Here is a 60,948-nt window from a genome sequence, read left to right on the forward strand (position 1 = left end):
GGTGGTTTTCTGCTACCCTCCTGGCACCACCTGCACCGTCTCTTCGTCTCCCTATCCATCGATAATATTTAACGAGCTTAACAATACCAACAAGCATCCTGCCAGTCTCAAACTTCCGCGAGGTCACGAGGAAGCCGAACTCCAGGAATCCGGCCTCCGATTTAGTGGTGGCGTGCCGATGTTTGCCACCCATGTGGTGGGTGTGTGGGGATTTTTTTTTTTGCACTCGATTTCTCTCTCTCTCTTCCACTCACTTTCTAGCCCATTTCCTTGGATCCGCTATCTGTCAGCAGGCGAGGGTTTGAATAACTCCGTTTTTTTTATCCTCCCTTTATTTTGGTTCCTACAGCAGCGTGATCTCGAGCCGCAGGTGATTCGAATCCCTGTGCCGTTTTATATTCCTTCCTTTTCCTTCTTCTCGCCAGATTTCCACGCCCCCCGAAATCGGCGCCTTTACGTACGGATGGGCTCATTAAATTCGACACATCAACACCGTTGCGGAATATTCATTCCCCAACCCCGGAGGCGCGTCCACGCTCGAGCGCAACCAAAAGCATTCCCTCTGCTACCTCCCCACTCCCCCCTATCACCTTCTTCCTCCCGTTTTTCCCAAAATGACGGGTGATGGACGCGAATGAGATGTTGGTGACGGTTGCCGGTTGCGCCCTGGCGGAAACGGAAACGTACACGACACGATTCGTTTATTTATGGAGCATACCGACGTGATGCTTATCGTCCCCGCTTCCCCATCTGTCCTACCTCATTCCTTCTTCCCTTCCACCCCTTCACCATTCCCTTTTAGCCGAATGATTCGGCCATTGCCGACCGGCGGTCGGTAAAATATTCCATGTTCCTTGAATTAGCTTTTAATAATTTTCCCTTCACCACCACCACCATTTTAGCCCCCTTTCCATCTCTTCATGATACACACACACACACACACCTTTAGCACCCCTCAGTGATGCCTCTCCCGCAACCATGCCCTTTGATGTCCGAATCAAATTACACCGAATGAAGCGACACCGACTGTTGACATCGGAGTGCCGGTTTCTTATGGTTGAGCTATCGCGGAGAGGAAAAAGGTAGCAAAGCAAAGAGGAGAAGGAGGAGGAGGCGAGTTTGGGAGCTTTTCAAGGATGAAACCTGCCTGGTCCGGCTTTACCGGTAGGCGGAAAAGGCCCAAGATCTCCCAGTCGGGATAACGCGGATCAGAGTGGCTGTGGGCTGTGAGTGCGGAAACGAAAATCTAAATGACAAAATAAAGAGATAGTGCAGGATGATGAAATGGTGGTGGGAAGGGGGGAAAGGGAGGAAGGAAATATTTTTCCCCAAAATTGCTTTCCCCTCTGCCGCTCTCGGTTGCCATCCCGGTGTTTGGAATAGGGAATTAGACGTGAAGACGAAATTATTACCCAAAACGACCCGGAGAACGGAGGGGTGTTCCTCCCTTTCCATCCTCTCTTACCTTCCTTTCCACCTACACGATAAGTTCCCATGCGCCCGAGTGTTTACCGTTACTAAGGACACAAGGGAAAAACGAAAACATCGCCTCGTCTTGAGCTGCGTTTGTTCGCGCTTAGCGTTTTCATTAAACCCGAACCAATCGTGCCAGGACGGCCTTTGGTGAGGCTCACTGCGGGCCGGGAAATTTCATCCTCTTCCTGGCGAATCCCCTTATCCCCACATCCCCTCTAGCCATCATTTCCTTGAGCAGAAAACGGTGAAGCTTCCGGAAAAAGGCTTCCAGCGAGCGCTTTCCATCGGTCGAACAAACCGACGGAAAATCCGTCCGTTCGCGCCGTATGACACACGGACAGGGGTTGCTGCTGTGTTTTCCACCACCCTCAACACTTTTCCTCTCTCTCTCTCACAAGAGGCGCTTTTCCAGGCAAGCGCATCTCTCGCGTGGGCGATGGCTCACGTTGTGTCGAGTGCAGTGGAAATGGTCTGCCACCAGCAACCGGCACGTTGCAAGCCGTTGCCCTTTTTTTCATCTTTTTCCCTTCCCCTTCCCCTTCACGACACCCTCCGGAACCACCTCTTTCATTTTGGAGCCACTAAGATGAAACAGAACACGCCGCGGGAAGGCGCTGGCGCTCTCTTTTTTTTTTTGTGCATGAAAATTTAATTCAATACCAGCCGTTTGTAGTGCGGCCGTGCACTTAGCCGGGTGTTGGTGTATGTGTGTGTGAGTGTGTGTGTGTGTATCGCTCTTTGTTTTTACTACGCCACCATCCCACCCTGCCAGTGTGTTTTTTTGTTTGTGAGCCTATTTGTAAAGGGCTCGCTTCCGTTTCCCAGCTTCGACGGAACGACGCCATTACTCTCGCTGTCTCGCACGCCCGGACGAGATGGAGTGTAAATTTCCTTGCACGTGCTAGGGACAATTGTGCCCAGCCCCCTCCCAGAGTGAAGCGGTGGGTTTGCTGCCATCGCCGTGCAGCCAAAAATCTGTCCCAGCACAACATTTTGAAGCACGATGGAGACGCCTGGTGGTTTGTGCTTCACAGTGATGGAGGCGCCTGGTCGTTCACGGAAACGGAAGCCACCACCAGCTGCTATGTGGGAGGGGTGCGTGTGCGTGCGTGTGTGTGTGTGTGTGTGTGGTGTCATTTCATTTTTCATCTCACCCTCCTCAACCGGTGCCGCTGTTTATCTTCTGCAGACCGAACCGAGGTGTGAGCTACCGCGAGCTACACGAGACGACGACGCGCTTGGCGCTTATTTACCTAGCACACAAAAAGCCCTTTCGTTTTCTTTTGAGCCCTCGTGTGCATGTGAGTGTTTGTGTGCCTCCACATTCCGGTTGCTCACGCCACGTGATGGGGACGAAAAAAAGTTGAAAAAAAAAAGTTTCCCAAACGCGCGAGCCTGTTCATCATTCCACCAGCTCGACAAAGGCAAAGGTGAGCTTTGCTCCGGCTAATGGTCGTTAAAAGTAAATACATTTTTGGGATGGGTGGCGTTGCGCATCCGCTTCCGCCAAAAACCCTATCAACCCTAGAGCGGGATGAGTTTCGTCGAGTTGGGACGATAAATTACGCGACCCCGGTTGGTGCAGTGGGGGGGGGGGGGGGGGGAGGGAATGTTCTGCCGGGAAAGGCCCGGGAGGAAAAACAAAACGCCCGCCAATGAGTGTTGATGGGATGCTGCTGATAAAACCAGGCCAGGTGGTTCGTGCTGCAAACGAGCAGTTTCCGGATCCGCGAGCAAACAAACTGTGCGCTAAAACCGCGCGGATGCATCCGGCTGGCACTCCGGTGGGATTAAGTCAGCCTTAAGCGAGCCTTAAAGGATGCAAGCTCGTGTTGGGAGCCGATTTTCTGCCACCATTTAAGTGCTACGTTGCTGCAGTACTGTTGCTACGTGTGACCTGGCACAGGCTCACTTGGTGCGAAACAAATGAATACATTGTCGCATTATTCATGCAGATAAGTAACAAGGCAAACATTTGCCCGAGCAGAGCCCAATTGGCTCTTGTTGCAGCGCCACTCCGTGCTCGGGGCCTGTGAAGTGGTGTTTATTTCGTTCTTTGCTGGCTTTTCTGCTATTTTTTCTTTGCTTTACTCGTACTTTTGCGTGTTGGTTCCTCGATGAGTCCCACGGCAGCACGACATCCAATTGAATCCCTTTCACCCCTTGGAGTCCTTGGCGTACGCAAGCATGGCAAAAACGATCGCGTCCCTTTTTTACGATGGCCCATACGTGCCTTTCGAAAAAGGAACAAAAATCGATCCTTACCAGCCGACAACATCCGGTTGGCCGGTCGAACGTCCGCCTTCCAGTTCGGTGGATTTCGAACCCCATAGATGAGTTTTTGGGTGCGTTCTTGTGTGCGTGTTTGCTCTCCTTTCCTTTCGAGAGCATGATCCTCTTAATCTTTCATTGACGTTTTTTTTTTGGGAAGGAAGGATGGTGGTCCTTTTTTTTTATTGTGTACCTCCTTCGAAGCCACCTTTCGTTTAAGAGTAGCTTTTTCGTCCACCCCGCTTTCGGTCACCCTTCGCATCACAAAACCGTTGATTGATGGGACGACTTGCTGCGGACGAAAGTCAAACCATCGCCGTGACGCGTGCGTCCGGTGGAAGCGCGTAATCGTCCTCGTGGACGAGAGACAGTTATCCTTAGAGGTAGATTATCGAGCCTCACCACGTAAAGGACACACGCGATGGTAACCTAAACGGCACGAGCCAAGGGCTGCCCAAAAACAAACGCAAAACCCAACCCGCGCCGCATGCACGCTGAATGATTAATCAAGTGCAAACTACTCGCCGGGCCGGGCTTTTTGGGGGCTGGTGGGCTAAATGGATTACACCCGAGCTGCACCGGGTGGGTAGGCATCCAACCATCCTCGCTACCCCCAAGCAACCCTTGCAGCCGCGCATCCATTTCGGAGTAAATTCAATTAGGATAAGCTAATCAAGTACGCAACGTGAATTTAATGCCCAATGAAACAAAGAACGGCTCACGTGGAGAAAGCTTCCGAGCTACGTCCTTTTTTGATGGCATCCTTGCTCTCCTTGGAGACGCAACTCACTCCTCCCTTGCCTTGGGGAAGCACGCATGGAGGTGGAGGGCGGGGGTGGTGGTAGGGGGGGGGGAGGAAGGGAGGAGGACTGTACGATTTATGGTTTTGTGCTGCGAGATGTGGCGCTCGCGGCGAACGTCCTGTTGGATGGCCAGCAAGCGTGAAGCCAGCTGCAGCCCCGAACGAGCGGGTATAAACGCCTCACGAGTGGTTTGTGCTTGCAGTTTGCCTTTCTGGCTTCCTCTCTCCCTACACCCTCCCCCTCCCCTCCTCCTCGAGAGCGGCCACATTTGCACCGGCAGGATGAGAGTTTTATGTAAATGCTGTCAGCAGAACAACAATGCTTTTCCTTCGTTCGCCAGGATTCTCCCTTCCAGCGGCCATCGCCGGACGTCCATCTTGTGCTCAAACGGATAAAAGGCGAAACGATGCGTTACACGTTCGCCTGGGATCCCCCACAGAAGGTCGAGTACCGATCGATGACGCTCGTAATCCAGTTACCACTACACCATTCAGCAGCTCGTGTGTGTTTTCATCCCATCCTTGGTGGTCCTTGCGCTGGTGTCCCGCATCCGGGTGCGCTTGCGCTCCAATTTAGATAATGGCTATCGTTGTCAACGTTTTATTCCGTTAAATCGACTACTAAAAAGTCGTCCGAATCAATGAACCGTACACCGCTGGTGGAACACAGGCACTGGGAGGTTGGCTTCTTTATCACTGGATTGTTTCGTTTTTCATATCCCACGGTTGCGCTTCTCGTTTGCTCGGTCAAATAGTACAATTTTTGGCACAACAAAACCACCCCTCCCAATAGGTGCCTAGCGTGCGCCATTTTGTGGTGAACGCAAACGGCTTGGAGCGGATGTAATAGCCCACCAGGCTTCAGGGTGTCTGCAATGTGATACGTCCGATTTCGGTTTCATGCAACCACCGGGTACCGCGTGAGCATAAACTATCATTAGAAAGAAGTCCGGCAAACCCTCCGGGAGCTACGCAGGCGGCTGCCATTGATTGTTTCGCACCCCAGTCTCGGTGGGTGGTCGTGTGCCGGCCCCGGAAGGTAGGCAACACGCTCAGCAACCGTGCGGTTAGATCTCCGAAATGGCTCGTCTCGATTGCGGCGGAACCTTACGCCCACGTCCGGTAAAGGGGTTTTTCTTTCAATACCTTCTCTCTCTCTCTCTCACACACACACACACACTCAGCCCTCACAGGCTTCCCCACGGTTGCCGTTGAGTTGCAAAAATGCGCTTAACGAACGTTTCGGATCCGTTTTACGAGTGGAAAACTACATTTTCCAAGGCGTACAAGGCGTTTTCTCTGGGCGAGGGTCTGGGGAAAACTTTTCACGTTCCATTACCAATCTCCCTTCCCTCAGCATTTCCACCCTACCCCTCACCATATTCATTTTTACGGCATATCTGATGGACGTTTCGAGCACAATGTGTAATTTGTGCCACTATCAAACCGAAATGCGTTTGCTAGCTTTATAGCCGAGACAAAAAGAGCGACAGCAGGAGGAGGGAGGGAAGGAGAGAGAGAGAGGGGAGAGCTTGGCGGTGGAAAGCGAGGATAAAACACCGATAAATGGCGCATTCGGAGCCGTTCCCGACAGCACTGACGGCCACGCAAATTATTATCCCTCGTCAAGCGAACTGGAAACGCCATCGCAAGCGCATCGAAGCCGCATCCGCCGGTGGTGATGTAAAATGAAAAACGTCACCCTGGCACGGATCGGTGCTGGCGCAAGGCTTCGGGGCTTTTTTTTTTGTTATTTACGGTGAATCCGCACGCCAAACGGGGCCGCCGTAAACGTATCCTAATCGTCGCGTGGCAGCCCGCTAATGACGCTGCCAGGCTCCGGGATCGGTTCCGGTTGATGGCTAGTGTGAGGAGAAGAAGACACAAAGGAGAAGCGAAGGTGTGAAGGGGGAAAAAAGGAATAAAATGAGCAACGCTACCGGAGTCGGTCTCGAAATGGAGTTCTGCTTTGAAGCTGCACTCGAATCGTCGCTTCAATATTCTCGCGCTTCTTCCCATCGGCAACAAAATGGTGGTGCGTGTTCTAGCGCCGTCAGTGGGAGGATAAAATATGCTCACCTCTTTCTTTCCCCTTCCTTCCTTCACACCCTTTTCACCCCTGAAGCAGAGAGTCTCACCATCGGTGGAGCGATGGAATCGATTTAAAAGTTTATCGTTCCCGATGAGGCGTTGCACAAATTGAATCGCGTAAGGATGCTCGTCCTTGCCGCTCCCTTCCTCCGTCCTGCAGGAAGGGTTGGAAGACGAGTGGCAAGGATAACGGAAGAAAAAGCCAGAAAAGAAACGCCACTCGATACTCGGAGGCGGTAAAAGTTTCTTCACCACTTGGGCTCTCGTGACCATTCGGATGGGAACGGGAACTCGTGGGAAAATTATTTCCAGCTTTTCCACCGACCATTGCACCCTCTCTTCGCTCTACCATCGCAGATCGAGATTTGCACAATTCAGTGACAACAAGCCCTCCAACAACCTCCACGTCCCACGGTACGGTACGGATTTAGTCTGAAGGAATTAAACTTGCAACAGCCGTTTGTGGGTACCCGGGGGGGAGTGATGTGACAAGCAGGAGGGAAAGATGCACAAATTAAGTGCAGCTAATTATTTTGCAGTTGTTGAACAGGACCAGGCGAGCTGTGAGGTCGCTCCAGCAATTAAGAAGTAAACGCTTCCTCTCGTTCGAGCAGATCGTTTGTTTTTATTTAGCGAAAGAATGTTTCTTTTTTAATGCATTTTTTTAATCCACAAAATTGTCCACCATTTTGCTGGGAGGGCCACATAGAACCTGGCCGGGTTTGAGGAGGTGAGAGACGTTACGTAAGCCATTCCAAAACCTGTTCTACATTGAACCGAAGTCCATTAATCGAGATCCTTTCCGTTCCGTGGCGGCTTTGAGAACATTGAGCCGATTCCGGTGGGTCCTTTCGGGCCCTGGTGGTAGAGTAGGGTCCTGGCAGGGAATGCAGGATCACGTCCCACACAACCCTTGCCGGTGGAAAACGACTAGAAAATGCATTGGCGCACGCAAATTGAGAGACGAACACGCGATAGCACGCCCACCTAAGCGAGTGGTGTGAGCTGGGATGGAAGCGGCATGATAGAGCCAGGGACTGGAAAGGCAGGAAAATGGTGATGGAAATTGCACCATCATCGCGCACCGGTGGTTTTACATTTTCCCATCCATCCCTCGATGGCGGCGCGTGACTAAGCTTAATCGTACTTCTTTTTAATTTCGCAACCCTTTCCAGTTTGGAAGGGTCCAGAGGAGTGGGGGGGGGGGAGCAAGGAGGGGGGGGGGGGCGAGGGGTACCGGTAAGGGAAGGGAAAACCGTAGCGAAACAGACAGGGGACCCGTGGGTGGGACATTTCCCGCGGAAAATGCTTTTGTTCGAGCCGGTTCGGGCGGCCAATGTTCGCCATCCCTTATTTTTTTTGTCATGTCTTTCCCAGTGACGTGAAAGGAAAACGAGCGAGATAGCCAAAAAAGAAGAAAGAAAAGCGCGATGAAAGACAAGCAATGCGAGAGAAGAAAACAACGGAAAACTAATAGCCCCGGTGAAGGTGTCGGTGCCGTCCGTCTGGTGGCGCCATTCACCGGTTCGCCATTGAGCCGAAATATTATCCTTCGTCCTGTATCGGGCGGGACAAATGTCCTTTCGAACGACTCCGGTTAAATGACGGTGCTTTTTCCACCCTCCCATTCGGTTACCTGCGGCCAGGAAATGTAGCGGGAGGGGGGTGATCGTGGAAGGGAAGGATTGATCCTGGCCACATTCGACGCAACAACCCCCGAAAAAGGATAGCGCCGTTTCGCAAACCTCCGCTACACGGATAATAATGGAAAATAAACATAACCTAACATCCACACGGACGTCCATCGATGTCTTTCACCGATAGTCAATATTGGTGGTCCGAGCATCCGGTTCAGGGGGGAGAGGGGTGGTGTGAGGATTCCACCCCCACCCCTTCCCTTCCCCCCCCCTTGCTCCCCTCTCCACAGGACGCATAAAATGGCTGCACGGTCGTACGAGCACGTGCTCGCGTCCGGTTCGAAGGACCAAAAGGTTTCTGATCGACCATCGGTTACCCTTTCACACACACACACACACACACACACACATGCAAGTGGGCTTCCTTTCTTCCCCTTCTTTTTTCTCCCCAACTCCCCTCCTGTCCTGGGCCACCCACGCAGGAGATAGTGGGTGGGATAAAGGGCCACCAAAGGGATGGGAAATAGAACACACAACGAAAACCCGATCCTGACCCACTTTCACTCCCGATGGGCCGGATTGGGGTTTGTATTTTTATGATTACTTTCCCCTGCCACCCGCTGCACCCTTCCCACTTCCGCTTTTCCCTTCACCACGCTCCGGGTTGCGGCTCAAACAGCTCCCGAGTGAGACTGATCGGGGAGCTGACTTTTGGTTTGGTTCATTTCGTCCCCTTCGCAAAAAACCCCCTTCAGGCGGGCGCTTTTCCGGCCTTGAGACGAATGTGGCGAAACCGTGGTGTGACATCGATTTGCAAACAAATCGTCTTGCACCTTCCCTTCGGTGCCGTGCCTCATTTTCTGCCGTGGCGTGGGAAATCGATCCAATGACGGGTGGGCAAGGTCCGTGGTGCGAGATAGCTCATTAAGCGCCACCGGAAGCCATGCCAGCCATTTTCGGCTGCTTTGCGGGAGCTTCTTTGGCACATCCGGTGTTTGCCGTTCGATTGGATATCCTTTTATCGCAGCTTATAGCCCTTAGAAGCCTTTGGGTGCCTTCCGCGAACGAAGTCTAAAATTAATTCCATTCGGTTTTCGATGCGCCAAGCTTTGATGCTCTTTGAATGTGGCCAGCGAGGGCGTGCATTCCTGCGATGGAACCAAATTTTCCACCGTAGAGAAAAGGTTGAAAGGGCGTGGAGGGGCTTTGAAAAGGACCGAGCAAGGACGAACCGGCCATCAACCAGTTGCTGGCAACGTGCAAATACGCGCACTTTGTTTTATTTGCCTGCCCTCCCGTGGGTCGTGGGGAGAGAGAGGGAGTTCTGGGAGTGGAAGGGAAAGCAAAGGGAAAGAGAGATTAAATTCCACCGCCGAGAGAAAAGGGTCGCATCGAACGCGCGGCCACATCGAGCTAGGACACACGATGTCCTCTCGAAATGGGACTCTTCGAACCATTCCCTGCTTCAGCCTCATCCATCAAATGTGTGCCTATGTGAACGTGTGTGTGTGTGTATGTGCGTCATGTCCTGGTCGGAAAAGTCACTTGGCCCTCTCCGCCAACCACGCTCCCTTACCCATTTCCTTATTTTCTCACGAATGAGCAAAATTACAAAGGATATGGGATACTGGCGAGTGTCCTGCCAGTCGCAGCGCGATAAGATGGAGTGGGAAAGGTGACAGGCGGGTGGAAGGAAACAAGGAACCCACAGGCCTCCCTCACCCTGCTGCACCCTGCACGTCCATCTGTCCGCTTTCAACGCCCGTTTTTGGAACTTTTAACCTTCGACCGATCCATTTTGGTTTGTCCTTTTTTTGCTGGTATTTTGTTTTTGAATCCTAGAGCTGTTAAAAGTGAAGCAAGTTGGGAAGAGGAGGGGGAAGGGGAGGGGAGGGATAGGTGCGGTAAACGAAGCTGGATGTTTTTCTTTTGGTTGGTCCATTTTGGGAAAATTCCACCCCCGCGAATGGCCGGGTGTTGGGAAAGCGGTACGGTTGGTTGAAAAGCTTGAAAGCCGCCTCGCGCCAAACCGATCCTGACCGGGTCGGACTTTTGGCAATAAGTTTCCCCTCCTCAACCCCCCTCCCCCCCTCCGACACCAACCCCAGTCCTTCCTACTCGCATCGTCGAGCAATTTTCCCGTCCCAAAGCGCGAATGAAATGGCATCTGTCTCGCTTTATTTCGCTCGCGCGGCACATTAATCACTTATCCACGAACCACCAATTGGGGAGGGAGGGTATGATCGCAGCGGGAGGGTGTTAGGAATGGAAAATTGTAATTATTTTCCCTCACACGCCGTTCCCCCGTCCCTTACACCCTTATCACGAACGTGACATTCCCCAGGGCTGCGTGGTTCACCTTTGATGCGCCAACCGCACATCCTGCCGGTGTCCTTTCGACGATATATGGCCACCCACGGTTGAGTGTGCTCATGTGTGTGTATCTGAGGGGTTGAAGGTTTGTTTTTCTTTATATGGATCATCCCAGTCTAGGTTTGTGTGTGAACGTCTGGTTTGGTTAGGATCCTTGCGTCAGGATATTTCTTTTGTTTTATTTTTTGTTTTGTTTTCACTTTTTGAAGGGAAAATCTCTCCCCCTCCCCCCTCCCTCTCCCACACCATCTCGGCTCTACTCACCGTCCTGTTGCTGTATTCGATCCGTACCTCATCGTTATTTATTTTAGATTCCATCCAACCGGCCTCGAACTCGAACCTGCCGAGGTGAGCGCGGGGGGGAAACAATTTAGCAAAAAGCGACGGAGGGGGTGGATATTGTTGCATTTTTCATCCCTTATTTTCCCCACGGGTGAACGCGGACGGTAGGTCGGTGTCTAGCTTTAAACGAAAACGCTCCAATCGTGTCTAGTTGGCGCCGGATTTGGGCAAAGAAAAACGGAATCCCATGTCATAAAAAGAGAGATGAATAGCAGGAGTGAGAGAGAGAGAGAGAGGGTGAGAGTGTGTGAGAGAGAAAAAGCGGGTGGGAAAGGTAAAATAATGGAAGAGAACAAAAAAAATCCAAAACATACATGGCTCGTCCACGTGGACGCACGGCGTGGGAATGCGGTGAGAAGATTATGCCACGTTTCGTGGTTGATTTTTCCTCCTCCTCGCACCATTTTCCTCTGTTTCCGCTACCCTCTAGCAACCCCTCCATCCACCCTCGGCAGACACGGGCGTTGCATCGGACGAACACTGCCGTAGGGAAATTAACTTGCCGGCCGAAGAAAAACGGCGAAGGGGAGATAGAATAAGAACGTGACAGAGAGAGAAAGAGAGAGAGAGAGAGAAGAGAAAAGAGAGAGAGAGAGAGAGAGAGAGTGAAAATAAGGAAAACCAAACGGAAGGGAAGCTGGAAAACACCCTCGGGAACGATGCTAATTCGAGTGTTCGCGGAAACGCTCCGTGGAGTAGCGAGTATAGACGCGCACGTACATGATGGAAGCAGTACGAATTCGCGGTGAGAAGGAAAAACAGAGTGAGAAGGGGGAAAATAGCCGCTTTCATCTGTTCCCCAGACATGGGAATTCGGAGAGTTTCGCTGCAATTGCCCTTGTCCAGTGGGAGCTTCCGACTTCGCCGTTTCGGAAGCTTTGGGAACACTTCCGTCTCACCTCACATCAACCCCTGATCAATGCTTTTCATATCTACGGAATGAGGTTTAAGGTGTAGATGTGCACACTTGAGGAGCTCACTGGAATGGAATATTGAGGGTGATTCTGGACGTTAGTTGGATAGACTATCAATCCTAAAGGCTCCCAATTCAGGATTGGTTTCAATTGGTTGAACCAAACGCTTGCCGAAGGACATCGCTACGTATCGCCATTCTCACCAGATAAACTTCCCAAGAGGGGATTCTGTATCTCTCTGCCTCTCTCTCTCTCACACACACACACTTATGCATATGAACAACGGAGCTACCCCAATCAGAACCTCCTGCACGGGCAGCTTTGACCGGATGCCAATCATGGAGCCTGACGGATTTATTTGATCCGGACATGGTGTTACAGTTCAGATTCTTTACATCGCGCTCTGTCTCTGTCTCTGTTCTTTATTATGCAATTGTATTCACTTCATTCCTGTGCTTTGCTCGATTCTCGGTTAATTCTTCGTATCGTTATGTCGCATCTTTCCGCGTCCAAACGAGCTCAGAGCTCTGTTTCATTTTTCACCATTTCGTTTAAAATAAAAACTCCGGGAAAACAAGGGTCGGGGTTGCTAATGTCACCCCCATGTCCATCTTCTCTTTTTCAACATTGTTGTCTTGTGTGTGTCCGTTTGCCTCTCGTAGCTCGATGTTTGCTGTTTACAGCTGAATCCATTGATAGATCCAGCATAAACGAGCTCTACCACCATCGTGAACGAACTCAGGCTTTAATGGGAAACGCTTGCCTAGCTGAGTTCCGTGCAGCATTCCCTTCAGTGGATCGCGAATTCACCGAAATGGGACGCTTGTTTCTTCTCCGTCTTGCTTTTCTTCCGCACCTATCCCACTCCCTCGAATCCATCGCGCGCACACAGCCGGAAAAAAACCCAACTGGTGCGTGAAAATTTTGCACTTTCCAGCACTTCGCGAAACAAAGCCTCTAGGCGCCGTGCGTTTTGCGGTGCGTGTGTTGTTTTCTTTTTCTTCTCCCTCCTTTATGTTCCTCTTTATTCTGGGCAGGGAAACAAGCAGAGTCGGGCTAGCTTTCGAAGGGCTAGAAAAATATAATCCGAAAGGTACCAAGTACGAGAAGAAAGCATGATTGTGGAATAGGCAACGCGCGCGAATCGAGAGAGAGAGAGTGAAAGGGACAGAAACAACCGGAGAAAGTAGGCGCGAGAGAAAGGGAGCAAAAATGGGACAACATCAACCCGGGCGGAGTTGCGATCAGCAGCCAGCCGAAGGTGCCGCGGTACTGCTGAAGCCGAGCTAAAGCACTCGACATGCTGCTGTAGAATGGGATTTTCGTGTCCTATTCGGGACTCTCCGCTTAGAGCCAGTTTTCCACCGGAAAGCTCCGACCGCATGTAAATGAGTCCTGCTCATGAAACCGAAATTCGCCTTGGCAAGCGATGGTTCCATTTTTCATTTATGCTCGCAAGATGGTTCGCGCTCTCGCGAGTCCTCGTAAAGGGATTGAACGATTTGTAGTGCACTCTCTCCCTCTGGAACTGGTTGAGGGACACTCGAATGGTTGCGAGCGAATGTTTCGTCGATTTTTCCGAGGTGGAAAACTTTACAACCATGACTAGCTCCTGGCAAGAGACACGAAGGAAATTTTCCGCACTGGACCGAACAATAGAGGGCGCTGAAGTGAGATTGGAAACTGTTATACGAGTTTTCATAAGGACGAAGGATCTTACTAACGCAGGATAACGCTTGGTGAAACATTTCACCAGTAAATTTAGACCGTGTGGTGAATTTATGAAGAGATAAAAAAACGCTCACATCGGAAAAACGCTCACAGCGCGGAAAAACGCATCGTACAAAAATGAGTAGTGGCTTCGATATGAAGGATATTTTATTCGAGATATTCGAATTTGCTAAAATGATTACGAAAAGCGAGGACTCGCTGAAAGCATCTCTAGTGTTAGCTTTTAGAGCATTCTTTCACACAAATAGAAAGCCGCTCAAGATTCATTGAATGCGCTGAAACAACTTGATGAAGTAGGAAACAATATTGAATACAAATCGTCATGGGAAATCAATTGTAAAATAAACTTTCTGAAAGCTTGGAAAGTTAAAAGCTTGAGACGCTTTCCAAAAATGTTGAAATTATCAGCAATAATTCAAACGAAACATTTTTATGTACCAGGATGCTATCCATGACAATAACCAAAACAATGTCCGCTGATTGCCTCTGGTGCAGTAAAAAACATTATCTCACTCCGATGAACTCATCATCCACAAAAAAACGGTTTAGCGGCTAAAGCTTTAAAATTATAGGTGACTCATAACCACTAGCCTTATGAGAGGTTTTCACTCATCTATCCGGAATTAGCACCCTTTTTTATTTCAAATTGTGGAAGATGACTATGGGTTAACAGCCACTAGGAAGTGTTTAAATATAAAGATGTCTGTAAAAATAGTGTCGTGAATCATCTATGAGGCTATACCCTCGCTTTACAAACTCGTTGTTTCTCTCAAATGCAACTCCAACTGCTTCATTAGGTTTGCGCATACTCTTTGTGCCATTCACTTTGCTCACATTGCTATCTGTTGACTCACATTGCTATCTGTAGTACAATTGACTTCTTTTTAATCAACAATTAATGGCTTCGGCTGGTTTGATGCTGGATGCAATTGATGGATGGCTTTGTTATACAACAAACTGTTGCACTGTTATTGAAGAACGTTGATGAATTGTTGTTATCCTTTGATTTTTTTCATCACTACAACCACACGAGCTTTCCACACGCACGAGCAACCACACGAGGCAAAAGCGCAAATTGTTTCGAGGCCAGTTGTAATAATTTTATTAACCCGATTGTACTTTATGTTTGTGAGTTAACATACATATCTCTCTTTCGGGATTTATTCGAACTAAACTCGAAGCTGTCTTGTATTCGAAATGCTTCGAGTGACAAACACCATGTTTCATACACTCTACTATCACAATAAAAGCTGCTTAGAGCTTTTCGTAAAGGTTCAAGCTTGCATAGGATTCTGACCCATGTTTTTTGATTTATTACTTTGCCAGTCGACATGCCCAGCCATGTCTGCACAAGATTTTCTACGTTTTTACCCAAGACCCAAACAGGGAACTTCGTTTATCCTTTGTAAAGTGAGCGTAATATAGCGATCCTCTCGCATGATGCCATTTTGGTTCGTTTCCTGTGCTGGCTGTTATAGCAGCTCCATAATTCCCAGTTTCTCAATATACTGACAAGCAACGAGCAGCAAAAATAACAGAAAAAACACAGTCGGATTGATTGAATGATTACAAAATAGTCGAATACTTTATTGCTCTCGCCGGCACGCCACGATTGTGACGGAGCTGGGGCGAATAAATACGATAGTACACGGGTGCCCCACCGTCCGATGGGACACCCTCGGACCCTCTAACCATGAAATTAACGGATAAAATCTTACACGGTACACATTACAGCTAGTAATATTCGGCGCCATTCTGCACGCGCTACCCGTAGCGTAGCACCCGGTTTTTCCTCACGCGAGAAAAATACCGTCCTTAATACGTTTGCCGTTCCTCGTTGTCGGTCAGGCGGGGTGTTTTGAAATCGTCTCAACCAGTTGGTGGATGAAGTGGAAAAGATACCGGCGGAGGATGGAAAGGGGGACGACGAGTGAGGAGCTGATACACACGCACATCCACGCGCATACGGCCACGTACACACGGGACGGAAAGCATCAGGAAAACGCCGTCAGCAGTCGATGTTTGAGTATTAGCACGATGAAGTTAAACAGGTCAGATGATGAAGATGTGGCAGAGAAGTGATCGAAGATGATGGTTGAGGTTACGGATCTCCACCGTCACGAGCACTGCTAGGGGGTTTGCTTAGCCAACAACGATCTTGCTGTAGTCGGAATCTGGAAGTGACAGGATGAAATAGAACATCGTTAGAACCAAACCACACGCAAGGCTTCGAGTTCGAAAGGACCAAGAGCGGTTTGTTCACTTCCCAGAAGCTGGTCTAGGAACAGAGTGTCGGTAGAATCCGGTGGCGTGGTGTTGGTTGTGATCGATTTGGGTGAGCTTGGTTGCGTGTTAATAAGTCAGACCGAAAGAGAATGGGACAGGTCTCGGTGTCCTGTGTCAGATGTCGCAGGTTGCGTTTCACTGGCGCAGAAGCGATTTACCTGAGTATCGACGATCGATCGCTTGCGCACAAGCTGAAAGGTACATACACACGCACAAACACAAACACAGACACAGCTTGCACACACAAACACACACGCACGCGTATACTACTGCTCCTATCGGTCCTAAGTATGTCTAGATGCTAGAGAACGTGACTAAGTTTGAATGCTGGCTTATCCGCGCAAGGATCCTCCACATCCTGCCGGAAGGCGAACGCTCGCACGTGTGTGTATGTGTGTGGGTGTGTGTGTGCGGGATTGTGTGCGAGTCGTCTCTAAGGGAGAAGGGTCGTAGTTCGTGGTAGTACTCGGTAGTAGCCCTTTACGTCATGCGGTCTACGTGTTGGTGCTCTGCGGCTGGGAAGCTGCGTCGCCATTGTCGTCATGCTTGTCATCGTTCGTCGTCTGCGTCGCCTCATCGGAGCGTCGCTTCTGATGGAGGCGTGATCCGGCAGTCGATGGGTCGGCGATCTCGTACGTGAGTGACTTCTGAACCTCAATCCCACCGCCAAGGTGCTTCGCAAGATCATGCAGCTGTTGTTCGTGCACGAGCTCACCAGAGGATGTCTTCGGTGGCAGTAGTTCGTACGACACCCCACTGGCACTATGGCCGACTTCATGGTCTGCCCACTCGCTGGAAGACTTGCCAGGTCGGGGTCCTGTGTGTTTGAGGCTCATAGAGCGGTAGATGTCGTACGAGCTGGGTAGCCCCGGTTCACTCTCTACGACTGTCTGGTGTAACTTTGGGAAGCCAGCTGCCCCGAATGAGGTCGTGATTGAGTGCGAGTGTGTCACCGAGTCGATCGGGCCAGCAGGCAAACCGTACAGTGCAGGTGGTAGATACCCGGTCTTGATTGGCTTGAATGGTGGTGGATTTGAGTCAGACGGAATCTCGTACTGTGCGATGACCTTCTTCGGGTAGCCATGGTCAGTTGTCTGGTGGGGGATGTTCTGGTTCAGTATTTGTCGCAGTACGTCTGACGCCTCGACGACGTTAGAGTGACCTTTGCTGTACGCCGTCGGGTAGTGTTGCTGGTGCTGCGATACTGTGGGGGACAACAGTGGACGAAGACGTGGATGTGGTTAGAGCAGTTTTTAAACCCTTGCTATGTGCGCGGACTCGCTGAAGGACTCCCTGTTTAGAGACCTCGCTATGTTACCTCCATAGTGTGACGGTGAACAAACTCCACTCTTATTACGCAACGCAACAGGTGGGTGTAGAACCGATGTCAATTTCGAAACTGAACTACCAACGTATTCCCTTATCAACCTCACTTCCGTCCGAAGCTGAACACTGTGTGAAATTAATTTTGCGGAACATCAATACTACTGAGGGGACCACATTGAGGTTATTCCAAATTCTATGTCGTTATTTCAATCCACCCGAAAAAGGGAATAAAACCCACAACGGAACGAAGGGTGCTTTACCAACCGATTGAGTATCCCTCCGAAGAACTACTCTGAGAACACAGCAGGAACTAAAACACAAAAAATCATGCACTAACATTCCGTGCTGAATCCTGAGATAAGCATCAAATCAGAACACCAAGTTGCCGGAGGTTATTGATCGATGATCCGAATCACGCGAGTAATTAATACTCGATTACCTCTTGGTCCCACATCTGTTGGTTCTAGTACCGGCATCAGGAGGTGTTATAGTGTCCCCCAACCGTGAACGGCAAACGGATAGTTCAACCCACCCGACCTGACATCGATCACCGTCGAACGCAACGTGTCGACATCAAGCCAGTCTGCCGAGTTTGAAGCCGAAGGATGTAATCATTTAAATTATACGTCTCTTCCCCTACACGGGTATTATGCGCCTTCTCCGTGCCTTATTCAACGGTCTGTCTCGGCCCAAAAGCTAAGCACAAATCGAAAGCGAAACAGTTGCTAAACGATTCACAGAAAAGCGGACAACTGAGCAAATATATCTAAGCGTGCGTTTACATGCGCTTGTTGAGCGATGCAGACGGGCGAGCAGCACTCGAGCGGGATTCAGTTTGAAGTTTGAAACCAGCAAACACAGTTGATTAAGCGCTCTTTAAGACGTGTTGTCCTCTTCCTCAACCGATCCTTTTCCTTCGGGAGTATTATGTTCTCCGTGAGGAATGAAATGTTCACGTTCCTGTGGAAAAGCGCACCCGCTATTCGATACCATTTCCGAACGTAGACGAAAACGGTGATGCCATCCCGCGAACGACCGAATAATTGGTGCAGAACCCGACCGGACCGGTGTCGGGTAGCTGGGTCCTGGTAGAAAACGGGTGTATCGGCACCACACCGAGCTGCCGAGCTGTTTGTTCTAACAGCAGCAACCCTGGTAAACATCGATCCCATTCCCGTGTGCATCGGTTACCGACGGCGATATGCAAAATCGTAACCGAAATCGGCCACACCAGCGTGCAGTAGATTCAATTATCCGACCAGGGTCGATGGCACTGCCATCCTGCCGGAGGGTATCGAAACGCGATGCAAACCACCGCTCGGTGGCTACGGTTGGGTCGTCACCGCTGTTTAATAGTGTTTAACGAGTGCTAGTTTCATAACTGTTGACTCGATTTGTCGGTCGAGCGCGTTCGCCTCATCAAATTCCGATTAGGCCAGCGGGCTCCCGTGTCCTTGCACCCGGTTGCTTATTTCCTGGAAAGAGGTATGGTGGGCTTAAATTAATAATTTACTCAGCCGCTAGCTCGCAGGCATCACAGGCTAGGGACATACTCAATCGGGCACACACACGCACGAGGGAGTGGAAAATAAAAATCACCCTAAATTAGCTACCGCTTGGTTCGCTTTCAGCGAATTCAATCACGCATCGCGAAATTAGCTTTTGCGAAATAGATATTTTTGTGTGGACACTGTTGACAGTGGCGATGTTGCGTGTGGTTCCAAACGAGCATAATGACATTAGAAGCATCGAACAATATTTAGAGCTCGGTAACGAGACCAGCAAAATGATTGCACAAATTGGTATGCGGTGCAGTGGTTGATTGGTTTTTTTTTATCATTTACCTTCCACCAGTAGGCCTTACTTTCCTTGCGTTTGCTGCGGGCCATACAAACGATAAAAATGAAGCTAAAAATATATCCTTTCCCCACCAGGGAATGGCATTCGATGTAGTTTTTAAGCCAAATCGATATGCTCTCGGTTTAATTTGTGTGCTATGTGGTTTCCCCTACGCTTCGTGTCGATGCCACTGTCGGTGCGAAAACGATTCTGTTAATGTCTCTGTTTTACTCCGCACACTGGGCTGATGTAGTGCAGTATATTCGTTTTCCAAGAAACAAAACATTGAGCAACTTTTAGGAAAAAAAAGGCTCAAATTCATTTCGCAAGGTTTTGCTTTACAAAAAACATGCTTAAGATTAACTGTCACAAGGCAAGAATTTTCTTTGAATACCGGATTAAAATAAATTCATTAGCAAACAAACTACAAAAGTAGGTTGAACAAATAAAAAAAGTTCATTCGAATCTTCTAGTAATAGAAATATATCAATTCATGCACCAAGGGTATTAATAATGATTTCTATTTATGTCAGTTTCATTTGCTCACTTAATTTTAAAGTGACAAAGTGTGAAAAAATTGCTCACTCTCTCTTTTTCCCAGTACAGCAACGGGTGAAATCTTGGGGTAAAGTTACCAAAACACTTGTTTTTGCCCATAGAATCGCGAGGTTTTCCATTCGCATCGAAGCAGGACAATTGAATACGCAAAACGAGACCAATTTTAATGTCTCACCCATTAACAAACCCACCCCAAACGCACTGGTAGCCCCCAACCAGCTACTCGATGGAATAAAACCGACCCATTTTCAATTGCGCGGTACCATTTGGCACCACACGAATTAAAACACCCAGGCGTGGCGCATCCTTCCGTGGGGAGGGTGGTGGATAAAGCAAAAAAAAAAAGCAAACCTACGACAAAGTAAAAGCGAGACACCAAGAGCTTTTTCCCACACATAAACACACACTCACACAACCACGGTGAGTTATGCGGTTTGCGATGCAGTTTTCTGCATTGTTGCACTCCGCGCCCGATCGGTTGGGCTGAAGGCATATTTTCACTCCACCCACACCACGATTGGCAGCAAATGTACGCGACATTAATACATCTTTCCCATCCGCCCACTTTCACCGGGCGGGCGACAAACAACGCCACGGTAAATGATGCGTAAATAATGGCCAGTCCCTTCGCAAATGCCATTATGCTGCCCTTAACTCCACGCCTACGCTCAGGGTGCGTTTCGCTTTTGTTTCGCGAATGAAAATCCTCTGATGCACTTGGTTTCTTTTTCCCGCCTCGATACCGACCTCAATCGTCATCGAAGCACGCATCCTTTCGGCACGCAGTCATAAGTCGTCAGTGTCATTCCAGGTACTGTCGGCTTGTCGGTCGAATGTACTGGTTTTTCATCTTTTAAGCAGCCAAAAAACATCACCCGCCCGGTTTTTCCGGGCGGGTTTGCATCCGTTTTGTGCTGCTTTTTCGCTCTCTCTCTCAACAGGACGCGAGCTGCAGATACTTACCGTCAGACGAGTGGCCGTACTTGCCGGAAGAAACGTAGCTACCACCGTGATGGTGATGGTGGTCGTCATGATCGGAACCGTATGAGTTGAGTGAGGGTGACTTGTGCGAGCTCTTCGAGGGTGGGATGTACGAGGGCCCGGATGGACCGCTCAGGCTGCCGTGGGAGGAATCATGTCCGTAGCTGGTCGGTCCTTCGTAGCTGGTGAAGCCTAGTAACATGCGAAACGATGAAAATGTGGAAAGAAAACCGGATAGGATTAGAGCCAGCATAATAGGAGCCTACGTCTGGAGCCGCTGCAGTAGTTCATAGCAAGGACGTCTTTTGCGGCAGGATGGAAATTTTGCTTCACTCTCTAACAACCAGTGCTGTCCTCTCGGTGAAGCTTTGTCCTTTTGACCATCTTGAATCGCCTTTAAACCCCCCCTTTTTCCATGTGTCCCTTTTTCCAACACACCACCCAGCTGGCACAAAATTCAAGTGCTCGAAATCAATCGATTTCTGCTTATCTGCCTAACCCTACCGATGCCGATGTCCGGCCCCGGGCACACATTTGTGGCGCAATTGAAACGAAAAACACTCGCCACATAATTTACGATCGAAGATTTAATCGAAAATTTTCCAACTCGCTCAACGGGCAATCAGATTTTCCGGACGCAACAGATTAGTAGCACGCCATCGGTGGGTGGAAAAATCGTGCGGTGCCCCAAAAAGGGCACCCGTGACCCGCATTACGCTCCACTTTTCCACACAGCTGGCACCCATTTATCTTGATCCGCTCGCTTGCGGTTCGGTAGTCGGCTCCGGTGGCGACTCAAACACCCGGGTGCCGGAAAAACAAACACACAACCGGCACCGGAAGCAGGAAATCAAGCGCACCATGTTTGCCGTCCGCTAGTTTGATACATCCTGGTAGCTTTTTTCGGCGCTTCTTTCATGGTTTTTTCTTCTTCTTGTGCCTTGTCACGCTCTGACCCGCTCTCTCTCTCTCTCACTCTCTCATAGCGACAGTTTTCCCAGCGCGGCTTCCAATCTGCTCTCCCTCGAGACCAGGAAAAAAGAGGCAACCAAATATCGGAAGCCCGGGAAATATCGCCATCATCACCCGATTCCACCCGGTGGGAGTTTTTGGGGCGGGAAAATCATCGAGGAGTCCGGGAAATGGCCGCGTTCGTCGGTGTCTTGGGAGTTTTCTCCTTCAGCGCCTCAAATCCTGACGTGATGTTTTGCATCGGCTCGCCGAACGAGGGGTTGGTCGGAAAATCGGTTTTATTTGTGTTCCGGTTCAGCCACCACCGCCTGCTGCTGTTTTCCATTTCCCTGCCCACGAATGTGTCACTGCGTGTGTGTGTGTGTGTGTTTGAGGCTTTCAGTCGTCATTGAAAATTGTGAACCATCGAAACGGAATGTCGTTTACGGAATAGATTGGATTTGCCACGGTATGCGCATATATATATATATTTTTTTTTTCAGTACTGTTTATTCTCATTCTCCACTTTTGCCGGAAATCCCTGATGGAGCTTTCGAGCGAGGCTGCAATGATTGATCGGAATCCAACCACGCCAAACGGCGCTAGGACTCCCGCGGCGTGCCATCCTCTTGAGCTTCAGCATCCAGCTTCCAATTAATTAGCTAATTAATTAACGCCACGTTCGCCACTCTGCGGCTCACAAGAAACCTGGCGCGAGCTGACGTTAACGGCGCGCTATAACGGGGCAACGAGGGCGCAGACGATAACGAGAGCGAGAAAGTGAGGTTAGTTGCGTCAAAAAGGGACGTAAAAAAATCACCTTCCAATTCGCTTGAGAGCGTAGTTTGATGGAAATTTATCCCCAGCCGCGAGTCTTGGCCGCAAACAAAGCTCTTGCAGTCGTCAGGACGACTGGCGGGACATTGTTCAAACGCGTGGCTTGACGCGTGGCGTAAAGCGGAACCATAAAGCACCAGACGCTGAAGGATACCGCAGTCTAAGACAAGTAGGTTGCCCGAAAAAAAAACCAAACAAACACAAACTCGTCAGCGTTCCGCGCCGGAAGCAGCCAACCGGAAACGCGATAGATAGAGCAGATAGCAGCAAACGGTCGGATGAGCAATGACGCGAAGCTAGTGGCTCCTTGGGTGCTCGCGTAGGCATAAAATATGGCCCATCCCGGCGTTGGAACGCCTCAGGCGGCCGATTTTACGTGCAATTTGACGTCGTCGCGGGATTGTGCTTTTGTTCCCCGACGACCGATGGAGACTTACTTTCACCGGATGCGTCGCCATGATGGTGACCTGAGGACGAAGACGAGGATGAACCGGACAGACCGGAAGATGAGGATGACAGGATACCGCTCAGTTTGGCGAATGGATGCGAGGCGTGTTTCGGTGGGATGAGATGAGCCGATTGGGCGATCTTTTTGCCAACTCCCGTGACGGCATCACCACCGGATGCGATCAGTTTGCCAGCACCGCTCACCAGGTATCCGGAGCCCTTGATCAGTTGACCCTTGATCGCAGTTACACCTCCCGTGATCGCTTTTACGGCCTGGAACAGCGTGTTGAGGATGGATTTCTTCAGTGACCAGCCATCGAAGTGCGTGTCCTCCTGAAATAGAGAAAAGAATAAGGCTTTAGGATGTCTGGAACTTGATTTAAATGACGGCTCCATTGAGGGTGTGTTTCTCTCTCATACAACACCAGTACGATTAAGCCTGCTATGGAAAATAAAGTAAACAAAATGGAAAGCTCACACCCTCGTGGATCCACGAAGATGGCCGTGAAAGCAAACACCCCCTCCAGATGACTGTGAATTCTGAGAACTTCAACGTATTTCACGTCCCAAAGACTGAGATCAGTAAATTAAACACACCCACGCCAATCCCTGAGTGCCTATATCGCACCGATTTGAGGGATTGCCTCGAAATCGATTCCCGGAATAGGTATCTAAAGCTGCCATCCCTAGACGTCTATCGCGCTTGAGCGACATCCAAGCAACCTGCCATGGCGAGGGGTTTCTATTTTTATTGCCGCGAAACCATTCCAGCTGACATACCCGCAACTGATAATAAAACGCAAATTGGAACGCGAGAAAACGCGCGGGTGTTTCGATGAATTCTGCCGCCCCAGGTTATTGTGCTCGCGTGCAGTAAATTAGGTCGACTTTTTCGGTTGTAGCCGGCTGACTGAGCGATTAGCCAGCAAGCAGGCGACTTCCGGCCGGTGGGTCGATGAACATTCGCCCTAGCTCAGTAGCTGTTTGCTGGTCAAGCGCGTTCCCGGTGTACCTTAGACGTAAGTGTCATATTTCACGGGGTGATGATAATCGTAACTAATTTATGTGTTTCCCTTCACCCTCGCGAGCGATTGCCATTCACGTTTTACTGCCGTTTGGAGCACTTCTTTCTAACAGGTGGAAAAAGCTCACAAAGGCAAAGGCCCCACGTTGGCGATGTGATTGTGGTTGAAGCGTGGTTATAATTGAGCACCAATCATGGAACGTGGTCATGGTATTTACAGTTCGCTTCCACACGAGGGTGCGGCTGTTTCTGTTTGACAACCAAAAGGAGGCACGTCTTCGCTCGGTGCTCCCAGGCAATCACCGCACGATGATGGATGGATGGAGTGACTGACAATCCCACTTTGATCCCTTCGCAATTTCACGCCTCGCGCCCGGCGAACTTACGTGCGGCTTATCGTAGGAATGTCCGGACGAACCGTAGCCTGAGCTGCTGCTGCTTCCACTGCTGCTGTGTCCCGAACCAGAGCCGAGCGATGAACTGCTGCTGCCTGCGACGAGTGACGCCGAAGCAGAACCAATGCCTGACAGCAGCGTCTGAAGCGAGAAGTTGGTCAGTAACGTCAGGGTCAAGGTTTTGGGTTGCGCGGGTAAAGTGGCGCCCTCTACTTACCTTCTTCAATCCCGAGAGGAGATCGAACGAACCACTGCCAGAGCCGAGACCGGAGCGTTTGATGCGCGAAACGTCCTCCACCAGGTCGACCTCAGCGAGATCGGTTGGATCTAGGCTGGATGTGGCGGGTTTGGCGTGTGCCGCCAACGGCACCAGGACGGCAATCAACAGGGCGATCTGAAGCGAGAGAACAGAAGATAAACGAAGGCATGAGTGGTGACCTGGTGAGAGCGTTAACATTTTCCCATTTCCAACCAGCTGCCACCGGTTGTGGCGTGCTGTCGCATTTTTAATTGATACTCGAGTTAATGACATTAACGAGCGCAGCCGAGTTGTTCAGAAATCAGATAAACACGAACTAAGAGGTGACGCGAAAACAATGGCGTTTGTTTTGCGCCCCCGTTCTTGCTATAGCAATGGAAGCAGCCACAAGTTGGTGACTTTTGCTCTGTTGCCGAAGAGACTCAAGCAAAACAAAAAACCCAAGCGCCCAACCAAAAACACACTGCTCAGTTGTCAGTTGGGTACCATCGCGTGGAAATCGGAACTCCTGACGTTTTGTTCACAGCGGCACCTAGACCGGACCAGGCGAAAGTGGGACTAATTGCTAGGCGGTGTTGGCCTTTTCGTGTTGCCTTCTCATTAGCGTTGTCTTGTTCGGGAGGTAGTCGCGAACAGTGCCTGGATCAACACCATATCTCACACCGACCAGGCGTGAGACCATTAGTAAGTGGTCGCACCACGAGCGCGTTGTTGAGGACCAACCACCGACCACAAAGCCCAATCGCACGGGTGAACTTCGACACCAGCAGCAGTAGCAGCAGTGGGGCGAAATCGATGGGTGTGTTCATTGTTTGTGTTTCGCTCTTGTGGTGGGCTTCCGAGCACGGGTTGTGGCCCTTGATTACAAATCAGTACACGACAGCCACGAGCACCCACCGTGAGGCTTTGTTCGGGGACCGACAAAGCCCTCGAAGTTCAAAGTTGTCAAAGTTTAATTGAAATTTAATTATTTCGATTGCCGTGCTTCGGGCGTCCCCACGAGTGGGAGTGTTCCGATTAGACGCAGCAGAACAAACAGGAGCGCACCTGGCGTATGAGGGCGTCCTCGAGGGGTTTGCTGCAAGATCCGCACCCCACGCAAGAGCGGTGCGCTTTTTGCCTTGCACCTAAGGACTAAGGGTGCCCTGCGGTCATCGTTGGCATCGGCACGGTACGTTCCGGTTGAACTTTCGGTGATTCAGCAGATGTAATTAAATTCCTCGCCAGTGTGCAGGACGGGTTCCAGCAGGGATGAATTGTTAATTGAATATCCGGGAGCGGGATCCTTCCAAATTTTGACCACAAACTCCCACCCCAAAATTCGCATATTCCCGGCAAATGGTGCGCATTCCAGGCCGCCGGTAATGCAACCAATTATTGTCGCTCATTACGAGCACCGGGCGCATATTTGCACGGTTTTGTGGTCCATGCTGATGTAGAGGGCATTATTTCTGGCACGGGTGCATTATGGGCTGGCATTTTGGGCCACCACATGGAGCATTCTTTTCGAGCTCGCCCACGAGCACATTCATCGCCTGGCAAACCGCCCAATCGTCTCATTCGGCAGATAAATCGAAGCACCGGGACGTGCTCAATGGCTCGCTACAAATCCTAAATAACCGTTCCTGCATATACCGACCAGAAATGCCCGCGGAACGATGCACGCCATGATTTATAAGCGCATGTGAGAGTGTTTTCCCTTGGTTTTTTTTTTTTTTTCGTGTGTACTGCCTGTTTGTTGCTCTTTCTTCGCCTAATCGATGTATGCGGCGGTGTCCCAGCTGGCAGACCTTGCCCGGGAAAGCCATTTTGCAACTGCTTCCATCGGGAAATAGCGTAAAAAGACATTTCCTCTCCAGCGCAACGGTGCTGATGCTTCCCGATCGAGCCGCTAGATGGCGCAAAGACGATAGAGGTAAGCGATACAGCTTCAGAGCGCCATTACCCTCTCGGAACGTGTCCTTCCGGAGATGCACGGTTGTACGGTTTGAATTGCGCTGAACACAACCCGTTCTCCTCCGTTCAGACGTTGCAGATGTAAATTCAGCTCGTCTGGGAATTTCCGGAACCAAACGCCCTCGACCTGATGGCCAGGTGTTGCCTGGGAAATCGCTCGTAAACGCGATTGCGAGGCAGATTGATTTTTTATTGCGCTCCTCGCTCTCCCTTCGAGGCTGGTTCAATTGCCGTCTCCGGTGTCATCGGCGTTGAAGGACGCCTGTGTGAGTATTTCCTTCTTTTTTGTTAGGGAATGCGTCCAAAAAAAAGTCCACACTCCTGGCTGTTCAGTCGAATGTGCTTTCATCCACAACCCGTGGGACGTTTTCCCAAACAACCACAACGCAATAGCAAACGAACAAAAGAACGACGATACAACGCGGCTATAACATCGATTGCATCTGCATCGGTCTATCGGCTGCGGATGGCAAAACCACGGCCTGCTCGAGAGGAAAGAAAAAAAAGCACGGCCTCCAGGTCCAATATTGTAGTTTTATTGAGCTAACAGCTAAAATTAACCAATAAATATTTTTCCCCAACATCCGGTCACCTCCTCACACGGTCTGACCGAGGATAGGCAATTACCCGTCCCGAACAGGACATTTATTGTCGGTTGCTATTTTCTTTCTCCCGTTCCCGGTGCCCGGTGACAGAATGTCGATCGAATGCTCGTGTTTTCTCCTCTTTCCCATTAGCATCTGGGGCGTCTTTTGCCCATTCACAATGGGACAGCAGGCGTCACGCTTTCCTCTGCTTCTTCGTCTGCTAGACGGCGCCCTTCCCTCATTCCTCTTGCCTTCCGAAACCTTCGACTGGACAGAGCCCGGCGCTGATAATGCCATTATGTATTTATGCTCCACCAAAGCGAACCTCGCTCAAACAAGTCACCATGGTGCGAAAAGTGAAATCAACTCCAGTCCCCGTGTCGGCGCGAGTCAGTGTCCTGCCCACCAGCCCTCCAATAAACCCCCCCCCCACTCTCCTCCCCCCACCCCAAAAAGACACCCCTCGCTAACTGCGGTGGGATGAGCTAACGGAAACAAAATACCAAAGAGGGCGATGCAAAAGCACAAACCGAGCCCGGTCCTTATTGGATATTATTTTATTACCGATTGGACCTCGCGGAACTCGAGCGATGTAAAAATATACTCAAACTACAGACCATCGGCTGACCAGCGGGTGCTCGGGAAGCTATGTACGGTGCTGGAATCGTAAACATAAAATCAAATCGATTGTTTATAGCCTCGCCCGGGCATTGCGTGGTTTCGTTCTCTCGGGTTGTTTCGGCACCATGCAAAAAGGCACGGGAAAAGGACGAGTTTGGGAAACGCAAGGACTCGCCATGGAGAGCAGTTCTGCTGAAATCTAGTTCGTTCTGCACGGGATACGAAGAAACCAATGACTCAATGAGCAATTTTTGCTGGAAGTAAAGTAGAAGGGAACTTTTGCGGAAAATATTACACCGATAATTCGCTCTCTTTTCTCGTTAGCTGTCATTACTCTCCATTTCCCCAATGCACCCTAACGCTGGGTGTCCAATTTCGTCAACAGGTCCAAAATTCCACATCAATAGCCCCGTCAGAGGGCGCTGGACCTGTCATCGATGTTAAATTAGGCCGCGTGGGCGCTGTGATTGTCATATCGGCAAGTCCGACGTTTGGGGGTACACCATCAGATACTTCACCGAACGCAGCATTCTCGCAGCGGATTACGTAAATAAATTTCGAGAACAGACGCTTTGCCTCGTTTGATCCGGTTTTGACAGCATGATCCGCATTGGATGAACTACGCCACAATCACGTCGTTAATTACCCCAAAAGCAATACCACCGGCGATGGCGTCGTTAGGCTCACGTTCTACGACCGCTCAGATCAAACGCACTAAGCTCCACTTCGGACGTGCTTGACGTCTTGACGCGCGGTTAATGAGCGAAGGTGTAATGCATTCCCGGTACGAAGTTATTATCCAAATAACTCTAAAATCCCGCCTGATCCCGAGCGCTCCAGGGATGCACGTCGATTAATTGCACCACATGAAGCTGCCCGCGTGCTTTACGTCCTGGCACCTGCTCAGTGCACTCAATAACGTACACTTCCCGGCTCGTGTCACTCGAGCCCCGGTTTCGTCCTATCGCACTTCATCCCGAACACTACCAGCCCTGGGTGCATCTCGCCGGGGGCTGCATCCGGTTTCCGGGGCGCAGAAAACCCTCGGCGTTATCAGAGATCATGCGATTATTTATTCATACGCCGCGTCCCGGAGGCAGAAATGGATGATAAAATGCTGCCTTTCCCGTACCGGGGCGATAAAATTGAACCTAGCGCCCGCAAAACCCGACACCCGCGGCGTGGTAGCGTGAAAGGCTCAGACTTTAAGGGGGGAAAATGTGTAGACTCGTTCCAAAAATTCCCACCTACCGAAGGGGACCCATGCCTGGACGGGAAATTGCCGTCAAGCGGACAGGAACTCGGGATCGGATTGTGTGTTGGGCTTGTGAGCAACGATGGCTTCCCAACAGAAAGAACATAGAGCGCGTTTTAGCTGAAGTAGAAGGAAAAACGGATGCACTGCGGTGTACGCTTGCAAGTGTCCGTGATCATCTTTGAAATGGCCGACTGAGCTGGTGGTTTTTCTCATTTTCATTCGACCGTCCGGAAGCAGGCGGAAATTTCCCGGAAGGATCCCGAACGAAGCCTTTCACTGGAAACCTAGTCGAGGAGAAGCAGTGCGCTCATGCACGTCGATTTGACAGCCCACGGTCAGGTTTTACTGGACTCACTTGACAGCTACCGAGAAACTGCTGACGACCGGAAAGTCTCACATTCACACTGTACGCGGTTCGCATTTTGTGGTTGCGAACAGCGCGAGTTAATTGAACTTTTATTTATTCTCACGCCCTCCCATTGTGTGGGGGTGGCCGGTTTGGGGTTAAAACTTTTCTAATCTATCGCCATTGCAACACTGCAGCGATGGTCCGCCGGTCCATAAAATTCCCAACGAGCGGCTTACGAGCGACGTGGGCGAGAAGTTAAGCGCAAAAGTAGCTACAACTGCCCGCCGTTTTGCAGTTTAGTTCAAGCACAACACCACACGCTGGTCGGAGTGCGACAAAAGTGGTCGCGTGAAGTAACTTCTGCAAAAGAAGTGCCACAAACGCGGTGGAGATGCATAGTACGCGTAGCGAAGATTAATGCCACTGGAGGTTTCGCTTACTTGCGCCACGTACGCACACCCTGTTTTGGGGACGGTTTCTTCTGCACGTGTCCTTGGAGAGAGAGAGAGATGTCCTGGCAGGAGGGAATTAGCTTCGAGAGGTTCACAAGGCTCCCGACGAACAACTTGCTCCACCTGGACCGCACCGCAGCTAAGCTGGTAAGCAGCTCGTGGCGCACATCGAATGAATCTTTATTTGCGGCCTCGCTCCGCTTCTTCGCGGAACTTTCTGAGAAAATCCCTCCCACAAGCCGAGAATGTATGCCCTCGAATGTGGGAGAAATTTTGCATACATACCACCCGGGCCCGGGTTACCGGTGTCTATCTCGCTGTGCCGACCTGCCTTGCTGTTTTTCCCTCATCCGTTGCCAGTTGCTAAGAAGCTTGAAAAGTTTGCCCCAAAATGTACGCCAAACTGCTGGCTTCTTTAACCGACGATGCGTCGTTCGGCGTGAGGATTATGCCGGCGATTTTGGACGCCGTTGTTGATGGAACGTGGGCAGGCCTATTTGCCGAAGGATCTCGCTGTTTCAATCTATTCCACCGCTGCCGGAATCGCAAGAAGTGATTCCGGAAACGTACACCGGAACATAAATTTACCTCGCTTATCTTAATTTATATCGTTTTGTTTCCTTCCGCTGTTGGGTGGGCACGTTTGTTCCAGCCTTTGCCACAGCTGTTGCTGACGGAGGCGCTTTTAAAAAGCGGATGTTTATGCTGTTACATTGAAACAGGTGGCGTTCGATTTGGGGGCATATATTTTGGTGGAGTTTCCAGCACCTGAGGAACGTTCCCGTGTTCGTATTTGAGATCAATTGGGAAACAATTCCACCAGCTCTGAAAACCTCCATCAAGTGTGTGTTTCGGAAGCAGAAAGGAGGAGTACATAGACCACGAACACAGAAACTTCCTCTTCGGCGAAGGCTCCATGTGAATTCTAACCCAAAGAACAGCTCGATTAGAAGCCTTCTTGGCGCTTTAGTTTTCGTGAAACCTTCGTAGCCCGCACTTTGGATTGTAAGACAAACATCGGTAATTACAGTCATTACCGACGCCAGTCTCTTTCTCTCTATCTCTCTATCTCTTTTGTTGAAGCAAAGGACTCACACCAGCGCGCCAAATACTGCTTATCATCCGGCGCCATGGTCGGAAGCGTTTCTCCCACGTGGTCGACGCCAGGCTCCAGTGGAGCTCCAATTAATCTTGTTTACATGAGAGCACCACCAGAGGGCCAAAAGGGCCGACTCGGTGATTCATCAAGCCGACCTAATGGGCCGAAAAAGGCCGCCACCGTTTCCGCGAGGCGACGGCCAGCTGCCGTCCAGTGCAGTAGTTCGAATTGATGGGAGCGTGCGAGCTGTCGGCTCCCAGCTCACGTTCCGACTCGGCCCCTTTTTGCTGGAAGGGCTATTAATGAAGATATCGGAGCTACGGCGGTTGGGCAGACTCATCGATCAGACAACCAGGACCGTTCGCCCTGGCGAGATGAGACGCTGCCCTTGTTCACCTGAGCAAACGAGCTGACGCAACACCGTGGGTGTCAACCTGCTCACTGAAGCGGGGCCTTTTATTTGGCGGCAAGCGATGTAATTGACGATCAAAGCACGACCGGAGGGATGTTGAGTGGGGTTTTGTTTTCCGAAAGGTCGGCAGAAAAATACACTTCTCTTTATTTATCTCCGATTTAGCGGAATAAGACGACCAGCGCGACTGAAGGTGTATAGCGCCATTGAGCGGGCTAATGGGAAGTGTGATTGCAAGCGGCAGTACGGACTTTGTCGACACGGGTGTAAGCTTAGGCGAATTAGCGCTTGGACCTTCACTCCATCACCCGTACACGGAGAGCGCTGATTGCCTATCAATTACAAGCCATTTTGTTCAAATGTGTGAAGCTTAACGAACAACATAATGTTGATATTGTAGGTGTCTGTAATAAGTTATTACACGGTACATTATACCTGCAGATTACATACAAGATTTGTTGAAGAAGGAACTCTATTACAGAGCCAAATGAAGTAAGTAAATTGAAAAAGCTTCAAGCGTTGTCATAAAACTTGAAACATGAAAATGTTTAAACGTGGCATTTGCCACGTGCTTTATCGACATGGGTGTAAACGTAGTCAAATTATCTCTTAGACCTTCACTCCGTCATCCGTACACGGAATGTGCTGATTTCCTATCAATTGCAATCCATTTTCTTCATGAAGCTTAACGAACAATGTAATGTTGATAATAAAAAGTGTTTATAAAAGGTTATTACACGGTACATTATACCAGTGTTGAAGAAGGGACTCTGTAATACAAAGCCAAATGTCGTAAGAAAATTGAAAATGCTTCAAGCAATGACATTAAACTTTTTAGTAGATGCCATAGTGCAAATGTTTAAAGGTGACATTCGCTGCATCATATAAAATTGGAGTCGTCATTACCATTCATAAAAAGCTTCACATGAGCAATATTCCGTTTGGGGTTTAATGTTCATTCGATCAAATGCGCAAAACACCACTTTACACGTACGAAGGTTTATGAATTAAAGCTCAAACACAGCGTTCAGGAATGCCAACCTACAGCTTACACATGGAAATCTCGCGTAGGATACTTGGAAAAATTGCAAACGTACCCGCCGAACGAGCACTCGGAAAAACCACATGACGAGTTTCATCACTGGTTTTTGTTGCATCTTTTCCCCTTTTTCATCGTTCACATTTGTGCCCGCACTCGAAAGCGAAAATGTACGCCCAACACGAGCAGATTCCTCGAGAAAAGAGCGATTTCGGTCGAATCAGCGACTACGGAGGAATGCAATTGAACCGATCATCTTTAAATGCTCCATTTCCAACCAAACCACCTCCCCGGAGGGCTCGAAGGTTCGGAAGCTAAGACACACATCAAACACAACCGAAAGCGTGCAGGATTCGGTCTTTGTTTCCGTCTCCTACACGCAACCAACTCGGGCACACATACAGCCGTTTTTTATGCATTCATTCACATATTTTCCGCCACTTTCCCGGTACTGTATGTGTTGGCGCGGAAAAGCGATAGCAGATTGTTTTGCTCGAGCTTCTTGGAGCCGGTTGTGAAGTCATGTCAGTGTCGCTAGAGAGAGAAAGCTGTGCTATTTGCTTTGTTGTTACGAGAGAGAGAGAGAAGAGAAAGATTTATTTGAGCTCGCTAGGCCCTAAAGGGCACCCGGATTTGCATGTTCTGGGACCAACGAAAAGAACGCAGAAGAAGCAACAAAAAAATGGGCCCAAACATGGGCCACTTTCCAATCGGGCGCTTTCCTTCAAAACCTCCCCACGACGAATGAATGTTTACCCAAGCGTGGTGTTCCTTTGACACAATCGAAAATTCAATTCAGCGAAACACGAGCCGCAGGACACGTCATCGAAAGGGGTCCTTTTTTGGGGAACGGGAACACGACAGAACAGACAGGCAGGATAAAGGAAAGCGCACTTTCGCACCCGCCATTTGTACGATGCAGGATTTCATTTTTCCCGTGCTGGTGTTGGTGATTTCCTGCGCCTGTCTACCTGTTGGCGAACGGTGCGTTTTCGCTCTGCTCAGAATACTGCGAAATCACTGCAGGAGGGAATGGAGATGAAAGGACCTTCCACGGAAACGCCTCGACAGGTGAATGGGTATCCGTTTTGCATCACCGGAAGCTTGCTGGCGGGAATGCGATGGAATTTTCCGCCATTCGCAATGCACCGCGTTGCAATAGCCGCGCGATTCTGATCCTTGGGGCTGGTGTTCGTTTCATCAACCAGAATTTATGGCCCCGAGGGTGAACCAATCGTCCCAAAAATCGATAATTGATGGCGGGGTTTGACGAGAAACCGGAAGTGCTACCGATTGTGGAATGTTTTTCGCGTGCGTTTTTTTTTCTGTTTCCTTTTTCAAACCTCCCTCATCGATGGCAGATGGGTTACAGCTGGTTGAGCTGGCTCGGGGGAGTTTGAAAAACGTGCGCGCGTGTGCTGCTAACTCCCGTGACAGTCCCGGTTCCGGTTGGCTGTCATCCATGATAACCGAATTCATCAAACACAGCCTTTTTACCCAGCACGTCAGCAGCGCCCCAGGGGCGTTTAATTGCAGGTGGGTGCTCATAAATTTCCAACTCCAGTATCGGTTACAATCATTACACGCGCCGCTGTGGGCGTGTGGAGTGAACAGCACACACTCACAGCACAGGCGGAATAAATTTGGTCCACCACCCACCCAGAGGGTGGCATTCATTATTAGGATGTACAGGTGATATGTTTCATCTTCTCTCACAAACGAACGCGGCCGTAAAACAAGGTGTCGTAACCCTTCTGCACGCGCGCTGTAACCGAAGGCGACGGAAGCGCTCCATTACATAAGCTCGCAACAAAATGAGCATTAGTTCCGATTAGCTTTCCTCTTGCGCAGTTGTTTCACGCACCCGGTGCGCCTTTTCAAGGGGTTGGCCTACCCAAGCATATCGATCCGGGCCGACCGATTAGCCGGAGGTAGATGAAGACCCCAAGACCTGTCTGTCGAGCTAATGGAATAAGCGTGCCTGGCGAGGATCATCCATCTCACGGCAACTTTCGCTCTGTTGGAGCTCGCTAGAGAAGCTGCAGCAGTTGCGGACACTGACGCCTTTCACTGGCAAAACGAGCGAAATGGTTGCACCGAAGCACAACCGTTGCATAACCGGTCTGAGTGCACTACAATGGCACCTGACGGGGTGCACAATTTGCCGCCAACGGTTTTTTTTGCTTTCCATGCGTTCTCTTTTCTTTGTATGACCGTGGTTTTTTTTATTTATTCTCCTTCACTCAACTTCGGTGTGGAGAAAAATCGCCAACCCACCACCATGGGGTGCCTAATTTGGGGTAGTGTCACAAAAGCTCCACTGCCACCCGAAAGCTCAATGAACGGACACTAATCGAGGCGTTGAGCAAACGAGGCTCAATTTCGTTTGGCAAAGGAGGAAAAAAAAACAAGCACACACCCGCCGAAAATTGGCCATTCGGTGTGGTGATTAATTGTAGCGCGAAGTTGCGCAATACGACCGCATTGGGTAACCGTTGGGCTTTAATTCTAATGTTCGGGCGGTTCCCCCCGTGCGAGGTGCATTTGTGCACGACTTTCACAAACGGGTGGCACGACCAGCAACCATTCTGCCTCACGACCTGCAAGTGCTCATTTGTGAGGGCTTTCTACAAACATAACGAAAGTAATCAGCAAACCGCCGGCTTCCGCTGGGCACGTTTTCGTGAAAGGGAGCTTTTCCGGACGAGCGAGTGTTTATTTGTATGATCCGGGCCAGCAAGACCCGTCCCGAATGTCTCAACTACACCCGGCCGATGAAGCCGAGATTTCGAAGATAATCAACGTCGCGCTCGTTTCACTCGATCTGCCGCTATAAACGGACGCTCGACGGGGCCGACTGACAGGTCGAACCACGTGGTCTGGGGAATTTGGCGGGGAACGAAATTGCTTTATGGATGTGAGTAATTGCGGCACCTGAGGCAACTCCGAAAGCAATCGAACATTGCTCGTAGGCGTTACGATATGTTTGTAAGCATTACAGCCGGCTCAATTGCGCCTTGAAGCTCGCTTGTGGAGTTGGGAAATTGGATGTACCATTCCCAAAGAACTGTCAATACTTTCCGAAGCGTCTGTCCACACGACACCATCGGCCCTTTTGCTCGTGAATAATTCAGTGTCGCTTGTCGTCGACTTTTGCAGCTCATCGCCAGTAATTTTGGGCGTGAAAGGCAAAGACAGTCCCGGTGTAGCGCGTTAGCGACACCTTAAGGTGTGAAGCAAACCCTGACAACACCCCGGGTAGACTCTATTACGCGCCGTTGCTGAGCATGCAATCTCCGGATATAGCCATTCATCCCACAACCTTCCACCGGATTTTGTGCTCAATCGAAAGCCGATTAGTGTGGCCGTGTATCGAGCGTGAATATCTTCAAGCAGTCGATCTCTCGGGGGAACGGATTTTCCACGAGATTCGTAGTCGGTGTATCGTGAACTCCTTCCGAGAGCCACGTGAAACCGGCACCAAGATCCCGGAACAGTGCAGATAAAGCGTTACCTTATTGGCTCAATCGAAATCCGGTATTGTGCGCTCGGTGTCCTAGATTCTGGCACATCTCAAACATGCAGCAGGCTCACTCAACTCCTTCAAGAGCGTTCGTTTTCCGTGTGTTTCAAGTGTGTCTCCGGCATCGAACGACCAGCACGGGTGACACAAAGAAACATCCCCGTGCCAAGGGTAGCATCCATTTCCCGGAATTAATCATGCTTAGGAACGCCGAGCAAGCGATTACCATCCTGCGAGATTCGTTTTTGCGGATTGAAATCAATCAAAGAAACACGCTAGAGGCGGAAAACATGCAGCACGCTGCAGAATGGCCCTCGTGCGGACGTAGCAATCGAGTTTCTTTGAAGTAAATGTCGCTTAATCCTCGTGAGCTGATTAGCAGGAAGGTAGCAACCGACACGGGCGGTGAAGGGTACATGCGAACCGATGCTTAAATCGCATTAATCCCAAGCTCCTGCGGGTTTGTCAAAGAATCTCAAATCTCCAGGTGCTCGCAGGTGCCGTAGACGTACGGGGAATTCTTCTCGAACCTCACCTTGTCGTGCAATAAAAGACTACACCAACACCGACGTGGCAAGTATGCTTCCGTCCTCGCAGAACAATGGAAACGTAAATCACTGCAAATCGATCAATCTACCCATTTGCATACGACACCTTTCACCTTCGCCCAAGCCGAAGGCAAACGAGCGCTGCTTTTGATTAGTTTGTTGCCCATACGCTCCCGGTCGTCCTTTCGCGCAAGGACAATATTTACCACTCGTCAGTGTGCACGGTCGGCAGAGTCCCAGGTTCGCCTTCACGCTCGCATTTTCTCCACCAGAAGCGATTTGATAAGCGTCACGTATCCGTGGGCCGTCTCGGTACGTGCCATGGCAGCGAGGATACGATAAATGGACCAACGGCACGCCATGGTGGTGGGTTTGGAGGCCAACATCGAGACCGGAGAAATCACGGGTTCCTGCACAGAGTGCAAGTTTCACTTCACCTTACAGCAGTAGAATTCCAGGAAGTTTGTTCGACGACTCGTCCCGAACCCGGATGGAAGCGTTTCGGATGCCTTTCTGAGGCAGTGAAGCAGTAACTGCAGTGATGCTTATGATTCATGCAAAAGCTCAGTGAATACAACAAAAAAACGCCAAGCTATTGCTGGCGGAGATCTATCGCACTGATGGCTGAAACGATACCTGCGCTACCGGTAAACCGAACCCGTAGAACGTTTTCTCGTACCGAAACGAAGCTGGGCCACTGATAGTTTTATAAGTTGCTCTTGGAAGCTCACTTCTCCCCGAAAAGGACGCTCCTTTTCCGTGAAAAACCGGACGCCGGTTCATCATGCCCATCATCGAACCGTCTTTTAACTTTCAACAAGCTTCATCTTTAAGTGCGCGCGATTCGGACGCACCATGCTCCCGACGACCCTGGGTAGGCCGGGAAAACTGCCGCAGGCTGAGCGGGAAAAGTTTTCCAATAACTCAAAAACGCTCATAATGAATATCACCAGGGCACCTCCTAGGGCACCGCGCTGGTCAAATTCACGCTTTTCTCCTACTTTAAATAGCTCTGATTCTGTTTCGGGTGGACGAAGGCATCTCCAAGACGTTCGCTTTGATTAAAAACTTAATCCAATGCCCGGTATCGTGAAAGGCGCGCAGGACGATGCTAATGGCATCCTTGCAATGGGCTCTAGCCTCGGTATTTCAGCGTCGTCTCCCTCGTGAATGCCTCTCTGGAGGTTCGCGGAAACACTCAAACAGTACCACGCTATAAATCAGCTCGGTCATAGCACAATGGAACTCGCTACTTGGACGCGAACCGTACGGCGAACTCGCTGCAATGCACTTGCATTTACAATTCCGCAGGAAATGGGAAGCGGGCTGCAAGACCGCAAAGTGCATTACGCTTGAAACAAGGCGCCATAATAACGAAACATTGAAGGAATTACAAACTCTCCCAACCTGCGTCGTATAACGCTTCGTTTGCCACAGGATTGTCCTGTTGCATGAAGCCGTCCTATCCATGCTCCAGCAAGCTGCCAGCAGCTCTGATGTCGTTATCACGTGACGACACGCTGTGTGATACATTTATCAATCCTCCGGATGTCCTCACTCCGTTTGTGCAGGTGCCACTCGCAGGTGTTCCACCCGGGAGCCTTCGAAAACTGAAGCATACAAAGTAAACCGAGCGGCTAAATTACACCACAAGAACGAGACCGTGTTCAATGCGAATACTAGCATTGATTTACCAAACCTTGCTTCAATTTATTGCGTCCAAGTGGTGGAAAAATAATGAGCCACACGCAACACGCACGCACCTCCATCGATTCTGGCCCGGCGTACTCTCAGACATCCAGACAAGAGCACGTTTGGGGCCGTTTACGATTCCACCGCACGTCCGGTACGACAACACCGATGGGTGAGCCTGTTTGATTTGCACGGTTTTATGACATTAGCCATCGGCTCGACAGCGCGTTACTCATCTGTATGCATGTTGATAACGGAGCTCAGGAGAATTTGGAGGACTTAGAGGAGAACGTAGAGGACGCGCACGGAGATATAGCAGCAATCAAACCGAATCGAATGCTATCAAGAAAATCCATCACAGCCCTTCTCCCGACCACTGGTATTGGCTTTATTTGCCAAGAAGCTGTCGTCGCTTCCGGACGATGAAGCACGCCCACACAGGAACCGGGTCTTTGTAGGTCATAATTCACACCGACTGCTAGAATGGAGGCGCGTGCCGCAGGCAGTTATCGCCTCGGTGGGGAGTAACCATCACAGCTGTCTTTACTACCGTCCACCGTCGAACAAAGAGACGTGTGCCGAAATCGGTTTTATTGCAGATGAATTGAGTACACCGTCATACGGGTGTCCACAGCGGTACGCAATGCTACCGCTAGAGGGCGTGTGTGGCAGAACGAGTGACGTTTATTTGATGGCGTGAAAGCAAACAGGTGGGCCGGTTCTAACACCTGCTGAAACCGGAACCGGAAGCTTCGGTTCGCTCTTGTCCTGCTGCCTTAAATCAGCTTCCGCCAGCGAACCAAACAGACGTCCGGGTTTTGACAGCAATAAAATTGAATCCGTTAGCTTAACCGTGCCACATCTTCCGGCTGGCTTTCCGCTTCCACTGGCCGATTAGGCAGATGGAGACCGGTTTCGGTTTCGAGATTAGTTTGTTTGGTTGGTATTCGGATATGTTTCTCCCTGCCCATCACGCTCTGTCTCTCAGCGCTTTGAGACATAAAGGCACGGCGCGTTTAAACAGGATCGACAGAATCAACCCTCGGCGCGGGTGTATCGAGACAGAAAATTGATACTTCCTTCGACAGCGTGTGATGCTCGAGGCAAAATCCCATCACCAGCACTCGCTCCAGCGCTTCTTATGCGCAGGCTGAAGTGAAGCAGGCAATCGAGCAGATGGACCATTTCCTGCCTCGCTCAACGAGCGCTAGAGCTGACGGCGATTACTTCCGCAAACCGAGATGCTGCGCGTTTTGGGCAGGTTCCGGGAAGCTGCCGTCTCGTGTCCTCCAGGGGGTGCTGCTGACGAGCTTGACCGAGGCATGGTCTGAAGTCCCCTGGAGGCCAAAACGTGGCGCCGGTCTGCCTCCGTCAATGCCGGAGCCGGAGGGATGTGGCATATTTGGGCGCAAAATATTTGCTCGCTCGAGCAAACACGCCCGGTGTGTGCTGTGTAAACAGAGGGGGAAACTAGAAGGGGTGGTGGTCATATCCTGCACCCCTTAAGGGGGGTGGGTGGTGAGTCCTTGGGGTGGAGGAGTCCTTTTGCCATTCGTAGGAGGGCTTTTTTTTTCTCGCCCTAAGTCAGCCAAATAAGCGATGTGACTGGAAACTCAATCCAGCTTCTTCAGTGCATCTGGACTGACCATACCTCATCCCGTTGACGGCCCTTAGCCCTAGGCGTGTGGGAAACCCGATCGCTCCCACCCCCCCTCCCCTCTCCCTCCAAACATCCCATCCTCGAGCCGTTGACTGATTGGCCGAATGTGACACTATTTTGGCATTCTCGGCTTCTGTGTGCTCCATTTCCATGCTACTCCTCCTTCACTTGTGCAACAGAGCACAACCCAATCAACCTCCAGCGAGTGTGGGTTGTGGAGATTGCCGACCAAAGATTGGCCTCCCACACACCCACACACGCATGAACGGAGGAAATTCATTGCAAAGACCGCCTGGTTGCCCGCACACGGAAGGATACGTACCAGGCACAATCATATGTTTGATGGCGTTGGGACTTTCCCGTAAGGGTTCTTACGAGTCGGCTCGTTTTTTTTGCTTCTCTCTCTCTCTCTCTCTCTCTCTCTCTCTGTCTCTCGCTGGCATTTGTCGCCTTGGAAAAATGGCTACTCCACAACGAGACGACACTCTCAGCAAGCGACCCATAAATCGTACCCATCGTGACGTGTGGCAGCGGGAAACCATTATCGTGTTAAGCACTCGACTTTGTTTTTATTTTTTGCATGCGATGGGTTACCTCTGGAACAAAAATTCCCGTATTCTTTTTCGGGACGGGCGCCTCGAGACCTATCCGCGCTATATATCTTGCGAAGGCTGAGTGTGAGGCGCAACGGTCAAATCAAATACATTCGTCACTTCAATGTCTCCGTACGAGGGCTAGAGATGTCGCTTCGGGTGCAATCGAAATGAGCGGATCTAAACTATTGCCCATAAATTATTCCGTAACAGATCTTCATCTAACCCTGTCGTGTTTGGTTGGGATTTTTTTTTGCTGAATATCACGATAGTTTCGGCTCATCTGACGTTATTTGCGTTTTTTTTGTGAACACCATAAATGGGCCGCAACTTTCTAGAACATCAAATTAAACGAGAAAAAAACCCGCATTTGAATTTTGCGATGTTCAACCACGGGTGAAAATCAGGTCAGTGAATAAAGGAAAGTCTTCCGCCGTTAGCAGGATGCGCTCGAAATATCATTTCGATTTCCGTTATCGCGTGTCATGGCAACAAGTGACAAACAGTGGCCGGACTCTACTCTACTCCCAGCACAGCCACAAACGGGCGAAAGTTGTGCGTACCATTTTTTTTTCTCTCCCAAAGTTATCTACCACTCTACCTCAAGGTCACAACGTTGCCAGGATCCTGTCGTGAGCGGAAACAGGACACACAAAAAAAAGCAGACTTCGAAAAGGTGTAAACGTTCACCGCGTGTAGAAGGAAGGGCTCCATTTTTGCAGCATTTCCATCGACTTCTCGAGACCTGCAAACTGTGCGTCATACAGATGACGACACTCCCAGGCGTAGAACAGGCTGGCGATCGATGGTCTAGACTCCTCGCGAATTTCCCAAACGGCCACTACCGGTGGGGACAAAAACCTGCAGCTGGAAAAAGGCGTACACCCAACTTTTCCACCGAGCTTCCTCGACAAAGGCCGAGCTCGAGGGCATTGGATGGCATCGAGTGGATTCTAGTTCGCAAACAGAATGAACACAGAGAAAAAATAACGACAAAGAGTTTGCTTTCCGTTCTTTCTCTTGATGCCGTTTTGCTCGCTCTTCAAAAGCTGGCCCCAACATCGCACAGCGTGCCGTCGAGAGTGCTTTGTCGAGGCGTACCGGAAAGTATACACCGTAGTATACTGCTTGCGATACTTGTTTGTGCTGCAGCACGCGAAATTAAAATACCTTCCCTCGACGTGACCCCAACGGGGCGTAGCGGATGTCGAACTTATGCACACTTTCGGGACAGGGAAAATTATGAGCTTGCGTGCAGCCATAGCCGTAGCAGCTGTCAACACCTGTTAACGGGCCGTGTGTGCCTGTGAATCGATTTTCCGGAGCGCGCTTTTCCGCTCGAGTGACGCGCGAGCGTTCGCTTATTGACAGTAAAAGGCATCACCGGCGTGCGGTAAATAACCGTTTGCATCTAATTCCGCTGAGCTTCAAGAGACGGGATCTATTTCACCGCAAGGTGTCCTCTCGGCAGAGGACGCATTACGGAGCATGTTCTAATAAGCGGCTTTTGCTGAGTCAGACGTACGTTCGCGTTTTGGGGAAGATAATCGTATTACCGTCAGGTGCAAGGAAATATCACGCCATCTTCATTCTGGAGGTGTTGTTCGTCCGCTTTTACCGGGAAATTGGAATCTCTTGGCTGTGATGGACAAAATGAAGTCTCAAAATGTACACTCGCTGACTTTTTTGGCCGGGAACACAACGAACCACAGCCCATTGTGTTAAGGAACCGCAGGTTCACAGGCAGATAAGGAGTACGAACCGTTTCCAGCTCCAATCAACCAGTCAGGATTCATCCTCACGACGGTCCATTCTCTCCTCCACAGCCGGATCAATTACAACACCACTTCACAATGAAGGATTCATGGCGGGCAAATTAATTTCCCACTCACGCGAACCCACTTCGCCCGCGTGAAGGGATGTCAAGTTTGTGGTAAGCCACGAGGTTTTGCAGATTCGCTGGGGCACCTTCAGCATTTTGCGATTAGAAACCAGGCACCGAAGGCCAACCCGCCCGCTACGTTCTGGAATGTCAATTTCCACCGCACCGCGAGTCGTTGGAGCTTTTGGCGATTGTTTTCCCATCGCTGGGGGTTGGAAAATAGCTCCATTGAGCAGACCTGGGTTGGTAATTTCTCCCCCCCCCCCTGCAGGAAGTCAATAATGAAAAGCCAGAACACCAGAGCTCCCCAGCGTCACGTGGGGTATTTTTAATCATTCAACACAGTTCGAGCGCGAATAAACCCGCCATTGCGGCAAACCCTACTGAAACGCCGGACCGTTGGTGAATGGGTGAAAGGGATGGGCCAAAAAGCGAAAGGGCAAAGAAAAGCGCTTTCTTTCTCGTTAAAGAAACGGCTTGCGCTTCTTTTTTTTTGGGGGGAAAACTTGAAAAAAAGCGCACACACAGCCCGCCTGGGGCAGCTTCGAAAGCTCGAGTCCTTGTGCCGCCTACAACGGCTCGCGGAACACGATAAGAGCCCACGATATAATGGGTGCCGGAGAACGGTGGCATGATAAATGAATTGGCACCGCTCACGTGGAGAGCCGGAGGTTTTTGGTGTAACTTTTCGGGTGGGATGGATGAAAAGAATCTCAGCTCAGTTGACACAGCGCGCGAGCATGTCGGTTTTGGCTTCGTGGAATGTTTCGAGGCATACTGCATTGCCGTGGGATAGCGAACCCCTGGCAAGCTGGGAAAGCGAAATGGAGGAGCTCGAATAATGGGAAGAAAAAGAAAGACCCACGGTGGAAAACATTCCGATACCAATCAGAGCGCTTGCGGCGATGAACTCCCAGAGCTCGAGTGGCTCTTGATCTGGCAGCTCACGCACGGGACGGTAAAAATCCTTATCCAGCATTCAAGCAGCGCCTTTCAGACTCCCACACACACACACACACACACACTCGCCAACATTGGCTCGTTGGGTCGTTGGGGTTTTTCGGCCGGTTTTAATGAAGATTTATTGGAACCGAGTGATGAAAGCGTAGCGGACGGAAACGCGACAGCACGGACTCTGGCTGGACGAGAACATGCGGTGATGAGCATTCCTGTTGAATTATTGATTTCGTTAGCTCACTCGTTATTACTGCACCCGGCATACGATCGTGCTGGGTTTTGGGGGCAACAAAAGAAGAGCAAACACCCACCAAAATCGTGAACATCCAAGAAAGCTCGCTAACGGGCCATTTTTTTTTTTTGCCAGCTCGCTTGGAGCGATTCTAAGGAGCTCAACCATCGAGCCGGCTCGATTGAAGGCGGAATGCTAATCAAGATCGAAACCGGCACTGGTACTCGTCGGAAAAGCCACCGGTTCATTCGAGCGGAAGAGACCGGCCATCCTGGTTGCGAGGGCGTTTTTTGAAAGCTAACGGACGTGGCACGTGGGAAGTTGCAGCCAGTGCTAATTTGTGGCAATTTGCGAGGACAAGAACAGGGCCATTTCCAGGAGCGAGAATGTCAATCAAAACCACAGCACTGGGGAGCTAGAACGCCTGCATAATCCTTCTGGTTTGCAGCCAACACTCTGGTTGCTTTGCGGCGATTCGGTTTCTTGGATCGTCACCTCGAGTTAACGATGTTTGTGGGATGCAGCGACGAAGTCTCTTTCTAGAAGCATGGCTTTTCCTTTTTCTCATGGCTGTTTGAATTTTAAATTCCAAGAAAACTAAACCATCTGCTATCGTTGGAATAAAATCATCGTAATTGCTTCCCAGGCGATAGCTGAAGTTGTCAGTAAAAAAAACGCTGATCCAGGAAGCGCCAATCAACAGAATTCAACTCCAACGTTTAGGTTTCATCCTTACAAAAGCCCCCATCCATGCGTTATGGCACCACGCCAGTAGCTCGAGCTCTACGGGCGTGCTTTTACCAGGGCAATAATCCAAGCCACCGCCACCAGCATGAAGCAAAAATATTACACAATTGCGCCGATTATTGCCACCACCAGCGAAAGGTGTGTTTATGTGGAACCAACGTTCCTTTCACCGCGTAGGATTTTCCGGAAAAAACCCGGCCCATCCACGGCTCGTGAGCAGCGGTTCTAACACGAGCGCTACGCCAACCGGAAAAGCACCGGCAAGGAATTTATGCGTTACCGCATGCAGTGCACCAATGCAGTCTCGGCGCAACCGTCGCTTTCATTTGTTCTACTTTCATTACGTCCGAAAGGTGCGGTGGACCGGTTGCAATGATCGCAGAAAGGCGAACGATCCGCTGGCAAAGCAGCTTTTAATTATCCTCGTTTTGTGATATTTGTTATTTCACTTGACAGAAGCCTGTCAAGTGCTCCCGACGTGACCCATCATGGTGGGGTTGAAAGTTTACCCACGCCATATCGCTCTAAATCTGAGGAGAGATACAGATACAGCTCGAGTCATATTTTTCGTCCATTTTGGAAGTTCGCAGTTCGCTCCACAGACCATTACGAGGACTAGCTTGAAAGGTGAACGAATCTCGACACGGCAGCCCGGATCGGATCGGACTTTCCCGAGTTTGGTAGCTGGGGTTTTGTTTAATTACTTTCGATTTCCTGCCCCCAACGTCGGGCTCACGGAGGAAAGCGGATTGAACATCAAACGAAGCACGCTCCGGTACCGTGCCACATAATTGGCTGTAATGTCGGATTAAACAAGCGCAAAAAAAGCGCACGCCGGTGCGGGCTTTTGACGAGTACGCTTTTTCGTGGTAATAATTCAATCGATAATCGCTCACCACCGCCGGGGCGGATGTGGAGTCGACAGCAGTTGGTTTACTACCCCGCTCTGAGCTGAATCTGAGCAACAGGCAGACCTTCGACTCTATCACAGTCCGATAGCGAGTGAGAGCAAAAGAGATGCTGGAGAAAATAATACATCACTAAGCTTTCGCCAACAAAGGGCGGTGTGGTGAGTGATCCGGATTTGTAAAAGCATCCCGCGTCCCGATGTATTATTCATGTTTTTTTTTCCTCCTCAACTCGGGGTGGTTCTGTTTTTTCTTTTTTTTCGTTACTATCCACTTCATCCTCCAGTTCGCCGGATTTGTGCGGGCGCCCTCTTGCAACAAAGCGAGACGTTGCCGCTGCTTCCTGGCGGGTGCCGATGCCGATTTTCAATCACTTCGGTCGATGCCGGCGAGAGGCGCGAGCTTTATGCGTCGATTTTATGACGTGCCACAGCTCCCGGTACGTCAATCACGTCTGAAAAGTCGTCCAGCGGGACTACCGGGCCACGAAACCGAGGACGAAGACTGCCAAGGGACTGCGTGCGAGCTTGGGCATGGGAATGGAACAAATTTGATGCGCCATCGGTTTTGCTCGCACGCGATAATGGGGCTCCATTCTCCACCCCGGGGATGGTCCTTTTGTTCGATATCCTCGTCATCCTCGTGGAATAGAGATTGACTTGGTTTTTGGGCTTGGTGGCGGTTTTTGTGCTGCCCATTCTACCGGTGTTAGGCATTTGCCAGAATGTCCGATCCCAATAGTTCCCCGAAGTCTGCTCGAACAATGTGCCACGCAACAACAACAAAAAAACAGGGAACTTCTCGAGGAAAAATGGAACAAACAGAAATCGAGGATGGTCGAGAAATGGATTTCATTCGACTCCAAACTTGACACAATCACCTCTCCCGTTGCTAACGACGAGCTGCTCCAGAAAAAGGAAATGTGGGTGAATAGAAAAAATAAAGCAGAAATAATAATTTGGTCCAAAAAATCCTACTACTGTGGAAAGCGAGAAAGAGAATGAAACCCTTCTTTCTGTTCACTCTCTCTCTCTTTCTGACCCGTATCATCCAATTATTGCCCTGGCGGGATCAAACCCTACACAAGCCGCTCAAGCGTCCGTCAAAAAGGATTCCTCGTGTGACCCTCCAAGCGGCTTGCTGGTAGATGTGTAGATTGGGATAATTTTGAGTGAAGTTGATCTACTGAACTCTCCCAAAAAAGGATACCAAAGACGCGTGCCGTCTACTGACGATGATGACGCCTGACGTGGGTCCTCGGAGCAAAGGCTGAAGGCATCCGTTGTGCCTTTTTTCCCACCCCAAAATCCCAATGTGAGCGGCTCATAAAGGCTTCCCCTTTTACATCTGCATCCCGGTGGTGTAAATTTCCATTTTTAAAGCCAAACCACTTCATCACCTTAATCAGATTGCGCAATGTCGTAAGTGGCCCCACGCGGGTACCCGGCTGGAACTGGAAAATCTTCCCAATCCACCCTTTCGATTCCACCGTATAACGCCGCCATTGCACCTTCAGGTTCCTGATGCAACTGCGCCGTAACACTCGCTCGGCATCGAAACATCGAAGCACCAAACCGGTGGCCATCAAGCGGCAACCCATTCCACCCTGTGTTTCCGCGTTAAATCATGCACCCGTTATCATAAACGCCTGCTCTCGCTCTCGTGCTTCGTGCAAGCGCCTGACAGATGCCGAACACGTGCGTGGCTTTGGGCAATCACTTTCACCGCTTCTATCGCGCCAAGCTGAACTTCAAAACATCGCTCGTGTGACGCAACGGCGTTCGAGCGGTGGTACCTGAACTTGAAGCTAGCCGATGGTCGAGGTGGCCGTTCGCCACTGTTTTGGGGCCAGCATTTCCTGCTGATGTAACACGCTGGAAGGTTGCTTATCAGCCAGTGTACGTTGGGTGCGACGCCCACCTTTAATACGATTCCACCATAATGTCGATTTATCATGAAATAGTGTCCACGTTGCCGTGGTAAACCTTGGCCGCGTGAATTCTAAAACCAAACGGTTGTGCTCTCAAGCGTTGTGAGGAAAAATTGCAAAATAATTGTTGTGCATTTTCCGGTCGCTCGTTTTCCCCAGGACCTCACGGCAAGCGAACCTTCACCGTTATCTCACTTTTCCAACCGTTCTCGGAAGTGACTTTAACGTTTGTGGCCAATGTTTCGAGCGATGTTTCGAAACGCGATTAATTAAGGCACACACGTTTCTGGGGGGAAAAGAAAAAGAAAAACCGGCCTTCCAGGATTCGCATGTCCGCCAACTGGCCGCGGGTCAAACTTGTGGTCAGTTCAGACCAACACCCACGCCACACACGCAACGCACACACGCAAAACCGTGCCGCGGAAACGGATGCGGCGATGATAAGCGTCCAGCGAGAGAGCGCAACTTTCTCCTCTTGGGCGCATTTGGCTGCAAAACGCTGCGCGACAATCGGAAGCGCATGCCCATCGAACTGGGGGTGGGTAAGAGGGGGTGAGTTTTCACGGGAGAGAGAGTGAAGGTGAGGGCACTCAACCTGAGGCCAGTGAGTGTGAGCAGCGTGATGGATGGTAATTTGTTTGAAGAAGGTACGCGAAAACCGGTCGGCCCAGGGTGGCATCGGAAATTGCTGGTTGATTGCTGCGGCAAGGGGTGGCGCAAAGGGAATGGGGAGGGGAGGAGAAGAAGAGGAGAGGGCTGGTGGGGGGAAGGAGTTGTTCGGACCTTACGTCACACATCACACGGCGACAAAGGGAGTCCCCATTCCTCGTACGCACGCGCTCACCCCATTACGCATTACGCGTGGCAGGAGCTCCCTCGTTAGTGGGGTATCACCCTACCCCTACCCCCTCCTTCCCTTCCTTTTCCAACTCTCCATTTTGCCACTGTTTATATTATCGAGTTTCACTTGAGCGGTTCCGCGGTCCATCGCGCCGGTGTGAACCGGTGTTGGGCGATGGCGGAAGATGAAGCGGAACTGCTGGGGTAATGCGTGAGGATTAGGAGGGGTGGGAAGGAGAGCGGGAGAGGGGGGAGGGGGGGCTCCGGTCGTAGACCCGAGCCGGATGCTGCGGTGGTGACCGGACAAGGACGCCACCACAGGATGGCACGCGTACCGGAAGCAGATGAGACTTAAACCACTTTCATCGCCTTTTAGGTGCTTAATCTCGCAATAAGCTCTGGTTTGGTGAATCGCCATGTTTTTTTTTTCTTTCTTTTTTCACCTGCCCACCCTACGGTGTTGGAACAGACACTACCTAAAACTCGCACGCTTCATTCGTCGTTCGTTTGCATTCAATGAGCGACAGAAACCGGCGAGTTCGCCCATCTAGAGCCCTCGAGAGCTTTACCTTTGCTTGATTGCTAATTCATGCATTCAAGCATTGCCCCAGGGATTCGGACACCCGAAAAGCTGCGGGTGAGCGAGAGGAAGCGGGAAAAGCACCAAATGATTGACATTCAGTTTTCATCCTGCTCTCAGATTTACCGGCGACCAAACCCAACACTTCCTACTGTGAGTTTTTTAAGCCACGTCCCGGAATTCCCGGTGAGCCCGAGAATGCCGACCGCGGACGTTCGAGAGCCACTAATTACCTTCATTGTGTGGTTCCGCTCAGCTTCCGTGTGTCCGTTGCGTTGAAGTGATCGTTTGTCGGTGTTTGACGCTGGTCCGATGAAGTATCGGTTTTGGTTTGACAGCGAGGAGTTTTTGGGTCGGATGACAGCTGTGAAGCTAAGGGGGCACTTTCACCAAAAATCACAGCCAAAATGGATGCCGCACACACACACACACGCACGCACGCACGGTCACACAAAAACACACGCTCTCCGTTTCGTGTCACGCTCGAGGCTTGAAGCTAGCACTTTCTGATCTCCTCACAGCCAGGGTTTGCTTCCGCTCACGTGCACGTGATGCAGACTGCTGCCGGATCTCGACTGGATCACCGAGATCCCGTGGAGGTTCACGCGGGAAGCTTGTCGCGAAAGTGGAGCCAACTGGATGGGGAGAAAGATGAGAATAATGGTACATTAACTTTTCGTCTCGAATCAAGGCGACTAATCGGGCAGGAGCTGTGTGATCTGAGATGAAACCGCAGCCCTTGCGGTGTTGCTTCGAAACCTGAAACAAATATCGCACCCGGTGCGAAGATTTCGCGGTTACCGGCGCGGGATTCCCACGGAACAATGTCACTGATGCAGCCGCTGGTGGTTGACGTGGAATGAGCGGATCTTCGACTAACCACCGACGGCGAAACCCACCGGAGAAATCTGGTGGAGTCTTATCCCCACCACAGCTATCACGAGACAGCTCTCTCGCGTCCTGGAGTAATCGCATTCGCACAAGTACTCCGCAGAAACAACATCCAGAAGGAGGGGCTAATAGACCCTCCATTGCTGGCTATTTCGGTTGATGAAAACAAAAACCCTTCATCTTTGAATTTCAAAACCCCTTGGAAAAAAAACCCTTCACAGATCCGTTTCGGATGTGATCGAGGTACTGCACACAGCGCACCGGAAACACCTCCACGAAGGTCCGGCTGATGAAGAAGGCTTCGTCACTGCGCAAAACGCCACGTTACGTCAGCGATGTAAACGTCACCGATCGAAATGGAAAGTTTATCGTGCCGGCAGGCCGACTTCCAAAAGGGCAGCAGTTCGAAGGGGCGCCCTGCTTGAGGAAACGCCTGGTGGTGAACGGTCGAGCGTGAGAGTTGAGCGATATTACTCAACGATAAATACCACCGCTGCAGACCTAGTTCCTCCCGCAGCGACCGCAATATGGCCAAACGGCACCATTCGGCTTCCAGCCTACCGCTCTACGGTGAAAGTACTGCACGCTCGCGTGTGCGGAGATGGAACGGCCAGAGAAAGTTACCCGCCGTTCGGGTGCTCAGCTTGAACGAAGCAGCCCAAGCGAGAGCAAGAAAGCCAGATAGTGGCCGGAGCTGATCGACCGCGAGCCGTCGCATGAAGATGTAACACTGCGAACACGTGCGCACGCTACACGCGCTTGCGCAAGCGAGAACGATTTAGGTCTGCCACGTGCGAGAGAGCGATGTCTGACGGATGGGAGGATGTTTTGATTGTTGGGACGGTTGGTTCACAACGACACCGGTTTGTGATGGATTGACGTATTGCACTGCACACTAGACAGTCTTGGACAATCTCCAAAGTTCACCGAACCCGGCTATGGGGCGGACTACAGACTTCCCGGGGAGTAGAAGCTGTCAAATCCAGGCGTTCTGATACACGATGACTATGCATGCATGCATGTACATCACCTTACACTACGTCCACCTAGTTAACAACACCGCACAACACCGCTGCTAGATCCTAATATGCTCAGTACCTCAGTACCTAATCGCTCACTTCTGTCAACTAACCTGCGTGTGCTTACTGATGCGTGCTCGAGCGAGCTACTGCTTGATTGCTGGTACAGGTACTTTGACGTACAGAGTATGGTACTAGCGAGCGATCGCTGCCGAATCCTTTCGCGGACGGTTTCCAACGTTCGAATGACTCCACTGCCACCAGGGCTACCTTGCTTTATAGACGACGTTGCAGACCGCGTTGGTTGCGTTCGGTGCGTCGCGGATCGTGTTCGGAGTGGCGGAGGTTCGGACGCGGACGCGAAAACGTGGCACCTGTGGCGGGGTATTTTCGGTGTTATGATCCACACGAGGAGAGGGTGAATGTTGATGGGGGTTGATGACGGAGATTGACCGGCTGCAGACACCGGGTACTGTGAGGTTTTGCTGCAATCTCGTTACTCGCTAATGGTGATGACTGATGACATGCGGAGCGGTGACATCCTTAAGAAGGGTAGAGGAGCGAGAGCCTGCGTGTTGAGGGACATGCAAGAAGGCAACTAGCATCTGTTAAGTATGAACGTTTGTCTGTTGTTTCCTTTTTTTTCGACCAGCCCCACCTAATGGTCATTATTCTGATGTAATATAAGGGTTTTTTTTGCAGTTTTCATGCCGCTCTATGAGGAACTATGACAATTTTGCTTATTTATTTGTCCAACATCGTACTGTTTTTTTTTACCCTCAAGTCTATTTTTAACGCTCACACACTGTAAGCCTCGCTCGTGGGCTTTGCAAGGGCAATATAATAGAAACGTCTGCAAATCTGCATGGTGTATGGTTGATGAACATCTGGCCTCCAAAATATTAGCTCCTCGAGCTGTCAAGTGCGTCACTTTCACAAAATATGCCATTCTAATATCTCCCCGCACAAAGAAACGCCGCTTTCAGCCATCGTAACGGAGGATGACACGCTGATACCACGTGCCGGCTGTAAAATGTCCACCTCCAACGGAAAGGTGAACCCAGGTGACACCAATCGTCGACCAATCGTCGTAAAATATCGCGCATTGTTCGACGATGCAACCCGTACCATCACGGTGAAAATCAAATAAGCCGCTCAATTGCCCACAGGCCGCATGTCGAGGGCGTACTCGAACATCTCGCTTCCTAGCGCACCTTTCTGAGGGAGCGATAAAAAAAATATCACCGACAATTATTGCGCCAGGTCGTCTGCGGGCCAGGCGTTATAGCGTTTCCTTGAATTCTGACTTCAAGCACCGGGAAGGGCATGCAAGCCGTTCAAAGCCTGTGGAAGGCAAAATGCTCCCTGCAAACGTATTGCACCTGCAACGCAATAAACCGGGGTTGCAATCCGGGTTCGTTTGGCTTGTGGTAGAATCGATCTGGAGAGTCCGGAGCTCGTCCAAAGCCCGGCTAGAGCAGTGGAAGGCAAAAATCCTAGCTCACAGGCTTCGTGCAAATGGCAGCACACGGTCAGTGTGCGAATACGCTCCAGGATTCACATTGCCACATCGACCACTCTCGTTTACACCAAACGGCCAGTTATGGAGCGAATGAATAATGCCGTGCCTAACATGGGGTGGTTGACGCAAAAATAAAAAAAAAAGACGACTGGCACACGCAAAAACCATACTTCAAGAGAAATGCAATAAAACGACGACGTTCAAGCGACGCTCTGATAAAGCAAAAAATATATATAAGAGTAAACGCACTGCCCAATCGACCGAACACTGTTTCATAAGCTAATCTCGCCATGCTTCGATGAGTTTTCATGCATATAAACGCAGGAAGCTGATTACAGCCGTCCAGCCGATGGCGAAGATGGATTTTAGTTTTTCTTTTGCTTCGCTTTTCCGCACCGAGGGGTTTTTCTCTCTCTCTCTTCCCTCCCCACCGTGTGCCACCCCATTCGTGGAGCCGCGCTCTCATTTTCATACTTGACACTTTTGCGACAAATCGTACCGGGAAAGCTAATTAAGAGCCGCTTGCAATAGGGTGGAGAAAGAAAAGCACGCTGTTCAAAGCTGTTCGGCAGCTGATAGAATTCGGTACGCACGCAGGCGAAACCAATCTGCCTCGAGTTCGGCAACGCCGCTCAATCAGACTCGCAGTGACGCAAACGTTCGAGTGGGCTTTCATTCGCTCCCTACCGAGGGAGGCTCGATGTTGGGTTCAAGGACAACGCCAGGAGGTGAATCCTGGCTCCACCTGGCTACCGGGAACCGCCGGCTAATTGTTGCCGTTCGTCACCGGTCTAATGACGCGTCCCATCAGTTGTCTTAAAGGCTGAGATTTGGCTTTCATCGAACCATCAAACCACACAGCTCGTGCTGTGGTAGAAGGGCAGCCTCTAACACCTGTTCCGACGTGAGTACTGACGCGCGCGAGACAAGCCATCGACCGGCAATTGGTTTGCTTGGTTTTTTGTCAACTCCTGCATACAAACTGCCCTCGCCGACGGTTATCCTTCGACGAGCCATACATACAAGCGCTTCCTTCGGCAGAACATCATTAGCCGCAGCAGTTAAAGTGGTTAATGAGGTTACATCAAAATCCATTATAATTGAGGGATCGCTCCCACCAGAGGAGTCCGTGGAGTTGTTGGAATCCAAATTAATGCATGAGATCGTTTTATTATTGCCACTCAAGCCTCAAATGAAGGCAAAGCGCAATTCCTGTGCGCTTTTGTGTCGCGCGTTTGGCTTTGGTCTTTTTCTTTCTTTTTGGAATCTCCTTCTCAGAATAGAGGCTCTCTCATCCTGCACAATTTGTGCGATTACACCCGGCGCGCCTTTGCGGTGGAATTCATTTTTTATAACCACTGTCTGCCTATCAAAACTGGCTCGTCGAGAAATTACCTCGTTGCAGTTGGCGGAATGATAGGCGAACGAGATCAAGTGATGTGATGCAGACTTAAAGCCAAGAGTATGATGAGTCCACGTCACTAGCAAACGTCGCCGTAGGGGCGTCGCATCTATGACCTACTGCGCGAGATAACTTTAATTTCTGTGACATACGCGCTAAAGGTACACGTGTTATCTAACGTTTTGCATGTACGACATGTGTTACGTGCACAAAATTTCATCTCACAATGTGGGTCACTTGACAACGTGGGGTTTTTCGGTAATAAACCTCGTCCACAAGTCACCAACCTCGGCATACCCAAACAAACGCCACCCCGAGGGAATATCCCAAACGTGCAAATGGTCATGTATCCAGAAGTTAGCGTGAGTAAGTCTGAAATAGCTTCTCAGAGTAGTGTGGCTATCGCAAGAGCCACATCGAGGTTTCGGAAAGAGTACAACCATTGGAAATGCTGCTCACTCGATCAGGAACCTAGAGAAAGTGCACTGCACAACAGCGCGCAATATCTTCCGGTCGAAGTACCGGCGGTTTAGTCCTCCGATCCTAAATAAGGGCACCATCAACACCGGATTGCATCATACCAGCTACACCTAACGTAATCCGCACGACATTAGCCACCCTTACCTTGACTTTCGCAACCCGCGGGGCCCAACATAAACCCCATTTTCGGGCAGCAGGGCGGACCTTCGCATCTGAACCGGTTAAACCAAACCATCGTTAGTAGCGGGTCCAGTTCGAGCTCTTACTTTCGTTTCTTTCTTCGTCGCGTATCTCGGTCGACTGCGTGTTTGTTTTTGCTACCCTTTTCCAACACCGCTAGATCGGCAATCGCGTGCGAGAGTTTGTTGGGACCCGACGAGGCTTTAATGCTGCTTTCTGTCACCCGAGGGCTTGGTTTGTGGTGCAGTTCTGGAGGTCAAGCTGCGTTCCTAATTGCGCTCGTCTCTGGTGGCATTACAGCTATTTTGAGACCCTCAGTTCTCCTTCAAGAAGGCTTCTCCACCAGATGGAGCTCTCTCAGCGTGATGGGTCGTCTCGATGGACCATGATAAATATCCGTAATTCATCTCTCAAAGTTTAGCATTCCGACGGGCTCAGCGGGTCAGGAATGCAGTTGCAGTGATCCCCCGCTAGAGCGTGGTGAGATTTTCCATTTTCCGAGCTATTTTCCTGCCAAACCGCAGCTGCGGGTCCAAAAGACACCCCTTCGGGAGGACGTCTGACTGTCCCTGGGAGTGTCCATTTTGCAACCGCAACACTCCCAAGCGAACGCCAGCACTTCATGGACAACTGTGGAACGTTCTTTGTTCGCTTCTGTTAGCAAGCAGCAGCAGTAGCTGGCGTAGTTGAGACGAACCTCCGTGGTAGCGGAAGGATGTGGCTTCACAACCAAAACCACGATTCGAATCGATTCCGAATCCCGCAGTGCTCCGCTTCGGAAACGTATAAATCTTCTAATTTGCTTCAAGTCAATAAATTATTCGCACCTGCCCGAGTGCATGCTAGAAACGCAATGGCCGGCGGTGCAGGGTTGAGGGCCCGTGTCTGTTGGTTACATCGCCCCAACCATCCGAGACGGTGGAAGTGTTTTATCTTCTGCTTCCAGCTCGAAAGATGCTGCTGCTTGTCGCAATGCTCAGTGCGTGATCAGCCTTTTATTTCTTTTCGAGCGTGACGGGTTCTGCGCTACTTCTTCACCAGCTTCACCGTAATCCTTGCTGCTCGTAATGAAGTGCTTGCTACACCCATGCCGTTCCGGTAATTACTGATCGTTATCGAAGATTCGATCCCGGGAAACTAATTTAAAATTCACCCTGATTTTGCCTTCACCGAAAACAGGCGAGCTTCACCTGCCAAGACGCCGGGAATCCGTTTTCCATTCAGCACGAGAGAGAGAGAGAGAGATAGCGATAGAGAAAATTCTCCGGAAACCTAACCCGATTTTGGTGACGCACGAAATAATTCACTTCGCGAACAACTCTCGGGCAGCAACCGAAGTATGGCGGAGAAAAAAACCCTTAAACATAGTTTCAAAATTACGTGCGGAATACCGAGCTGGAAAAGCAAAAGCGTTGCTCACTTCCCGAGAGGTTTTGGGCCAATCCTTTGCGGGAGGAAATTGCAAACACTTTCTAGCCGATCCTTGCGCAAAGGACGCACAGGCGATTAGAAAAGTTCCGTTTGTGATGGCACCGTTTTATCGCGCTAAACCCTCCCACAATCTACTGCTTTTCGCCGGCTGCAAACCTCGTGCGTACTAATGGAATTGCTTGCACGGAGTCCAATCGGGTGGAAAACCTTCCCCCTCTCTCTCTCTGCCAGGATTTAATCCACCCGTCCCGGGATTTGGCCGCGTGCAAATCGCGCAGCACGCGTCACATTTCATCACTATCGAGCACCGAAGCGCCATCTGCCTGGTTGGAGCTGCTCGCGCTTTAACGGCGCCTCTTTTTTTCTGTGCTTCATCTTGCTTTCTTATTCTCTCGCCCCACGCGGCCTAAGAATCAAAATTGCAAATCCTTGCGTCATCCTTTCGCTACAAATAACGCGCGCGTGCGAGAAAAAAAAAGGAGCACAAAATAAAATTGGAAAATCGGCTCGATAAATGGCGCATCGGAATGGGAAAAGCGCCGAAAGGAAAACGCGCCATCCACCACCGCTCGCTTTCCACCGTTGTTCGCTTGCGCACGTAGCAACAGCCGGTTAATTGAGTTGCCGCTCGCATAAGCTAGCCGGCTAAGAAGGACCTGGATGTAAAGACCCACGAAAAAAAAAAACGGAAAAAAAAATTCAAGACAACCGAACCGGAACGCGCCGGAAGAGGTTGAGCCGGCCGAAATAATGTCGCGTGTCATTTTCCGCGGAATCTCGCGTCTTTCGCCAGGATTCGGGGTGGTGAGCATGAAAAGGGGATGGGGGCGAGATTTAAGGGTTATTTAATCGAATCACCTCCCCACCTCCATCCGTCAACCCCACCGAGCTGGCATAAGGTGCAGGAGTTGGTGTTGGCATTTGATGATGGGCTTCCTTCGCGTGTTTACTCCGTCAGCTGTCAAAAAAGGCTAACGGAAACGGAAAGTGAGCGAGCTAGAAAGAGAAATCTACCGACAAAAAAAAACGTAGAAACACACACACATACACAATATAACTCATCTCCAGTGACAGACACTTTCGGCCTCGCCATTGCAAGATGGCGCCAGCTCATCAAGGTGACTGGCCTGTTTATGGTCGCATCCCTTGAGTGGCCACTACGACTAAACGCCGTGTCCTAGCATAAGCCCTTAACGAGCCACCCCCACAAGGCTGATAACTTTGGCATTGAAGGGTTATGTCAGGGTAACTGTTTGTACGGTTTGGCGCGAAGGGGAAAAAAAATGCATGTCACATTATGAAAATTAAACACCGAAATCAAGCGACTCGATAGCTGAGTGGATCATCTTTCTCGTTCCCCGTGGGTGGCGAATAGATGGCAGAATTTTGGCTCCTCATCGGAGACGTCGCTCACCTTCAACCGCCCGTAAAAACAGCGGATGGCCATTAACTAATTAGTGGAAATTTCCTCGCCGTAATTTTTCGCCGCCTCTCGTACGCATGTGACACGAGACGGAGCAGCAGTAAAAAAAAAATAATTATATACCCATTCTATCCACGATCCTATTCAACGAGGAAGAACTCGCTACTGCCGAAGGTAAAAACCGACAATGGGCGTCATGTGCTGGTGAAGCGTTTTTTTGCGTATCCTTCTAAATTTTAGCGTAATTTAAACCGGCCGCCATTATGGCTCTTGCCGGGTCGTTGTTTGGAATATTTTTTTTTGTTACTTAAACTTATTTCGTTGTCATCTGCGCATCCTTCGGTGCCGTGAAGTGTCAACTTGCCTGATGGAAGATGTCCTCCGAGTGATGATGTTTTTCTTTCTCTCCTGCTCGCGTCCTGTGCTTAAAAATGTGCTTTTTTTTCTTATCACCTTCTTTCACGCCGTCACTGTACCGATCTGGAATCGATCGGGAGACCCATGAGAAGCCAAAATTGTCACCCAATCGGCTGACAGCGCTTTGCGCGAGGATCGGCCGTTCTTTCTCTAATGAAAGAAAACCACCATGACCAAAAGTAGCTCCCAGCGGAGAAAGGAAGCTTAGATAGAGCGAACACGGGTGGCATTGCATCACCACATGCCACACGACCGGTTCTCCGCAAGGGCACGGGTTTGCGAAGGTCAAACCATCGTGTCGATTTGATTGATGCCTAGTATGATCGGTTACGGGCTCGATCGACATGCCGGAGACATTCCCGAAGGTTGACCATGGGCGCTTTGTAACCTTCGCGTCGGTTCTGGTAGCCCGGGAGGCGAATGGACCGCAACATAGAGCGAGAGCGCTACAGAGCATGGAGGGAAAACAGGTGACAACCTCCCCGAACACAGGGTTGAAGAAAAGCCGCCATTCATTAAAAAATCCCCACACAGCCCCCCCCCTGAAGCACCGAAACCGGAATCCGGACCGGTAGCTCGCAACTGGAGCACTTTCAAGCGAGCATTAGCTTCGCTGCTGAACGGCGAGATTTGATCGGACGCGCGTTTACGAAACGTCCCGTGGGGGCTTTTAGTAAGGGGGGACTAATCGAATCGTTTGACACGCGTGGGGTAGGGCTTCGAATAAGTACCGAATGCAGCAACAAAAACGCACGCGGACTCGATTGGCGACACGCTGAAGTGGTGTGAGCAATCGGCCAGGCGAACGTAAATCAATCTCCGGAGCGAATCGGAGCAGGGCTGTCAAAGGCAATAAGGATCGTTTCGGAGCACAAATAGTGATAAAGCTGCTCAAAGTGACAAAGCGCTGATTCGTTTAACATTACTAGCTCGATTAAGAGCAAACCGCTAGGGTACTTTTCGGAAATGAAAAGGTTCCCTAGGTTCCTCTCGCCCGCCATTTGACACCCCTGCTAGTTCCGCTAGTACAACAATAGTATCCGTTGCGTCCCGAATGATTGCAACAGCACAAAAAAATCCCGAATTATCCGTTGACGTTTCACTCCGCCCGCTAACCGTTACGCCAGCTCCGGCGGGTATTCGCAACATAAACGGCTAAACGGCGTTAAATCGGGCGCTGGCGCAGTTTTCGCTCCACCATCTGTTCACTCTATCCTCTACGCTGGCGCAACGAGATTCATGCCAACGTCGGTTGCATTCCCGCTCTAGGAGAGAAAAAAAGGGATCCAACCGGCCGGCTTGGTGCTGGGCTGCCACTGTCATTCGATTAATTAATTTCTTTTCAAACAAATGATCAAACATGGCGCCGAGCCTCGTATCTCGAGGCTGCCATTGACACGCTTGCCGCCCGTACGAGCGGGATAAACTTATTTCAACCCGCCAACCCTCCGGTGAGTTTAAAACGATGCCATTCCACCACGGCTCGGGGTGGCTTTTTCGTTCATCTCGGCTCCGGGCATGGTATCATTAAAATGTGCCAGCACGCCGCTGAAGCACGCAACGCACGCAAGGCTAGCAGAAGGCAATAAAGCGAGCAAATGCCAGCGTAACAGGCGTAATACCCGCACTAGGGCTAGTAGCCGTAAACGGGAGGATGAAATTACCTGGTACTTCTCCAAATTGCTAATGTGACGAATTGCGTTATATGGCACCGAAAACAACAACGGCGGCTGTACGCACCGAAAAAAAAACACATCGAACGGCCCAGCTGAGCTCATGTCACCTTAGACGGTTCGTTTTGCGCAACGAGCCCAAGCACCCTTGCAGCTCGACGTTAGGCTCGGGTAGCTGACCTGCTATATTTATGAGATGCTATCCTTTTTTTTTTCTCAGTACACAGTAATTTGCAATAATCTTTAATCGATCGTAACGAGGTGTGCTTTTTTTACTCTCCTTCCAAAAGCGAAAAAATGACAGCAACCACCTGGTGGACGGCTACGAGTGAAATATCAATCATTTGCAATTGAACACCCTCTTCAAAAGCCGCGCGGTGCCACCGAGCATCAGATGCAGATTAATTATTTTTAGTCATCCACTCACTGACACGATGGGAGCACTTATTGATGATATTACTTCTCCACACGGCCACATAACACCTACACATGCTGCAGCACGTGCCGTGCGGCAGGATTAATCGTTGGCGCGTTCCATTCAATTGCTGTCATGTGTTGGCAGTCGATTCGGTGGCACGTGCTTTTTTTAAATATTAATGGGACCCTTCCCGAGGCCCGTTGCTCATCGCATGGTTGAGGGAGCGGAGGGCGATGAGAGGGAGGGGGGAGGGGACAATTATCTCCGTTAGGGCTTCTCCCTGCCACCGGAGTTGGCGGAACACTTGCGAGTAATCGCAGCAAATTAGCAAAGTTTAAATGAAATAATTTAATTACCGTTTATCGCCGGGTTGGTGTGCGCCTGAATGTAAGCAACCCGCACAACGCGGGTGAAATATTTCATTCGCAGGACTGTGTTGATCTTGACTGTGACAACAAACCGGTGATTCCCTCAGCGTGATCCCTCGCAGGACCTTCCCGTCCTCGCTTATGGCGTTCCATATTTGAAGAGCTGCAGGATTAAAATAATATTGATGAATTTAAAGCAACAAAATGGTTGCATTCACACGTACAAGCACCCGTCCCGCTGGTAAATGGAGCTCAGCAAAAACATCGAAAACGACATCACGCCACCAGTGGAAGCCTGCCAGTTCGATAATCTCACAGGACACTCGTTGGCTGTTGCCGGCCGGGTTTCATTAGCCCTGGCAGGTCCTTATCGCGTCAGTCCGGGGCCCATCGTTGGGTTGACGTTAATGAGCTGGTCGACTGGTGGAATGGCCGGCCCCTAATCCGGTCAATTAAATCTCCTCGATAAACACTCAGCCCAGCCGACGGGGCCCCGAGCGCTGGTGTCCTGCACGGGACAGCAGGATGAAGGAACAAGCGATGACAAGGCAGTCGCCGCGTAAGGATCTAGCAGGTCAAAGGACCTCGCGCAAAAGACGACAATGTACCGGGTCGGCTTCGGAGATTGTGTCATTGCTTGCTTCCGTCCGCCACCGTTCTTTGGAGTCGGCAGCGTGTCATTGCTCTCTTTACCTTATCGTTTTTTTTTCTGTTCTTCTATTCCGTTGCACTTGCACCAGTTAGAGCTGTCGTGAGCATCAGCTCAAGTGCATCGCAACAGCTAAGCTTCTCGTAGGCCGATGGCATCAAAACGATGCTTGGCAACAAACGTGCGTTTGAGCTTTTCCAGGCATGGTTGTTTTTTCCTTCACGCGACAGTTTTGCAACACCATAAACGGTAGAATCGGATCGCTTCCGGTGGTCGTTCTACTACGTAGCTTCTACTGGATACGTTCTACTCAACTGGTGGCGAGTATTACTGCTTTACGAGATGCACGAGGCGCTCGGAGTGTCGTTTCTTTTGCCTGCGCTCAGCTGGATTGTGTGTTTGATTTCTTTTCTTTACGCCACACAAAGCCCTTCGCTATCACCTCTCTACCAGCCGAGGTTTGCTTGCGATTTCGTGAGATGCTATCCCTTCGCGAACTTATCTGACGGATGAATGCTGTAATGCTGGAACGGGGAAACCTTCATTCATTCTCGGTTTGCCATCCGTGGGAAAGCATCTACACAAGCTGTTATCGTTGTTGCGGGAGTGCCCTGCGAACAGCGTTTGTCGTTATTTTTGCATTCGGGGCGAACCTTGCGATGCTTATTTG

At 50.4% G+C, this 60,948-nt stretch overlaps 1 protein-coding gene across 1 annotated transcript; it reads right to left on the minus strand.

Moving 5' to 3' along the window:
• Positions 1–16,417: 16,417 nt before the first annotated feature.
• On the minus strand, positions 16,418–48,736 carry LOC128728460 (uncharacterized). Its single transcript, XM_053822086.1, has 6 exons — positions 48,639–48,736; positions 24,499–24,675; positions 24,273–24,422; positions 22,853–23,195; positions 20,610–20,819; positions 16,418–17,127 (listed from the first exon to the last, which is right to left on the minus strand). Exons 1-6 carry the CDS (start codon positions 48,642–48,644, stop codon positions 16,418–16,420), a joined length of 1,596 nt encoding a protein of 531 aa, XP_053678061.1. The 5' UTR covers positions 48,645–48,736.
• Between the last annotated feature and the right edge of the window lie 12,212 nt (positions 48,737–60,948).

The sequence above is a fragment of the Anopheles nili genome, chromosome X, assembly GCF_943737925.1.
Source record: "Anopheles nili chromosome X, idAnoNiliSN_F5_01, whole genome shotgun sequence".
Classification (NCBI taxonomy): Eukaryota; Metazoa; Arthropoda; class Insecta; order Diptera; family Culicidae; genus Anopheles; species Anopheles nili.

Excerpts from the sequence above, each read along its gene's own strand:
- LOC128728460 (XM_053822086.1), bottom strand. Across the intron at positions 20,820-22,852 it reads TGGCGACGCATCCGGTGAAA|GCTTCACCAGCTACGAAGGA; the intron begins GTAAGTCTCCAT and ends GCATGTTACTAG. Across the intron at positions 17,128-20,609 it reads GTACGGCCACTCGTCTGACG|TATCGCAGCACCAGCAACAC; the intron begins GTAAGTATCTGC and ends TGTCCCCCACAG.